The sequence below is a fragment of the Ammospiza nelsoni genome, chromosome 20 (assembly GCF_027579445.1).
Source record: "Ammospiza nelsoni isolate bAmmNel1 chromosome 20, bAmmNel1.pri, whole genome shotgun sequence".
Taxonomy (NCBI): Eukaryota; Metazoa; Chordata; class Aves; order Passeriformes; family Passerellidae; genus Ammospiza; species Ammospiza nelsoni.
The window spans coordinates 11,205,617-11,266,564 of NC_080652.1; the positions used below are offsets into that span (position 1 = coordinate 11,205,617).

The 60,948-nt window shown below is 51.7% G+C and overlaps 4 protein-coding genes across 5 annotated transcripts; 3 read left to right on the forward strand and 1 right to left on the reverse strand.

The window, feature by feature from the left end:
• The first annotated feature begins 8,305 nt into the window (after positions 1 to 8,305).
• OLFML2A (olfactomedin like 2A) lies at positions 8,306 to 16,373 on the forward strand. Its single transcript, XM_059486354.1, has 8 exons — positions 8,306 to 8,423; positions 12,236 to 12,499; positions 12,764 to 12,871; positions 12,979 to 13,164; positions 13,399 to 13,657; positions 14,281 to 14,502; positions 14,669 to 14,854; positions 15,072 to 16,373. The coding sequence occupies exons 1-8, from the start codon at positions 8,358 to 8,360 to the stop codon at positions 15,671 to 15,673; spliced, it is 1,893 nt and encodes a 630-aa protein (XP_059342337.1). The 5' UTR covers positions 8,306 to 8,357; the 3' UTR covers positions 15,674 to 16,373.
• On the forward strand, positions 15,829 to 16,870 carry LOC132082198 (keratinocyte proline-rich protein-like). The gene is made up of 2 exons (XM_059486355.1): positions 15,829 to 16,328; positions 16,365 to 16,870. Exons 1-2 carry the CDS (start codon positions 15,829 to 15,831, stop codon positions 16,519 to 16,521), a joined length of 657 nt encoding a protein of 218 aa, XP_059342338.1. The 3' UTR covers positions 16,522 to 16,870.
• A 5,406-nt stretch (positions 16,871 to 22,276) lies between these two features.
• Positions 22,277 to 23,961, reverse strand: RPL35 (ribosomal protein L35). Its single transcript, XM_059486472.1, has 4 exons — positions 23,909 to 23,961; positions 23,424 to 23,560; positions 23,020 to 23,101; positions 22,277 to 22,483 (listed from the first exon to the last, which is right to left on the reverse strand). Exons 1-4 carry the CDS (start codon positions 23,909 to 23,911, stop codon positions 22,334 to 22,336), a joined length of 372 nt encoding a protein of 123 aa, XP_059342455.1. The 5' UTR covers positions 23,912 to 23,961; the 3' UTR covers positions 22,277 to 22,333.
• Positions 23,962 to 24,598: 637 nt separating this feature from the next.
• SCAI (suppressor of cancer cell invasion) lies at positions 24,599 to 56,754 on the forward strand. 2 transcript variants are annotated; one of them, XM_059486459.1, is made up of 18 exons: positions 32,273 to 32,469; positions 33,752 to 33,858; positions 35,517 to 35,648; positions 41,560 to 41,655; positions 42,261 to 42,347; positions 42,864 to 42,962; positions 43,611 to 43,707; positions 44,468 to 44,566; positions 45,193 to 45,345; positions 46,165 to 46,266; positions 46,824 to 46,925; positions 47,550 to 47,628; positions 49,673 to 49,772; positions 50,231 to 50,312; positions 54,455 to 54,527; positions 55,063 to 55,236; positions 55,316 to 55,416; positions 56,446 to 56,754. In XM_059486459.1, the coding sequence occupies exons 3-18, from the start codon at positions 35,542 to 35,544 to the stop codon at positions 56,593 to 56,595; spliced, it is 1,701 nt and encodes a 566-aa protein (XP_059342442.1). In that variant the 5' UTR covers positions 32,273 to 32,469; positions 33,752 to 33,858; positions 35,517 to 35,541; the 3' UTR covers positions 56,596 to 56,754. The 2 variants fall into 2 exon arrangements, with proteins under 2 accessions (XP_059342443.1, XP_059342442.1); XM_059486460.1 differs by lacking the exons at positions 32,273 to 32,469; positions 33,752 to 33,858 and adding an exon at positions 24,599 to 24,674.
• The last annotated feature ends 4,194 nt before the right edge of the window (positions 56,755 to 60,948 follow it).

Sequence of the window (60,948 nt, forward strand, 5' to 3'; positions counted from 1 at the left end):
TCTGCTCCTGGAGATGGGGTGCTGTGGAGGGAGTACCCCCAGCTAGATAGTGATAACAGCAAAATTCAGGGCAGCTCTCAGCCAGCTCACTCCTCTAAAGGGACTCATATACATCTGGCATCTTATTTCAGACTTTTAGACTACCAAAAGGGAAAACACAGTCAAGCACCAACACTTTTTAGAAAAATTATAGTGATGAAGAAAAAAGCCTGTCCTAGAAGGTGATCATGTCTCTGTTTCACACCCAGTGCCTCTCAGCACCCCAGCCCACAAGCACACTGCCTTTGTCCCTGGGCAGGAGATTTTTGCATCTTCTCTACCTGGAGGACATTTTGGTTTATGAGGGTTTTGCCACCAGGCAGCCCAGCCTACTCCAATATTGAAAGATCAATTGCATAATCAGTCTGTAAATCTGGGGAAATTCTTTATTGACTTTTTGATAGCTGATAAAGTGTTGGCCAACATAAGGAATACCACTTCAGCAAAATCCATCTAGAGTTCACCAGAATTACCTACATTAAAAAGCCAGAACTGACTGATATTATACAAGAGATGCTATTCTTTGAGGAGTTAACATCAACGCAGAATAATACTGATCTCCTGATAAATAACAGCATGCGATGATATACAGAACATGGCAGAAATCATGTTGCAGATTGGGCAGCATTCCCAGAGGCAAGTGCACTGGGTTGGAAGCATCCCTTTACCTGGACACCTGAACAGAGATGGGTGTGGCCCCCATCTTTGTGAGGCCACCTGGACATGGCTGTGGCTGCAGTAAGTGCCCAGTCCTTGAGAGTTCAGGGTTCCCTCCCATCACTGACTGCAGCATCCTGCCCGTGCAGTGCAGAGATCAGAGCCCCCAGCACTCCCCTCTCACCCATCCTGCCCGTGCAGTGCAGAGATCAGAGCCCTGAGCACTCCCCTCTCACCCATCACTGACTGCAGCATCCTGCCCGTGCAGTGCAGCACTCAGAGCCCCCAGCACTCCCCTCTCACCCATCCTGCCCGTGCAGTGCAGAGATCAGAGCCCTGAGCATTCCCTTCTCACCCATCCTGCCCGTGCAGTGCAGAGATCAGAGCCCTGAGCACTCTCCTCTCACCCATCCTGCCCGTGCAGTGCAGATCAGAGCCCCCAGCACTCCCCTCTCACCCATCCTGCCCATGCAGTGCAGATCAGAGCCCTGAGCACTCCCCTCTCACCCATCCTGCCCGTGCAGTGCAGAGATCAGAGCCCTGAGCACTCCCCTCTCACCCATCCTGCCCGTGCAGTGCAGAGATCAGAGCCCCCAGCAGCAGCAGCATCCCGGCTTTGGCTGCACTGAAAGGCTCACACGGAGCATTTGGCCTCCCAGGGACAGGGATTACCACTGGCAGGAATCAAGGGAAATGGGATTCTTTCTCCCCACCTACCTCTGTGCCACTGTCTCCCATGTTTGCAAACCGCATTAGCTCCTGCTGCTTGCCATTCCAGAAACACTTCCCTTTCTCCTTGGGGCTCATGCCAGCCACATCTGCCTGTTGCTGTAATCTCATTTTGCAGGATGCCACATCTCTTAGCAGCTTTTCATTGTGGTAACACATCTAAGCATCTTAGAAAACGCATAGAAACTGTCTGACAGACAGAAAAACGCTGTTCAGAATAGAAACATCCTTCCTGACATTTGGATATTTGTCTCCACTTGTACTAGAAAATTACCTTCAATGCAGAAAAATATCAATATTTTCAAAGAGAAGGCTCCTAATCTTTTCAATGAGAAATTAATTTTGATTGAATTTAGTATACACTGCTGCTCTGAAGAACAATCTGAATCGTAATTGACTTTTAACCTAACTTAAATAATACAGCAGTTCATGTTTTGCTGATTTCCATGAAAAGACTGTGCACGGTTTTGTCTTTGTTAAAATCCATGTTGGAAGACATGATTACAAGTTTTACAATTTTAAAATAATTGTTACATACATTGCTACAGGGAATCTGTTTGCGTTCTTCCTTTTGGTGCTGCACAGATGGTGGTGTTCTGCTTGGGCAGTGGTGGCTAGGGCTGCTCCCCCTGCACCCCACCCAGCCAGGAACCGTGGGCACGCCTGAAACATCTCACTCTCCCCAGGAAAAATCATCCCAGCACGGTCTGCTGTCTGCTGGGCTGAAGGAGATGAGAAAGGCTGTGGCACTGCCAATTGCTTTGCCATGATTGCGGCATTTCTTATGTAGCAACTATTGCAGAGGTTTTCACAGGAAAAAGAAAGCTACAAACAGGTCTCTTGGTCCAATTTATAGCAGCTTACTAGAATATTTTGTAGTATTTCTTATTTGAATTTCATATTATTATTTGAACTCTTACTGGAATTCAAACAATCCCTATCCTACAATAAACTATCCTACAGATGTTGACAACTTGAGTTCATTTATTATTGGGCAATGTACAGATACTTCTTTAAGCGTAACCCAAAGATAGAGGAAGAGGTCAAACACCCAGAGATGCACTTCTTCCCCAGTACCAGTTTCCAATAGAAGCTGTTTCAAACTTATGCTGTTTCATGAAAAAAAGAGCAAAATTTTAAAATTCTGATCTTCTAGATAAAAACATGCTTCTGCTGGACCTGCCACCTCAGAACACAGAGGTCTGGGAACAGGAAACAAACCCTTCGCCTACCAGCTACAGAAAAAAGGTAAATTTAAAAAATCTAAGGAGAAAACAACTCAGCGTTATTGAAAACAAAACCTGGAGCAGTGATGCAGGACAGCCCACGGTATGCACAGATTGCCTCTTACAAAAGCTGGGTGTAAGTTACCACTTGTGAGTAAGGAGCAACACAGCCCCTTCCCTCTGTCCCCATGAAGGGACATTTCTGGCAGGGCCAGCAATCCCTGTTTCCCACATCGTGTGATTGATTGCTCTCTCCCCTTAGAAGAGTTGATTGGTTTCCTGGTGCCAGGAAAATGATTGATGAATATTTCAGGCCATGGGCCTCTCTTCCTGCTGGGTGTCCTTTTCACATGTCTCCAATGGGCCTGGGGATTTTTTTCAAGATTAGGAAGTGTCATTTTTATGGATATCATCCTGTGATAGGGACAGTTCACTGAGCAGAGCCCTTATGTAAATCCAAGTGAAATACTAAAGGTCAGCTCAAGTGTTAAGGTGAGGGACCCAGCTGGCAGTGCCAGGTAAGCAGGAAAACAGAAGTGGGCAAAGAAAACTTCACAAAGCAGCAGCAAACAGGAGGGACTGAGCAGGCACTCCCTGAGCCTGGCACAGCAGCAAACTGGTACCCAGCACTGGCGCCTCTCCTCAGCTCCCTTCAGTTCTGTACCACCAGGGCACAGTAAATGTGCAGGTAAGAACAGCCCTGCTTGTGACCCACAGAAAGGGCATTTCCTCAGCACTGCTGATAAAACAGGCAGGGGATGGAGAGCCTCCTGGCAAAAGCACTCACAAGACATCTGAAACAACATACTTAGGAATAATTCCTTGTAAGTACTGCCAAACAACATAAAGCTACAGCTGTGAGACTGAATGAAGAGATTTTTGGAGGACAAGCTGGTGTTTGGCAGAACTTTCAGAGACTCGGAGTTCTTTTACAAATTTTTACCACAACCACGACAGCCATCATTCAATCCCCTGGATTGAGGACCTGAGGGCTCTGCAGCAATTCCCACGGGTAAAACCCTGGGCTGCTGGGCAGCAGCTACTCGGAATAAACCCAGCATTGCCAGGAGCCCTGCGCTCATGCACAGCCCAGGGGCACAGCACCTGCGGGCTGGGGACAGGGCAGGGAGCCCCGCAGACACTGCACCCACATTTCCTGCAGGAACAGCTGCAGAGCCTCTGTCCAACAGCAGAATTTGTCTGAGGGACATCACAGTCCAGATTAGGTTCCCACAAAATCTACTGAAGGCTCCCCCTCAAGTTTCAGCTGGGAGGTATTTCCAGACAAGGACATCACAGCAATTTGCAGTCAGTCTGGCATTTGTTTAAAAAAAAGGAAAAAAAAAGCTTAAAAAATGAATCTTTCACACTGAGCAGACATTTCCCTAAGTTTAAATTTCCCCACCTCCACAAGCCCACAGCTGGGATGATTGGGCAATGGAAGGTGGCCATGTAACTCGTGCTCTCTGAAGGACGCAGGTCCACCCTGGGTAAATGAAACCTCCTTATCAAAGTGAGGGAGAACTCAGATACCCCAGGCTTATACTGCTCCCAAGATAAGTTATGGGCAATCATTTACCAATAAAGAACTTCACTGAAGGCAGCCTCTCCGTGGAGTATTTCCTCTTTCTAACAAAACCTGTACAGAACCATTTTTATCAACACATAAAATCTGAAAGTCTTCTAATTATGTAATTAGAAGTGTAATAATTAAGACCAAAGCTAAAGCTCGAAGGGTCCCCTTGTCCCCCAACTTCCCTTTCTCAATTAACTCTGCACAGTGATAACCACTTTGGCTTAAAGGCTAAAAAAGGACAGGATCAAAAGGTTGGTTTAATACAGCTGGAGGGAAAGAATGCATTTCAGCTCCCCAGCAGCCATCTGATGAAACCCTGGGCCAATTCCCTATGTAAATGACTTAATTAGAATTACCAGATTACACTGCTGAAGGCTTTATTTAAATAGGCAGTTTATCAACAGGATAAACTGTGCTCCCATTCTCACAGAATCCTGGTGTAAATGCATCTGTTCAAAGCTCTACCACGTAGAAGTTGAACAGTAATTCAATAAACCACTGGCACACACACACACATTTTCCCCACCAAAAAAAGAAATCCCACAAAGGATTTGCCAGAGGCAGGACAGAAAGACAGCTATTGCTTCCCAACAACCAAGAATTAGTCTCCCAGATGGGAAAGTTCCCTCATTTTCTATAATTCAATATCTTTAAATTGTTTTATAGCAAAGCAGGGAAAAAATCTTGTTGCTGCAGTGTCGCATCAAACACTGCATCTGCTCAACATACAGCACTAGTCCTGCTCAGCACAAAAAGGCATGCATAAACCCATTTTCCTGATTAATGATCTACAGAAGCCATCAATACCAAATTCCAACTTTATACCAAGAGGTATTTTTCCATCTTTACCATCAAATCCCACAAAGGAGTTAAGCTTTTCCTAAATTACATGTCTTTCACTTCCCACCACAGAACTGAGAAAATAATGCATAGGGTTCTGAACTATTATTATTTACAAAAGCAAGAGACATCCACATTCAACAAGCCAACACTGAGCTGAAATAACACTGTAGCTTCTTGTTTATTCAGAGACATTTGACTTCAGCAGCATTGCCATTCGACAACTCCATTTGTTTTTCTTCCTAAATCTTCAAAGAAATGTTTATAGCAAGTAAACTAAGACCCAACTATATCAATGAAATAGTCTTTGTTAAGCAAAGGCTTATCTCATCAGATGCAAAGCAACCAAGCATAAAGAACCACTAAAAATGTCAGTGTGTGCCAGTAAAGTTTGGGAATGCTGCGGAAAAGGGAAGGGATGCAGGCAAAGGGACTTTTCTTTGAAAACCTTACATTCTTTGTGTTCTGACAACTTTCCTCTCCTCTCTGGTATGAAGTTTATCCAGATCAGTAATCTGCCCATCTGAAACTCTAATAGTTTTACGGGAACACAAAATTCAAGTTTTCTGTTTAGTTTCCTGATAAATCTGTCTTCCAAGACCACAGCACACAACAAAGTGTCCAAAGCTACCTTAATTCCAGCTAATCTGTTGTGTCCCTATTTTAACTAAGACATTAAATAATTAAAACTGTGTAAAAGCCATCGTGTCTCACTCACAGAGGAAAAAGATGCCAACTGAAGCTATAGCAAGACTGATCTTAAATGGGACCCTGTTGAGAAATAATTGCTACTACTGCAGGAAAAATGAATGCCTTAATGAAATTGCTTTTAAAAAAACCTCGTTTTATGCGTTGCTATTGATTTGCTCAATGACAAAATACGTTTCTTACATGGAAGAGGAAGTACTCAAATTGGCAAGGGAAAACCATCATCTTATATTCTAAGAACGTCAAGTGTCCCCTCCAATAATGAGGCTGCAATTGCCTGTAACTGCTGAAATAAAACTACACCCTGCATTTCAAAGTTATCCTGAGGCTTCTCTCACTGAAGGCGCCAATAAACTTGCAGCAGTTTACTCTGGGTTAACACAGAAGCCACGTGCACAGCTTAAGTTCATTAATGATTTTAACATTAACATTTTGACACCAAGAATACAATCTGACTTTTATACCTCTGTCCTCCTACAATTTCCACTGGTTTTGTTAAGATGCTGTTCCTCAAGGTATCAGAAGCACTATGAATCTTTCTTAAGAAAACGAAATATTCAGAGCCTTCGTTTGCCATTATCATTTGCAGGTATTTTATAAAACCATGAATTAACAACCCAATCTTTCCTGCTCCTCCCCCAGAGGCTTTAGAAAGACTGAAGGTCAAGCAGTGTCTCAACACCGCAGCAGTATTTCACATTTTTGAAGGCAAAGTAGTAAAAGGTTGTTACATCACCCATTCAAAAGACTACCACAGCCACAGGTACATCTGTCACAAGAAACAGCTACGCAAAAAACTCTCACACCTAATCTGATTAATCAAAAGAGATTTCTCTCAAAATCCCACATCTCTGGGAAAAATAGCAAATGCGGACAAGGCATTAATATTGTTGTGCTCTTAGGGACTCCAAAGCAACAGACACTTCACAAATTAAATCAGAAAGTTCAAAAAGTATTAAGGCTATATTAAAGCATTAAGAGTGTTATTAGAGCGTTATTAAAGTATCTAAGGGTATTAAGTGTCTTTCATCCAATTGGACATCTAATTAAGCGAGGAGGAATAAAGCGCTTCCAGGGACAACTCAACGTTACACATCGGGGCGCTTACAGCAGCGCCCATTTCTGCCGTTCCCACACCGCCTATCCTTCGGTACCGCCCGTATCTCGAAAACCGAGGATGCTGCTGATAAAAAGCCTCTTTTGTCCGAGCAAACCCTTTGTAGAGAACCCGAGTACCTTAAGATGGTAAAATGCAATTGTAAACCATAAAAATTGGCAGGGACATTCAAGTGCAGATGCGGCATCTGCATACGGGAAGTGTAAAAGGGTCCCAAATGGTGCCCATAAACCCGGGCAGGGACCGGCTCCGGGGCTGAGCCGAGACACCCGCGGGGCACCGGGAGCAGCCGCGGGGCACGGCCGGGACACGGCGCCGGTACCGGGACCGGGGCAGCCCCGGCGCGCCCGGCCCGAGCCGGCAGCGGCCCCGCTCCGCCGCACGCTCCCCGCGGGCCCCGGAGCACCGGGGCGAAGGCGATTGCTGCGGGGCGGGTGAGATCCGCGGGGCACGCCGCCCCGGCCCCGGGCACCGCTGCGGGCGGCGACCCCCGCGTGTCCCCGAGCGGGTCCCGGCCCCAGCCCGGGCACCGGGCACCGGGCAGGGCGGGCACGGCCCTTTGTTGCGCCCCGCGGCCGCGGAAAGTTGCGGGCCCGCATCGGGCAGGCGGAGCCCCCGGTACCGCCGGCCCCGAACCCCGGCCCGCCCGGACCCCTCGCTCTGCACTCACCGCTGCGGGGCGGCCCCTTGCTGGCGGCGCGGGGCTCCGGCAGCTCCGCGGGCGGCTCCAGCTCCATGGCGGCGCCGGGGCCGCGCCGGGCCGGGCCGGGGCTCGGCGGTCTCAGCGGCCCCGGCGGCCGCGCTGCCCCATGGCCGCTCGGGCGCTGCTGACAGCCAGGGCCGCGCCGCGCTCGGCCGGGCCGGCCGCGCCCCGCCCCCCCGGGGCACCACGGGAGCCGTAGTCCGAGCGCCGCCCGCGGGGAGCCGGGCCCGGCCCCGACGGCCGCGCCCCCGCCCCGCCCCGCGGGCTGCCCCGGGCCGGTGCACCGGGAGCGGCGGGGCGCCAGGGGGCACCCGGCGGCCGAGCCCCGAGCGCTGCCCGCGGCACCGGGAGAGGGGAACCGGGCACCGGGCACGGGGCACCGCGAGAGGGGCGAAACCGGGCAGGGGGCATAGCCTGGGGAAAGCGCACAGCCCCGGCGGGGGTCCGGGCCGCCTGCCCGGGGACACCGCCTCCCGCTCGGGGGGGGGGGGGACCGGCCAGCCCGGGGAGGGACGGGCAGCCCCGCACGGGGCACCGGCAGCCCCGGTGCGGCGGCAGCCCCGGGGCGGGCACGGCCGGCTCCACCCGGGGGAACGCGCCGCCCCCGCGCCGCTGCTGAGGCCGGTGCCGCCGGCGGGACGGGGCGGGGCGGGACGGGACGGACGGGCGGACGGGACGGGCGGCTCCTCCCCGCCGCCGGGACGGGACGGGCCGGGCCGGGCGGAGCGGCGCTCGGTGCGGGCGGTCACCGCCGCTCTCGCCATGCGGGCGCTGCTGCTCCCCGCGCTCCTGCTCCCGGCGCTGGCCGCGGTGCGCGGCGCCGCCACGGTAAGGACGGGCCGGACCGGCACCGGCACCGGCACCGACTGGGGTCGGGACCGGGATCGCGATCGCGGCCGGGAGCCGTCACGGCGGGGGTCGGAGCGGGCAGGGGCAGCCCCGTCGCTGCGGGACCGGCCCGGTGTCCCCGGCGGTCGCTGCTCTCTGTGCCCGGGAGGAGCGGCGGGGGCGCGGCCCGACACGGACGGCGGGCGGGGGTCCCGGGAGGGGTCCCGGTTCGGGTGCCGGTGCTCCCAGCGGGCGGGGGTTCGGCGCCGGCAGTGACCCGGGCTGGCAGCGCGTTCAGCGGCTGGAAGGTGCCCAAGCGCCGGCGCTGCGGTGATGGGCGCTGCAATGAGCGACTCCGTGCCAGAGAGAGCAGCCCAGACAAGCCTTCCCCGCGGGGATGGGGAGCGGGAGCGGGACCGGCAGCGGGGGGAACCCGCCTCCCCCGTGCTCAGGAGCCCTCGGTTCCAGCTGGAAGACGTCTCCCACGGGGTCAGTGGCCGTAGCGGGGCCGGGACCCCGGGACCCAGCCCAGAGCAATGGTGGTGGGAGCAACTACTGCTAGGATCACCCAATGTTAAAAAGACAGGATTTTCCAAGACATTTGGTGGGAAACGGCGCTAGCGCAGCTGTTGTCGGGCAGCACTTAGCTTGGAACAGATATCCAAAGCCTGGAATGCCCTGTTGCTGGGGTTCCCGGCGGGGTGCCAGGGGTGATGCTGGCAGGACTCGGCGATCCACGCGGTGCCGTCTCCCTGCCCGCAGGTGCTGCCTGCTGTGCTCAGAGGTGTTTTCCCCATGAGATCCCATGGGCGGGCATGCGTGTGCCACACAAACGCTTGGCACGGCTGTGTCCCCATGACTGACACGGGACGCCCAAGCAGCGCCAGCGCCGGGGCCTGGCCCCCGTCAGCCACGGCCCAGCCCTGCCAGCCCCGTTCTGCTTCAGCTGCAGGACGTGTTTGACACCTTGTGCCAAGCCTGGGAGGAGGAGGAGGAAGAGGAGGGTGACATGGTTTCCCTCCCGTGACGGGGACATGCCTCCCGGCAGCTGTGCCAGAGGCGTGCGGTGCCGCAGCTTATCAACACAGCTTGTTTTCCTCCAAGACGAGTCCTCTGGCAGCAGCCAAGGGACAGCTTTAAAGCTGGCCAAGGGTCATTGTCAAAGGTCCCGCTTTCTCCAAATAATGTCATAAACTCAGTGTTCACATGGATGCTCTTGCAAGAGGTCCCAGAAACCGGGAAAATTACCCAGCTCATAAAACTCGCAGTGAGGAAACCCTCAGCAAAGTGCAGGGACAACTCTCCCACAGCAGCCATGGGTGTGCAGCCCCGGGGACAGGGACCCGCTGGGAGGAGAGGCAGCAGCACCCTGGGCTGGGGTCTGCAGCGAGTGGGGGACCCAGGGAAGGAATCAGCAGAGCCCTGCAGGGCTGCATCAGCCCCCATCGTGGGGAGCTCACAGATTCCCACCTGGAGAAAGCACGGGCTGCCCTCTGCACCCACATCCCCAGCCACCTGTGCGCTGCTGGGAGAGGGTCTGTGGTGCCCTGGCGCGGGCTGTCCCTGCGGAGCCGGGCACAGCCGGGCAGGGGCTCACAGGGGGCACCGGCCGAGGTGCCGCGGACCCTCACAGAGGCTCCCCGCGTGGGAGCCTGGTTTTAATACTTCTTCGCTTACGGGCTCTTCTGTATAAATAGAGCATGCAGTTCCTGTTTAGGGAAGCTGGCAGACGGCGCAGCGAGGTTTAGCGTTACGGCCCCGCTGAAGGTGGGCGGCGGCCCGGGCTCGGTGCGGACACCCGCAGCGCCTTTGGCCCCGCGGCACGGACGCGGCCGGAGCCGGGCGGGTCTCGGGGAAGGGGCTGGCCCTTCGTGCCCTGGAGAGGTTCTGTGCTTCGGACACCTCCCCGCTGTCGGTGTCACAGGAGGGGATGCACAGCCAGGGTCCCCTGCTCCCGCAGAACGAGCTTCCTGCAGCGCTGCCCTGCAGAAGGCGCTGGGAGCAGGGGGTTCACAGCCGGTGGGGTCACAGCTGTGCCGGGGTCGGGCTGGGCTCCAGCAGCGGCGCCTTCACCGGGGGCTGCTGCTCTGGAACGGGGGAGCCCAGCGCGGACCTGAGTCGGGCCTGCAGTGGGGAGCATCTCCCAGGGATGCCCGCAGGGATGTGTGCTCGGCGGGCAGCACACGGATGGACACTGCCCCCCAGGACAGCCCGGGCGCTGCGGGGTGTGGGGCCGGGCTGGGAGCCGTCCTGCCTGTTTGCACAAGCGCCAGTGGCCGTGGGGGAGGTCAGGGGCCCCGGCGACGTGCGAGCCTGGCGAGGTGTTTGGGGAGGGGTCCCTGCCCCGCTCCCTGCTGAGAGCTTGATTAGATCCTGCTCAATTTACAGCCCTTTGGCGTCCTGGTGTTCCCTTCAGCCCGCAGGACCCGGTTTCCCTTTGAACGAAAGAGGGTTTTTTGAAATGCAAAATGTGTGAGGGTTTGCAGCCCTTCAGAAAGGGGGGGAAGCCCCTGGCCCCTGTGGGCTGTGAGGAGCCGGGGTCCGTGCCCAGCTCAGGGAGCCCCGGTGCCACAGCACAGCAGGAGGATCCATCCCTGTGCGGCCCTGGGCGCTGCCTGGGGGCAGGACATGGAGCCCACGGGCCTCTGCCCTTTCCCACGCCGCTCTGTGCTCCGCTGCGGTCCGGGGAGCACCGGGAGCCAGAGCTCCGCTCGTTTCCCAGCTCTGCCACCGTTCTGTTTCCCAGGATGAGTCAGAGTCCCTGTGGGCAGAGCCCTCTCCCTGCGGGGTCACCGCTCTGCCTCTCCCTGCTCTCCCACCCTCCGGGGTGCTCGGAGCAGGCACATCCCCGCCCGTGGGACACCCAGAGCGGCCTGGCCACGCTCCTGCCAGCCCTGGGGTCCCCGCAGGTGCGCGGCCGGTGGCAGGGGCTGGGAGGGACTCAGCTCCCCTGTTCCTGAGCACAGCGGGAGAAATGAGCTAAACCGGCCGAAAAGCACCCTGGGCTCTGCAGCGTGAATCGGGGCCATGTGTGGAAACAAGGGAGTCCTTGAGCCCATGCCTCGGGCCATCGCGGCAGACTGAGGGGCCGAGCTCACCCCGACGTGGCTGCATGTCACCACAAACAAGGGACCCTGTGTGGGCTCCGAGCCGCCGTGGGGGCACAGAGACACTGCTGGGTGTTCTTGTCACCATCCCTGCTCAGTCAGACACTGCTGGGTGTTCTTGCCACCATCCCTGCTCAGTCAGGCACTGCTGGGTGTTCTTGCCACCATCGCTGCTCACAGAGGCACTGCTGGGTGTTCTTGCCACCATCCCTGCTCAGTCAGGCACTGCTGGGTGTTCTTGCCACCATCCCTGCTCAGTCAGGCACTGCTGGGTGTTCTTGCCACCATCCCTGCTCACAGAGGCACTGCTGGGTGTTCTTGCCACCATCCCTGCTCACAGAGGCACTGCTGGGTGTTCTTGCCACCATCCCTGCTCACAGAGGCACTGCTGGGTGTTCTTGCCACCATCCCTGCTCTCTCAGGTCTTGCTGGAGGCTGGGAAGCAGCCATGGAAATGAGACTGAAGTACCTGGGCCACGAAGCATTGCAGGGATGAGCAGGGCCCTGGGCTTTGTCACTGCCAGCCCGGCTGCAGAGCGGTGGGACAGGGTGCTCTGGCCTAGGCAGCGCCTCTCTCCTTTGGGCACAGCCAGGGGCACTGGGAGATCTGTGGGCAAGCACCGTGAGGGGTTGGCTGTGTTGCTCCACTGGGGTTGGCCCTGCAGGACACCCAGGTGGGCACCGGGCTCATGGCGTGTCCCGCAGGCTCTGGGGGACACGGACCAGGTCCGGATGACGTCCGAGGGCTCCGACTGCCGCTGCAAGTGCATCCTGCGGCCGCTGAGCAGGGACGCCTGCAGCCGCGTCCGGAGCGGCAGCGCGCGCGTGGAGGATTTCTACACCGTGGAGACGGTGAGCTCGGGGGCTGACTGCCGGTGCTCCTGCACCGCGCCGCCCTCCTCGCTCAACCCCTGCGAGAACGAGTGGAAGATGGAGAAGCTGAAGAAGCAGGCCCCCGAGCTCTTCAAGGTATCTGTGCCGTGGTGGGACTGGGGCCAGGGCCCCTCTCCACGCTGTGCTGCCGTTCCCCTGCCCCGTGCCCCTGCCCGTGCCCTGTGCCCTGTGCCCCGTGCCCCTGCCCCGTGCCCCTGCCCATGCCCCGTGCCCCCTGTCCCGTGCCCCTGCCCTGTGCCCCGTGCCCCTACCCCATGCCCCCTGCCCCGTGCCCCTGCCCTGTGCCCTGTGACGTGCCCCAGCCCTTACCCCAGGCCCCATCCCTGTGTCCCCCTGCAGCTGCAGGCCATGGTGGACCTGCTGGAGGGAATGCTGTACAGCATGGACCTGATGAAGGTGCACTCCTACATCAGCAAGGTGGTGGCGCAGATGAACACGCTGGAGGAGGTGAGCGAGCTCCGGCAGCCCCATCCCCACAGTGCTCCCCCCTGCACAGCTCAGGAGCTCTGTGAGCCCCTGAGTGGGGCTCCAGCCTCTCCTCTCCTCTCCTGCAGACCATCAAGACCAACCTGAGCAGGGAGAATGACTTCATGAAGGAGAGTGTCCAGCACCTCACTGACCAGATGAAACGCTACGAGAACTACTCTGACATCATGATCAGCATCAAGAAGGAGATCTCCAACCTGGGCTACCAGCTGCTGCAGAAGGACGCGGCTGCCATCCCCGAGAGCAAGGCACAGGTACCCCAAGGCAGAGGTGCCCCAAGGCACAGGCACCCCAAGGCACAGGAACCCCGGGGCCCAGCCCCATGCAGGCACAGCGGGTGCTGCCAGGCAGGGCCAGGCTCCCCCAGGCTGGTGGAAGATCCTTGGGGTAACCCTGGGCTGGTGCCTGTGCCCCCTGCCTGGCACAGAGGTGGCAGGGAAGACGAGGGCACGGGAGGGCAGTGGGTGTGACCGGGCTGTGCCCCCCAGGACACGACAGGGGGCCGGGAGAAGGAGGCAGGACGGTACCCCAGCCCCCGCAAGGCCCTGGGGGACAGGGCAGCCCCCCGAGCGCCCAAGGAGAAGCCGCTGAAGCCTGAAAAGCCCAAAAAGGAGAACACCAAGGCCAAGGCGGGGTCACAGCCCACGGCCAAGCCCAAGCCCGTGGCACAGCAGCAGACTGTGGTCCGGGGCATCACCTACTACAAGGTCGGGCAGGGAGCGGCGGAGGGTCCAGCCGGGAGCCGCGGTGAGTCTGGACAGGGCAGGGATGGGGGCTGGGAGGGCACCCCTCACCGAGGGGGGGCCAGGGTGTGCCCCTGTAAACGCACTGACCCCCGGCCCCACAAACACACTGACCCCCAGCCCCACAAATGCACTGACCCCCAGCCCCACAAACACACTGACCCCCGGCCCCACAAACGCACTGACCCCCAGCCCCACAAATGCACTGACCCCCGGCCCTGCACACACACTGACCCCCAGCCCCACAAATGCACTGACCCCCGGCCCCACAAACACACTGACCCCCAGCCCCACAAATGCACTGACCCCCGGCCCTGCAAAAACACTGACCCCCGGCCCTGCACACACACTGACCCCCGGCCCCGGCCCTGCACACACACTGACCCCCGGCCCCACAAATGCACTGACCCCCAGCCCCACAAACACACTGACCCCCAGCCCCACAAATGCACTGACCCCCGGCCCTGCACACACACTGACCCCCGGCCCCGGCCCTGCACACACACTGACCCCCGGCCCCACAAATGCACTGACCCCCAGCCCCACAAACACACTGACCCCCGGCCCCACAAATGCACTGACCCCCGGCCCTGCACACACACTGACCCCTGGCTCGTCCCCCCACAGAGGGCTCTGTGAGAGGGGCGGCCGTGCCAGAGCAGCAGGAGGACAGGGGCCCCCCGCCCGCCCCAGCCGAGGGCACCCCGGCCCAGGCTGTTGCACAGGTGGAGAGCACCGTGCCCGGCAGCACGGCCGTGCCCAGCACCGCCCCGGTGCCCCGCAGCACCGCCCGCAGCGCCCCCGGGCAGGGCACCGACAGCACCGGGGACCCCGAGACACCCAACAGAGGTGGGTGAGAGGGGCGGCTGGCAGGGGGCACCCAGCCTGGAGGGCACCCAGCCCCGCGCTCCCGGTGCCCTGCCAAGCTGAGCCAGCAGGAACCTGCCGCGGCAAGGAGCAGGGGTCGGGTGCCAGGGCAGGGATAAGCCTTCCTCTTCCTCCCCCTCGCACCCAGTGAAGGAGGCGGAGTGCGAAGGCACCATCGAGGCCGTGCAGCCCCCCAGGGAGCACCACAGCTACGGGCGCAACGAGGGGGCCTGGATGAAGGACCCGGCAGCCAAGGATGACCGCATCTACGTCACCAACTACTACTATGGCAACAGCCTGGTGGAGTTCAGGAGCCTCGACAGCTTCAAGCAGGGTGAGGGGCGAGCGGCCGAGCGGGCACAGGGGCCCTGGCTGCCCCTAGGTGGGTGACACCAGCTGTGCTGGGCCCTGGGGCGGTGGGCAGCTGAGGGGAGCATCCAGAGGGCAGCAAGGGTGACACAAGGCCCCTTCTGCTGCCAGCATGCTCTGGCCGTCGTGCATGGGACCCCTGGGCTGTGGAGGGTCCCAACACCTCTCCCACCCACCCACAGGCCGCTGGAGCAACCTCTACAAGCTGCCCTACAACTGGATTGGCACGGGGCACGTGGTGTACAGGGGGGCCTTCTACTACAACCGTGCCTTCACCAAGAACATCATCAAGTACGACCTGAAGGAGCGCTACGTGGCGGGCTGGGCGCAGCTCCACGACGTGGTGTACGAGGACACCACGCCCTGGAAGTGGAGGGGCCACTCGGACATCGACTTCGCCGTGGATGAGAGCGGACTCTGGGTCATCTACCCCTCGGTGGACTATGACTACTCCCAGCACGAGGTGATCGTCCTCAGCCGGCTGGACCCCGTGGACCTCTCGGTGCGCAAGGAAACCACCTGGAAGACGGGGCTGAAGCGCAACGCCTACGGGAACTGCTTCATCATCTGTGGCATCCTCTATGCTGTGGACACCTACAGCCAGAAGGAAGGGCAGATCTCCTATGCCTTCGACACGCACACAGACACGGAGGCAGAGCTCCGGCTGCCCTTCCTCAACCACTACTCCTTCACCACGCAGGTCGACTACAACCCCAAGGAGAAGGTGCTCTATGCCTGGGACAACGGCCATCAGATGACCTACGGGCTCAGCTTCGTGGTCTGAGTGCCCGGGCGGGTCCCTCTGCACTCCTGCACCCACCCTGGCTGGGGCACCCTGACGCAGCCCGGCCCTGGCACCCCCACTCCAGCCAGGGCTGTGGCAAGAGCTCAGCTTCCCCCTCAAAACCTTCCCCATCTGCTCTGGCCACCACCTGCCCCATGCCCACCGTGCTGCAGGGCATGGGGAGCCCGTCAGAGCAGCCCCCAGCAGACAGCCACCCCTGTGACGACGTGGCCCCGGGGCCGTGGCAGCTCGGCCAGCATCGCCTTCCCGGGGCCACAGAGGAGCCCAGCCCCGCGTGGCTCTGCCGCTGCTGGCACCGCCCGCCCGCCCTGCGGCAGCGCCCCGAGCGCCTCCTGCGCTGCCCCCAGCCCGGGCACCGCGTGTGCCATCCAGCGCTGCCAGCCGTGCCAGGGCCAGTGCCAGCCCCGTGCCCCGCGCGCGCCCAGCCCCGCGGGCCCCCCACTGCCCGGCGCCCGGAACAGGTGCCAGTCGCTATTTTAGGAAGTGTGGTTAAGATGCCTTTGCTTTTGCTGATCATGAGTTTGTTATTTAAATGCATTCACTGGAGCTGTGCAAGTCCCCTTCGGCAGCAGGCATGGAGGAGCCTGCCTGGGGTGTCCTGCCTGCACAGAAACCCGCACACCTGCCCTCTCACCTGCCCTCACCCCTGCCCTCTCACCTGCCATTACACCTGCCCTCACCCCTGCCCTCTCACCTGCCCTCTCACCTGCCCACACCCCTGCCCGCACCCAGCACTGGCCAGGGCACCCTCGGGGCTCTCACTCCGTGTGAGAGGGGCTGTGAGCGCTTGGCTTGGTTTTGGTCATTTTAGACATGAGCAGTACTAAAACATAACAGATGTGAGAGCGGGCTGCGTGTGTTGTCGTTTGTCCTGGAGCTGGGCAGGGTGGGTGCTCCCCGTCCCCATCCCTCCCTGTCCCTGTCCCTGTCCCTGCCTCTGTCCCTGCCCCTTCTCCTGCCCCTGCCCCTGCCCCTGCCCTGCCCCTGCCCTGCCCCGAGCCCCCACGCTGGCCAGGCGCTGTCCCCTCTCTCGGCCGTGGGTTCTCGCCACCAAAAAGGAGCCGGCCGACTTTTCCCCTCGGCTGGTCCCTGCCAGGCTTTTATCTAGCGATCCCCAGCAAATCCCTGTACAAACACAACGGATTTCTGACATTTTTTTGTGGTAAAGTAAACTCCCAGCACATCTCTAATTCCAGGGCTTTGTTGTTCTTCCGCAGGGGCTGCCGCGGCTCCGCGCTGTGCCGGGCTGGGCTGCGGACACCCCTCCGCTCCCCTCGCTCAGAAAACACGGCAAGGGAGGAGTGAAACCCGCACGGTCAGAGCACTCGTTGTGTTCGGGCTGCGGTGGGGAGCTCCAGTCCCAGCAGCTCTTTGTGAGCCGATCCTTGCTCTGGCACGGGCCCCAGGCTGGTCCTGGTCTCTGGTCCCAGCTCAGCCGCAGGACAAGCCAGGCTGGGGAGAGCAGGGGTCCCCAAGTGGGGACGTGTGGGTGGGGGCAGGATGGGCTCCCGCTGCGACAGGAGCTGCTGACTTCCAGACATTCCTCCTGTGCGTGGCCGGCACCACCTCGGCTCATAACGTGATTAAAAGATTAAAATCTCTCAGTTCAGCAGCAAGCATCAAATGAAGCTTGAGGCAGGGATGCTGGGGGGCTGTGGTGCTCGAAGCCCCCGTGACAGCGATGTGGCGCCTGGGGAAGGGCAGCTGAGGCCATCTGGGCAGGTGGCTCTGGTGCCCAAAATCTCCTCCTGTGCTCGGTGCAGCCGGGCAGCAAGCCCTGATCCCCCCGCCCCCTTCTCAGTTACTGGCCGGGCTGGTTTGTTTGTGGTGGTTTTGCCTCCTTGCTGGCGTCCTGCTCTCCCCACGGTGCCAGCCCAGTGCTGAGCTGAGCCGGGGCTGGCCAGTCTTTGGGTGGGCAGGATGTGCAGTGGGCAGGTGGCATCCTGGCCATGGTTGCAGTCTGTTGGCACCATTGAGGGTGCACCAAAACTTCAGTTCTTGTTCCACCTCAGGAGCTGCCTCTGCCTGGATCCCCCACAGCTCAGCTGTCTGGGCACTGCCAGGCTCCAGGACCGGGGGCTTGGCAGACGGCTCTGCCTGGGACATGGTGCCCAGCCATGCCAGTAGCCCCCAGGTCATCCCCGGGGAGCAGAATGCTCAGTGCCAGCACCACAGCCCTCTTGCTGTGCCCCCACCCATTTATTGCCCATGCTGGGACGTGTTTGGTGGGAGAACGTCGGTGCCACCAGGGCCTCTGGTTAGTCTCCAGGAGCTGCGGGGAGGTGCAGGGACGTGGTGTGACATGGGGACACAGGTGCCAAGGCTGACGACCCCGAGCAGCTGTGGGAAGGGCTGGGCAGCGGGTGGTGGCCGGAGGGAAGGGAGGGGAGCCACGGCCTTGGCGGTGCCGCCGCTGACTCACTCACCAGTGGAAACAGAAACCTTTCCCAGGCTCGCAGCACCAGCTCCACAGCAGCCACCTCGCCATGGCAGCCCCTGGGGCAGGCAGGGTGCACCTGCACACACCCCTTCCCTGGCACGGCACGGCACGGCACGGCACAGAGCAGGGGCTCTCATGGCCGGGCTCTGCTCAGCCTGCTGCAGGGGCTGTCTCCATCTCCCTAGGGATGCTCAGCCGGGCTGGCTGGGAGCCAGGAGCCAGCAGGCAGCCGCCCCCAGCCCTGGGTGCCCCCAGGCGGGCGGGAGCTGTGTCTGTGCGCACACACTGCCCGCATTCATGGAGCAGCAGGACCAGGGCAGCGTGGGGCAAGTCCTCCCCCAGAGTGGCCAACAAAACGGGCATTCAGGCATTCAGGGCCAGCGCGGGCGGCTGCCCCGGGCAGACCCAGGCCATCTGTGAGGCCAGCGGGATGAGGCATTTTCCTGCCAGGCCTCACAGCCCGGGGCTTGTGATCCCAGCTGCCCCAGACACGCTGCTCGCACGCAGCCACGCAGGGCCAGCTCCCCCAGCACGCTGTGCCAGGCACGGCACACCGAGGGCACCGGGGCGGGCATGGCACACCGAGGGCACCGGGGCAGGTATGGCACACCGAGGGCACCGGGGTGGGCACGGCACACCGAGGGCACTGGGGCAGGCATGGCACACCGAGGGCACCGGGGTGGGCATGGCACACCGAGGGCACCGGGGCAGGTATGGCACACCGAGGGCACCGGGGTGGGCATGGCACACCGAGGGCACTGGGGCAGGCACGGCACACTGAGGGCACCGGGGCACGTATGGCACACCGAGGGCACTGGGGTGGGCACAGCACACCGAGGGCACCGGGGCAGGCACGGCACACCGAGGGCACTGGGGCAGGTGTGGCACACCGAGGGCACTGGGGCGGGCACGGCACACTGAGGGCACTGGGGCGGGCATGGCACACCAAGGGCACTGGGGCAGGTGTGGCACACCGAGGGCACTGGGGCAGGCATGGCACACCGAGGGCACTGGGGCAGGTGTGGCACACCGAGGGCACTGGGGCAGGCATGGCACACCGAGGGCACTGGGGCAGGTGTGGCACACCGAGGGCACTGGGGCAGGCATGGCACACCGAGGGCACTGGGGCAGGTGTGGCACACCGAGGGCACCGGGGCAGGCATGGCACACCGAGGGCACTGGGGCAGGTGTGGCACACCGAGGGCACTGGGGCAGGCACGGCACACCGAGAGCACTGGGGTGGGCACAGCTGGTCGCTCCCAAGCTCCCTGCCCACAAAGCCCTTGTCATGTCCCTCCGTGTCCCACTGTGTGCAGAAACCAGGGCCAGCCCAGTGGCAGCAGCCAAGGACTGTGCTGGAGGAGGAAGGTGACAGGAGCCGTGACAGGAGCAATGCCAGGAGCGTTAGGAGACCTGCGGATTGTCCATTGCAGCAAGCCAAGGGAGGTGGGCTTTCCTCAGCAATATTTGGTTTACAGTTGGACTCAGTCTTGAGGGTGTTTTCCATCCTAAAGGACAGTGATTATACAGCTCACATCTGCCTCTGCCCCTGTGCAGCCCCTCCTCCCCAGCCCCCAGATGCAGAATGGGGTCCAGGAGTGGGTGCTGCCAGCTCCCACTGACACCATCCCCTCCGGGCCGGTCCTGCTGTGCTGGGCAGAAACATCTGGTCCTGCTGGATGTGTTCCAGGGCACAGGGCCAGGGCTCCCTCTGCAGCAGCAGCAGCCCTGGGCCGTGCCCTGCAGCCAGCCAGCAGCTGCTCCTCTGTCCTCATCCCCACCCGGGAAATTATTTATTTGTTGAAGAACGTCTTTTCCCAGGAAACCTCTGCAGTGCTGAGGGACATCTTCAGTTACAAGGAGCAAATAAACAGTTTGAGTTTCTGAGGCTCGGCAAACACCAGTGTTAACCCAGGGCTGGCGTGGGCAGCTGGGGGGTCAGCGCTGCAGCATGGCGGGGTCCCACACCGACCCCAGAGCCTGCAGGGACACAGGGGACATGCTGTGGTCCCCACAGAGGCAGTGCACACTGGGGTGCTCTGGGGAGTGGGTGGCCCTTCCCTGGGGGTTCCTGTCCCTGGCCTCCCTCCTCTGGGGACCAGCAAGGCCAGAGAGTTCACTCAGTGCTGACAGCAGTGGCTTCTGCCAGGGAGCTGGGGCACCATGGGCACCCTCTGGGGCTGGCTGGCAAAGAGGGAACCAGCACAGACCACCGAGACCCCAGGCAGGACAGGCCTTGCTCTCACAGCAGGAACAAGAGTGTTCTCCACCTGTGCCCTGAAGGAAGCTCATCACTTCACCTCTGTGTCCTCTCAATCACTCTGTTGTTCCTGGTCACTTAAAGGGCTGCTTGTCTGCAGGACGTCTCCTGTGACAGGACAGGGCAGCTCTGATGGAAGGGCCAGACTGGTTGGTTTTGTCACACAGCTATGGGTGGATGGAGTAATTCAGCCCCAGGATTTAGTGCAGTGCCAGAAACACGTTCACCTCCTCAAATGGCCGTTGAGGGCTGTGCCCAAACTGAAGCTGAGCTGTTCTCCAGTACTGCCTCCCGCTCAGCATGGGGATGGCTCCTGGACGTTCAGAGCCTGCTCAGTTGGGGTTTTTCCCCATTTTTCTGTTTCCCACCCTCTTGATTGGCATGCCAGTGATCTGTACTGACTGGGTCCTTGAGACAGCAGATCCTCTCTCAGCAGTGCTCCTGTGGCTGGGGCGGAAGGTGACACCTGGAGCACACCCTGACACTCACCGGTCTCTGCAGGCAGAGTTTGGGCCGTGCTTGCTTTGCCATGCTGTCGGGAGCACTGGCAGAGCTGCCAGGCTCCCTGAGCCGTGCTGCTGGAGCAGCACAGGGCACACAGCTCTCCCAAGAGAAGCCCAAATGCAGCCAGGCACGATCTGGCAGCACCACCTGCCCCAGCCTGCCTCGCTCCCAGCACAGGGACCAGCCCCTCTCTGTCTCCAGCATCAGCTCCTGGGATGGCAGTGAGCAGATCTGGGATCCTCACAGGGTGCTCCTGCTCCTGGGGGACAAGCAGCTGACGCTCCCTGGAGCAGCTCTGAGGCCCGGCAGGACACACGGACGCAGACACGGCCCTGTGACCCTGCCTGGGAGCAGAGCCCAGCCAAGGAGCCGTTCCCACACGCAGCCTGCCCGGCCCAGCGCCGTGCCAGCCCCGCTCCTCTCCTGCCAGACACGTCCCACGCACCCCATCCAAACAGGGACAGAGCCAGCACAGCCCAGGTGACATCACAGCGCAGCCACCCTCGCAAGGCCGCCATGTAGGGAAAACTCCCTGCACCGCACGTGATCGGGCCTCTCTGGATAAAACCAGCTTGAGGCTTAAAAATCCTTAATTGAGGGAGCAGAATTAAGACATTTTTCCTAAACAGAATCTGGATCCAATCTAGGAACTCCCTAATGGATAGGCAATTTTTTATGTTCGAATGCATTGGCTGCACTAATTCAAACCATGAGTGCTGCAGCCCTCACGCTCCAGCAGCACTGTGGAACTCTTGCTCACAATCAGAACCAAAAAAGGCTTTTGGAATTGCAGCTCCATCTCTGAGTCCCAATGAACTCCATGGGGGACAAACCATTTAACCCGTGCTGTGCTTTGCAGGTATAAAGAAGTGTGGAATTGTGAGGCCACGGATGCCCTGGGAGTTCAGTTCTCTTTCATACCCCAAGCTCACGTGCCCTCAGCAGCACCCAGACCCACACAGAGAACACCTGGTGTGGCACTATCCCTCCCACCCCGAGCTGCCCAGGGATCTGAACCAAGTGCTGACAAGTTTCCACGATGTCCCGTGAAATCCCTCAGCTAATTTAATCTTTTTCTATTAAACCTTCAATAGTGGCACAAGATAAAAATTTAAACCATGATCAATAGTGATAAATATCGACTGACTACCAACATTTGTGAAAAGCTTCCATTCTAGATCAATACCTGTTTGGATGAAGCAGCCTCACAGATCTGTACCCATTCACTGCCTGTTCCTCAGAGGCAAATAAACTGCCAGGTCTGTATTTCCATTAGCAGTCGCACACTTTCTGTGAACCCTCCCATTTCCCTCCATTAGGCTGATGATTCCTTTATGGGCTCCTTACCCACCACCCCCAAATAAACCACCAGTGACACTTCCAAAGCAAACTGCATTTAATGAGCCATCCTGCCCCGAGTGCAGCTGGCCCGGGGCTATGCCTTGATGGCGAATTTCCGGGCTGGGTATAATCGTTCCTTTCGCTGCTGCTTCTTGGTCTTCAGGTTCTCCTCGTGCTTGTTGAGCCTGCGCCGCATGGCCCTCGTCTTCTTGGGCCGCAGATCCAGGGGCTTGTACTTCTTGCCCTGTTTGCAAAGACACACAGCAGCTGAGCTCAGGAGACTCCCCTCCACTGGGAATTACAAGTGCATTGACTTTTGCAGCAGCTCTGACTCAGGTTTAAGTATGGCCTAATCTTACAAGCCCCACTTATCCAGCACCCCTTGAAAAGATCTTTTTTCCCCAACCAATACGATCTAACTCAAACTGCAGGAAGTGATAGTCTAAAAATTACAGAACCATATAGAATTTCTTGGTCACCTGTGAGATGATTAAATTGAAAATAAGAGTATCTGAATTTCTGCAAACCACATGTCCCAGCAAGTCCACCCCCACAGAAGCGATACTGCCAGAGGACTCTCCTGCAATAGGAGACACACCAAGCTTGCAGAACTCTTGCACTAATATTTAAAAAGCAACCATGACCACAGAACTTTAAACTGAACATAAATTATAGTTTTTCATTGAGTTTCAAGCTTTTCAGTAGCAATCCTTCCCAGAAACTTTGTAATTGTGAACGGCAAGAATGCAAAGGCCACTTATGGAAAACGCCTGTCCTTACCTTGTAGAACTTCCTCAAGTTCTCCTTCTGGGTCTGGTTGATGACGGTCAACACCCTGGCGATGGATTTGCGCACCACTCGGCTACAGGTGGGAAAGAGAGGGATGTGAGCACACCGTGCAGGAGCAGCTCCAGGGCCGAACCCCAGGTGCAGAACCCGCGTGTGCTCCGGAGCCCCCACACTGAGCCCCGCTACAGCCAACACCGGCAGCGCCCGGCCCAGCCCCTCCGAGCACAGACGCGCACCGGCCCTCAGGCCTAGGGAGATGCGCTCCTCTCCCACGCGCGATTTCAGGTTTTTCTTTTCCAGAGCAGCAGCCAGCACAGCCTGCGGGAGCGGCTCTCAGGCACGGTGCCCGGGACCCGGGGCACTGCCCAGCTGCCCTCGGCCCCGGCCCCACTCACATCTTGGACAGCTTGGAGGCGGCCCCGCCGGTCACTTTGGCCACGCGCAGCTGCGACAGCTCCACCTTGAGATCCTCCAGCTGCTTCAGCAGCTCCTCCTTCTTCTTCCCGCGCAGGTCTCGGGCCTTGATCTTGGCCTGCGGGCGGCGGACAGGCCGTCAGTGCCCCCGCCCGACCCCCGGGCCCGCGTCCCGCCCGCCCTCAGTCCCCGCGGCGCGAATGTGCGGGCCCAGGGCCCGGTGGGATGTGGGCGGACGGCCGGGATTCCCGGGCCCGGTGGGACGGGGGGGATGGCCGGGTGCCGTTCCCGCGGGATGCCCATGGATGCCCGGGTGCCGTTCCCGCGGGATGCCCGTGGATGCCCGGCGGCCGTTCCCGCGGGATGCCGGTGCATCCCGGTGCCGTTCCCGCGGGATCCCGGTAGATCCCGGAGCCTTTCCCGCAGGATGCCAGCGGATTCCCGACGGGCGGCCCGGTTCTCTCACCATGGCGGGCGGCGCGGGGCGGAAAGGCGGAAGCGGCGCAGGCAGAGGGGCGGTGCCGCGGCCGGACCGTACCAACGCGCGCAGGGCGGGGGGAGGAGCCTGCGCCGCGCGCCCCCCGCGGGAGGCACGGTGGTCCCGGCCGGGGCGCTGACAGGCAGGGCGGGAGGCACGGCCGGCCCCGGGCTCTGGGGCTGCAGCCCCGCGGGAGCCGCTCGGTGCTGCGGCTGCCGCCCCCGCTCTCTGGGAGCCGCCGGAGCCCGGTCAGCGCGCAGCCGGTGTTCTCATGCTGGCCGAGGTGCGGCACTCTTACACCGGCAGTGATGGGGACGTGATGGCGGGCGGGGCGAGAGCGGACGCCGCGGCACCGCGGGGCAGGGGCAGGGGCAGGGCCGTGCGCGCAGGCGGCCGCGCGGGACAGACAGACGGACAGACAGACGGGCTGGTCTCGCTCCCCGCGGCGCCGCCGCCGCCGTATCCAAGCAGCCGCCGCGCCTCACCGGCAGCGCGCGGGGGGGCGGAGCTTCTCGATTGACGGCCGGCGCAGCCAATGAGAACGCGATCTCGCCGTTAGCCTGGGCGCGCGGCCAATAGGAGAGCACGGGGGCGGGGCTGGCCGGCGCGGACCGGCGCGAGGCGGCAGCCGCGCTCCGCGAACCTCGGCGGCGCTGCGGCCGCGCCCGGACCGGGACCGTGATCGGGACCGGCGGGTGCGGACGGTGAGCGGGACCGCACGGCAGCGCCTGCCCCGCTCCGGCCCGGCCTCCAGGTGCGGGGGGCGGAGCGGCGGCGCGGGCGGACGCGGGCGGGGCGGCGGCGGGGGCGGGCGGGAGCGGCGGCGGCGGCTGCGGGCGCCTCGGGGCAGGCCCGGTGGCGGCGCGCCCCTCACCGCGGTCTCGCCTCCGCAGAGCTCCGGGCCCGGCGGAAGAGCCCCGCCGCGCGTGGGAGCCCAGGTAAGGCGGCAGGTGCGGACGGGGGCCCCCGGAGCATCCCCCGGCGGCGCGGCGGGGCCGTGCCCGGTGCCGCGGTGAGGGGCGGCGGGGGCGGGAGCTGCCGAGGCACCGGGCCGTGCTGGCCGCTGTCGTTGCTGCTGACGGAGAGGAGGAACGCGATGTGACACGTCTAACGCTTAGGCCTGGGCTGGCAGCGCAGCCGGGATAATCACCCTCCCGACCCCCGTTATTAACTTGGCCGCTGGCCGCGCTCCCTTCCCGCCCGCAGCCGCGGGGCCGCCGGTGCGGAGCGGCCGCTGACAGGTAGCGGCCATCGGCGTCGCCGGGCGAGCCCGTTGGGATGGAACGTTGCAGGATTTTACGGGAGCAGTCTGTGCGGGGCTGGGTATCCAAGCTGCCAGACTATCCAAGGTTTGATGGAATCGTCGTGGGTTCGTTCTGATTTTAAACTTCCATCGCAGCACCAAGTTCCCTTGGCACCAATTTTTATTTGTTTTTGTACAGAGAGGTGTCTTGGACAATAGGTGACATGAAATGCCCTTGGGGACAGAAGCTGGATGGTTGTTATGTTGTGTCATCCCCTCAAATTTCTTGTCTTATAAAAATGTGCATAACCTGTTAAAACATTCAAGATCAAGACTGCAGGTTTTCAGCTCTAGATCTAATCTCCCACCACAGAACAGGACCTGTTTTCATCAATGTCTGAGTTGCACGTCTCTCATTTAATAACCAGACTCCAAGCTTCTACGCTTTATCTGGGCCAAGCATTTCTGGTCCTCCAACCTGTAAAATGGACCCTTTAATATAAACAAAAAAATCTGGATTTTGCACAGTCTATCCAAATGCAACCTGTAATTCATGGCATCTTGTCCAGCTGATGCAGAGCAGCGCTGTGGGCCCATATGAAGACTGAAATGTGAGTGAGTCTCCCAGAATGTGTGTGCTTCCCTCTGCTCCTGCGGGCAGCAGGACTGCTGTGGTGGTAGCAGTCTTTGCAAATTGTAGAAATTCATCCTGTGTGGGTCTTGCTGTGGGATCTGCAGGTGCAGCTCCTGCCTGGGGTCTCTCACCCTGCCTGACCCCGTGGTGTGGTGGCTGTGCTGTCCCTGCAGGGTGGAGGAAGCACTCTGGGAGCCTGGTGCCCTGCTGGGGACCATGTGTGTAGAAAAGAGGCTTCATTTTCAAATCAGATTAATACAGTCTCATTCAAGATGTTTGAATAAATTGGACCACGATTATGTTAAATGAAAGAGTGAGTCACTTAACCATGAGCAGAGAGCTTTATTCTCCAGTCATCCTAGGCTGCCAGAGCAATCCAGACAGTCATGAATGTGATGGCCAGGTCCTTTACTGCAGGAAATAGAAAAACCATTCACAGAAACTATATGGAGAGAGGGAATATTTTGTTGTTCTACAGAGGAGAATGTAATCATTGTTCTGTCTTGCAATGTAGCTGCAATAAACTATCAGAATTCAGCTGGCAATCCATTACAAGGCAAGTCCCTTACAAACAAGGGAATATTTTATCACAACCATGTCTAGTTGGGCTTTGCTCTACGTGTAAGAACGATGCCGTGTTCTGTGCTCTTTTGAGAAAGTCGATCTACAAGTGATAAAGACGCTGAAAGTGCATTCCAGCGGGAGCAACATGAAGCTCATTGTTAATCATTCCCGTGTCCCTGTTTTATTTTGTGGAGGGGAGTGATAAAAATGGAGCGTAACGATTCCAAGCGTCGAGAAGGTTCTGCCCTGAGCCGGCTGTGCCCTGGGATCAGGTGGGGCTGTCCGTGGCCTGCAGGGAGGGCACGGGCTGGGGAGTGGGAGCCGGGGGCTGCAGCTCTCCCGCCGTGCTGCTCCCGTCACATGATGCTCTGCACGGTGCCCTGCTCGCGCTGCAGCTGCCTCGCTGCCGTGCACTCGCATCTCACATCTCCCCTCTTCTTGCATCACTTTCATTCTGCTTTGGCTCTGTCGGCGTTAAATGGAGCTGCTGGTGATCTGCTGCGGCACAGATGGATAATGGGAATTCATTGGGTTATCTGGACACGTTACTTTGTTGGCTTATCTTTTATTGTGCTTGGTGTGCTTTGGGTAAGGAGGGAAGATGTCTGGTGTGGAAGTCTGTTCTGAGGTGGTGTTACTGCCTAAAGAGCTGCAGTGGAGCTGATATTAAACAAAAACACCAACAGCCCCGCTAGTCCCCTAAAGCACAGTACAGCTATTGGATTCTGACCACAAAAACCTGGATGTTGATGTCTTTTTATACAGAACTTTACACGGTTCTCATTTTTTTCATAAAAATGATTGCTTCCATTTTGGAGCAATCCTGGGAGAAGGACAACCAAGACCTGTACATGCAGATTTTATAATAATTTTGTTTGGTGTTCTTGCATAAGAATGTTCTGCAGGCTTGGCTTTTATAGCTAAGGTGCACTGTTGAAGCACAAAAGCTCTGTTCAAGCTGTGTAATTTTTAAACAGGCTGGAAGCAGAGGTATGGTATGGAGCATGTGCTGCAGCAAGAGGAGACAGTTCAAAGGAGTGGACCAAGTTGTGTGTGGGAGCTGCACTGAGGGTCAAATCTAGGTCTGGTTCTGTAAAGTATGTAAGGAAGTTGCCAACACAAATATTACCTTGCAGCTTACATGAGCTGAGAGAGCGCAGCACAGCCCTGCAGCAGGGATGGAGCACAGTAACCATCAATCTGGTTCCCTGAGGATGTCAGTCAGGAAAGGAAGTGTGCGCTGCCAGACAGCCTGCATGGAGCTGCAGGTTTAGAGGACTTGTTGTTTGAAGTATTGTTAATTATTGCTATTAATATAATGGAACACAGACTAGAAGCTGAGTTTTTGAAGTATAATTAAAGCAGGAGTCAGCAGAGGGATTTCTGTGCTGTGAGGCAGAGGCGCGGCTCAGGAGCAGTACCTGCTGAGGAAGGTGGATTCCCACAGTGGCGATGCTCTCCATGCAATTCCCAAACGTGCTGGCAGCTCCCACCAAACGCTGGATTGGAGGGAAGAGCTGAACCGAAGGCATCAGAAAGCTTTCCCAAGCTTGTCCTGCACTCCCTTTTGTCAGAATACAGTTCCAGTTGGAAGGCAGCCACTGGCACCTTGGCTGAGGATGGGAACAGGCTGCAGAGTGTGACGATAGCTGCCCTCCAGATCGGGCACTGGCCTCAGCTGCCATTTGGGCCAGCCAGTAAATCATTTGGCTGGCTGGAAGGGAGCCTCTCCATCGCTCCATCCCACTGCTGTACAATGCAGCTCCGTGCTAGCTGTTTCATTTCGAATTAATGAGTGTACATAAAAGAGTTAAAGCATCAGTTGTTGTCAGACGAAGAAAGAAAAATCTTTCTTGTGACTGGGATGCTTTTCAGGAACTTGGCTGCTGGGAAGGCGAGAGGCATGTGCTTTTCCACCCTGCTTTAGGTGATGGCTTAGTTCAAGGGGGCCCAGATTTGGCTCAGTCAACAGTTGTGTTGGCGTCTTGCCATCAAATGTGCATAAAATGGAGCTGACTGCAATTCCCTGCTCACTCTAACATGGAGGGGCAGCGGAGGGACCCGAGGCTGCTGTGCTGTGCCGTGGCTTGCCTTGGCTGTGAGGGTTACCCTGGGGTGTGCCATCCCTGCAGCACGAGCTCTTGCTTTGTCACTGGCTCCTTGCTTTCCCGTCCCTGGGTCGTATTTTGGTGGCTTGTCATAACTAATGCGTTTCAGCCCTCGTTGTGCCTGTGCTCCCAAAATCTCTCTCCTCTCTCACAGTGGCTCATGTGCTTTTCCAGAGGTAGGAGCTTGGTCTCTCACTTGCAGACTCTTGCTATGGTTCTGTGGCTTATGCGCATTGCCACAAAATCGAGATAAAACACAACTGGCATTTTAGCTGCTCCAAGAACATTGTGTGTAAATAAACCACTAAATAGTTCAGCCTGTGAAATGTAAATACACACAGCTCACTGCCACAGCTGATCCTGTTTTTCTGTCTCCCTTCTACCCTCCCACCCCTGCCAAGAGTGGGCCAGCCTGATGGTTTTTTTCCTCTTGCTCTTTCATACAAAGCAAAGGACTGCTAAGTACCATGTAGGTGGTATGCAGGCACCACCACAGATTCATGATTTGAATTTGGATGAAAAGAAACGCTTATGTCCTCTTCCACATTGCTTCTGCACCATCTTCTGGAGATTCCTAGATTCTGATGACCCAGAAATTCTTCTTTGGTCTGACTTTGAGCTTGAGCCTGTTTTTAATAGCAAACCAGTGAAGTCAGTAGAAGAGCAGAGGCCCAACTGTGATGACATTTTTAGCCTGTGCCCTTTGTTCATCCTATACACAAAAGGTCGTGAACTGCAGTGAAAGAGGGATCACAGAGGGCGCAGAACAGACAAAGCTGGAACAAATTGTCAGTGGCAGAAACATAAAGAAGAGAAGCGAAAGTTTTGTGCTCTGAAGGCCACGTGCATGCCACGGTGAGATCATGTCTCCTGTGTTCAGAGTGATCCGCCCAGAGAGGATCCAGAGGAGGCTGCTGGTGAGGTGTGGCTCCCATGATCTCAGTGTGGGAGGCAGGAAGGGACTGCACGGTTTCCATGGCACGATGTTAATGAGCACCTCCGCGTGTTTCTGAGGGGAAGGATGCCAAAACTGCAGTTCTGCATACACACAGGTGTGCTTCCTAGCAGTAAAAGGATTTTTAAATACGTCTGAAACATACGAAAGGCCTGATTCTACAGGCCTTGAAATTAAAGTAATGGGATTGACACTGCGTATTGTATTTTCCAACTCATTTGACTCAGAATGGAGTTGAATGTGTGGTGCTGCCTATTTCCCTACAGGAAGTCATGACCCTGTTCCTGACGAGATTTCACAGGTAACGCAGAGGTGGCAGCTCCCCTTAAATCTGAGCTCTTGTCTTCTCATCCTCTGATGTGCTGAGGAAGGAACGATGCATTCATGTGAGAGCATAAACTTTCAGTTTGCAGTAATAAAATTTGTGTAACTTGTATAACAGTTCTTGTGTAACTGAGTGCCTGCTCTGTGCCACTTCCACTGGCCACAGCAGCGTGCAGCTGGGGAACGTGTGCGTGGGTTTATCTTGTTTTCTTATTTATCCCCTGCCTGCTCCTTTCCCTTTTTTAGGAATGCAATTGCACGATCAGGCTTCCTCTTTTTTTCTTCTTCAAGCAGCTTTTCAATCCCTTGTGTAACGTAACTGTTGTTTTTGTAGGGGCAAAGGTCCTGAAGATTATCTAGTGAGTAGTTTTCACAAAATTCAAAAGAAGTTGAAATAATGTGTTTAGTGCATCTGTTAAAGGGAAGGACAGACAGAAGGAAGCATCTGGCCAGCCCCTCAGAACGTGTGGAGCCCCAGGGCAGTGGCAGCTTGCCCTGTGCTGGGGAGAGCTGGATTTAATGGGATGCAGAGGGAAGGATCAATCCAGGTCGATGTGGGACCAGGCTCCCTGTGCCTGTAGGAGCAACTGCTGGCCCTGACTGCTCGTGCACTGGGGTGTGGGTGTGTTCATACACAGGCTCACTGGCGTTTGTGTCTTTTTATTATTTGCTTAGTGATTTCCCTCTTGCCTAATCCTTAGAGGTAACAATATTTTTGCAAGTTAGCTCTAAAAATATGTATTTTAGTTGGAAAACCAGTTTCTTGGAGAATTGTAACTATGTACCTCCAATAGGAGGTAGTTGCTAGACATAGTTACATTTGCAGGTGATTTTGTCAGCCATGCTGTAATTTGTACAAGAAGTCAGTAATTCATTTGTCCTTAGTGCCCTTCGAAGTAAACAAACATCCAGGCAGAGAGAACATGATTTGACCAACATTATCAGTGAGATACAACAGCTGCTTGTTTGTGTTTCCTAAGTTAAAGTTGCTTTTCACTGTGGCAGTCAGACAGAAGTGTCCCCAAGCCCAGGCTGTGTCGTTTTCCTCGTGCACGTGCACAGAGCACTGAGCAGAGCTGGGACACAACGCTCGGGTTGTTCCATGAGCTGGCCCTGGGCATTGCTGTCCCCAGGGACTGAGCCTTGCCAGGAGCTCAGGTGTGGGCTCAGCCTGCTCCCAGATGCTCCTGCAGCATCCAGCGAGCTGCTGGAATGGGAGCTGATGTGTCTGGAAGGGCTGCAGCCTCTGCAGTGCAGACGTGCCCTGAGGTGAGCAGTGGTTGGGGTGAGGAATGTCTGTGATTGCTTCCAAATTTTACTAAAAACCTTGGAATCATAAAGAAATCTTTCCCCCCCTGCCTACATTTTGTGAAGAAATGGTTTGATGTATAACTGCTCATTGCCATTCCCTCTCAATTCCTGACTCCTGCAGGCTGTGAGGTTTTCAGTGCCTGTCTGGGGGGAATTGCTAATTATTTATTTCAGTGTTTCTTGGGCAGAACTGAGTGGTGTCTTGGGAACTTCAGGGCAGTGGCTGTTGATGGAGAGTTAGGTATTCTGGCAGGAGGAATGAATTTGGTTTCTAATGCATTTTGTGTTGTCTGAGGCTCTGTCAGGACTAGCACTCTGAGCAGATCACATGGAAACACACAGATGGTTTTCCCAAAACGTGCAGTATAGCGTTGAAAGAAAACATGAGACACGAGTGTGCCAGTCTGCAGAAGAAAGGGACGGGCAAATAGGGTGCCAAGGTAGGCATCCTGCTTGGTGAAGGTAAGATTGGCTGGTTTTGGTAGAGTTTTGGGACATGATAGTTGCAGGCTTTGTGTATGGACGATCAGGAGGTTGGTTTTATCTGTGCTGGTAATTTGCAGATAAGGAATAGATACCAGCTGGGCGCCTGGCTTTGTGTCACATCCCCTTTTGGCAGTGGTGCTGTGGGAGATATGTCAGGATGGAAAGTGGAAAGAGAGCTGGTCTCTCACTCAAGGTTTGACAGCTTTAAAATCCTGAACTGGAATGTGTTTTCCACCATTGGGTTCTGTAGAGAGCAGCTCTAGGAACATCTTAGTTTGGGGAAAATCCTGTATCAAGAAGACAGATGAACAAAGTGTGTTTGCTTTTGTTTTTTGGTTACTACTTGTGCCTCTAAGCAGGGAGTGGGAAGCATTTGAAAATCAGTCAAGGTTCCATAACTGAGAAGTGATGGCTTAAAAAAAGGCAGTTGAGTTGTACAAGTGCTCTGTCAGGAGGTCCAGGTGTCACATGCAGGAAACTGCTCCTGATTCTGCCTGTCCTCACTGATACATGAGCTGACAGACCCCTGACATCCTCCTGTGCCCTCAGGTTACACCACGGCTGCACCTTCAGTGTGCGAGGTTTCCTTGGCTGTACACGTTGGGTGGGGAGTTGTGACCCTCCCCTTCCAGCAGGCACTGAATGGCAGCTTACAGTCATGCTGGCTGTGGAGCAAATCTGAGAGGATGTAATGCCCTTATTGAACATATCCATGCTGGGCTTGCATTGTCAGCTGCATTTCCCTGACCCAGAGCGTTCCCTCATGGCTCACAAAGCCTGCCTTGCTTTGCAGGCCTGGATCCCAGGGCAGGGCCAGGGGGGAGTGCATACCATTAACTTCAGCACTCTTTTTCTCTTCCAGCTAAGCCTGGAAAACCTTAGCCAAAAGACAGCAAACCACAGGGAAGTGGAGACGTGTGTGATGTAAGTGACATCTGACTTTAAAAATACTGCCCAGCACCGTGAAACCCCCGTCCCTGTCCCATGTCCCTCCTCTGCTGCCCTTCAGCTCCAGCTGCCATCCTCTGGGGTGGCTGTGAAGCTCTGCTACCCTGGCTGCTGCAGTGGGATGAATTCATCAAATGCAGTAATGTGTTGCATTAAGCAAACCTGGAATGGTCTGTTCTGAGAGCTGGTAGGGAAGAACCTGGCACACCAAGTGTGGGGCTTGGCGAGCACGGCTTTCCTGCCTTGTATGGCCTGAGGAGTTGGCAAAATCTTTGAGAGAATAATAACTTCTGCTGGAAGCCACCATTTTCTAACTTATTTTAACAGTCTTTTAAACCAATGTTTCAATGTCTCCTTCTGCAGACTCTGGAGAGCATTTTTTAATGTGTTACTTAAGAAAAAATTGTCATTCAAAACATCCCAACAGTTTCTTTTGCACGCAAGAAAGCAAAAAGCATCAAGCAGAGAACAAGAAATGAAATAGGTGGTATTCCTGGTATAGTTGGGCTGTCAAAACTGGGAGAACTGTCTGTCTGCAGATGATCCATGTGATAACTTCTAGTGTCAAAGGGAAGGTGAGGTCCCCGTTGTGGATGTGCTCCTGGTTGCTTTTTATTTACATTGTTCATTTGTAGCTGAGCAGTCCCTTAGGAAAGGGCCATGTCAGGAGCTGTATTCCTCCCTTTGCTGTGCCCACTTGCTGTTCTAATAATAATTCTCCCTCCTGTCTGTACTGCTGCTGCATTACAACACAGTCCTTAGTGCAGGAGCACCTCCTCCTCTCCCGAGCTGCTCCTGACAGTAGCTCTTCCTTTGTACAGCACCAAATACCACCCTCTCCAGAGCATGATAAGCCAAAACCGGTGCATGAAATAACTAATTTTATTTTCCTTCTCTGTCAGCTGGAAAAGACAGCTTCACATATTTTTCTGGCCTTCCGATACCTTTCACATTGGCAGGCCATGGATTTTCTGGTGTATCTTTTATTGATTGCATAAATGGCCTCTTCACAGTGGGTCTGGTGAACTCCTTGCATGTGAGAAGTACTTGGTTTTAAAAAACAACCCAAAGCCTAGCTGGTTTTATTTGCCTGTGCCAGGGCTGGCACAGGTTATGTTGGCAGTGGTTGGGGTTGTTGGGTAGTATAACTTTAGGGTGATGTAAAATAAAATTCACTGCCATGAAATTAAAAGACTGATATCTAGATTGTCTGAAACATACTTTGCAACTTAAGCAAGCTCCTCAATTTTTGCAAAAGTGTCTGAAGCTGCTCTGGAGTGCCTGGACAGCCACGGTGGAGCGCAGAACCTACGGGCTCGCTGCAGGATTTAGGTCACCCTTGCTGTGGAGCACACAGGACCTGGGGTATTGTCCCTCTTGCTGAAATTCCTGAATCACCTCCTGGCTACTTCTGACATTTGTTTTTCAGGTCTCGCTGTTCACTCCAATCTCATGTGTTGGTGCTCTGGTACTTGGTGTTGTTTGTTCTGTGCTGTGTAAATGTGAATGCTCAGAGGTTTCAGGCCCAGCCTGGGGCTCACAGTATTGATGTCCTTCTTGCCAGGCTCACGCCAAAGCTTGTGGCATCTGGGTGCTATGTTTTGGACTCTGGCACCTGTATTGCAGTTACCTGGCAATACAGAGACACTTTTAACCTTTTTCTGGAGCTCTTCAGCAAGTGGTTTGTGCAATGCCCCCACGGCCTTGCTCTGGTGGGCTGTCACGTGGGTGTGTAAAAACAAGTCTGTGTGGGCTGCCTCTTGTCTAAACTGGGGAATCATGAGACTGCTTGGTTGGCAGGGTGGCCCTCTAACTTACCCCAAAAGCTGGGTGGAAGCTGCCAGTTCCTCCTGCGTTTGTTAGGCATGAAGTGTTTGTTCAGGGAAGCATTTCTGAAGCCTCTTCAGTTATTGTGAAGGATTTTTTTGTGCCAGTTGCTGAAAGATGCTTCTGGGTGCTTCCTGATGGCTGGAAAGAGTGAGCTTTGCCATTTCCTGGCTTGGACTGGGACATGTAGGTAATTATTTGTGCAAATAGCATCCAAACAGAAGTGCTGCACAAATGGAAACCTGTTGCTTACCAGAAACACACCAGAACTGGCAGGGAAGCTGCTGGAAGTAAAAGCCCTGCATGTGCCCAGTTAGAGGTGTGTTTATCCTGCACAAAAATCCTGAGCAGGGCAGAGCTGAAGACCTAGCAGCCATTTCCAGAGATGTTTTGTTGTTGTTTCTGCTGCAAAATCTGTAGCTCATCTGTGTATGCTCAAAAGGGTAATTTGATATCTGTGGATGTTTGGAGTAAGATTTTTAAAAGCCACTCTGCCTCTGTAAGCTTTCATATTCCCTTACTCACTCAATGCGGCAATTATCTACATTATATCTTAGTTTTTTGTTCAGGTGATTATTGTACAATATAACATTTTACTCAGGTGAAGAATAAAAACAGATCTGCAGGTATCTTTGTGGGCAATGCAGGCCATGGAATTAAACAGTCATGAGCATGCAGAGAGGAAGGATCGTAGGGTACTTTTCAGCATTCTGGCTAAACTTGCCTGTTTTTAGCAATAGGAGCCATTGAGCTACAGTTTTCACAGTAACAGAAGAAAATGAAATGTAAAGAGAGCTGAGGCTAGTCTCTAAATACAGCTGCAGGATAAATACCTCTGCAGAAGGCAAATTTGGAGAGGATTTCTTTGTCCAAGTGTGAAACCCAAGTGCTGTTTGTGCTACAGTCCTTCATTGTCAGTTTTGTGTTTGTGAAGACAGTCTTCAGAGTTATTTTATTTTGTGACTGTTGTACCACTGTTACTTTTAATTTTGCTCTGTTAACTAGTGCATTGTTCAATAATTAGTCCCATGCCTTGATTCTCAGCTGTTTTTTTTAATGAGTCTTGAGAAGAGTAACCTGTGGAGAACTGCATGCTCTGTGTTACATCCCCATGGAACTGAAAATGCATCTCAGTCTGGATGAGTTCATAGCAGCCGTTGATTTTTGAGTAATTATGGCTGTTTTTATCTTCATAGGACTGAGCTTGCCCTAAAAGAAACCATGTCATCAGGGGGAGCTGAAGATGATATTCCTCAAGCAGAGAGAAAAACGGTGACAGACTTTTGCTACTTATTGGATAAATCTAAGCAGCTCTTCAATGGCTTAAGGTTAGTGGATTTCTGACAGTATTCCTTCAGAAAAGCCTCAGAACACACACTGCAGTATGTGATGCTGGAGTCAGTACAGTGAACATTTCAAACCCCAAACCAGTGTGTTTAGGAGAGAGTAATGCACCCCTCTATGGGTACTTTTGGACCATGTGTGTAAGAATGTTTGTAGGAGCAGAGCTTCCAGTTTATAGTAAACTAGGATTTGGAAATCCCATTAAATTGATGTGATTATTGCTGAAATTGTGTGTCTGAGGGCCACAGTTAAGGATTAGATGTGACTGTGTGCCGACCACAGTATGCAAATGCAAACCACTACTGTCTCTGTGGAAAAAGAAAGAAATGAGGAGAATTTTTCTGGATGGGAGGAAAGTAGGAAAGGGAATATCTTTGGGGAAGAAATTTAGTAATAAGCAGAAACATCAAAACCATACCCTGTATGTGTCTGCTGAAACAAGTGCCTTATCTGAACTGTGGAAAAAGGTAAAATCTACATTTATCTACTAAGCAGCTGCAACAACAGCTGGAAAGTCCAACTGCTTTGTCTGCAGGGGAATACACGTTTGGACAGTAATATGGATATCCTGTTTATGTCAATATATGCTGAGTTTAACAGCATGTATCCAAAGCTGCTTTATTTCTAAGCTTTGCTGTAGAGTCTCTTAAGTAACAGGGGTTTGAGCTCATATCTGGTTGGCAGTTCAGCCTCTTACTGGTCTCTGAGTAATGCTGTATGTTTGGGCCCTTATAGCTTGCTGTTAGTCAAACACAGATGGTTAGCAAAGATGCTTTTAATTCCTCCACCCCCTGCTATTGATAATCCTTTAATGTGCTTTAGAAGTTGATTACCAAATCCAAAACAAACATTTTGTGCTCCAAAATCTGAATGGCAAATGGGCAGTAGAGACAAGGAGCTCTTGGTGATTGTGTTTGACCCCCCCATGAAAGGCAGTCTAAAGCAAAAGGGCTGAGATTTTGAGACCAGGATTTCCAGGACTGTATATGACATTACACTGGCTTTCTGATAGAATTTGCTTGAAATTTTGGCCTGAAATGAGCACAGTTGATGTGTGGCTGTGTGCTGCTCCAGTTCAGATCAGAGGGTGGCAGAGAACCTCCAGCCATTCTGTGCCTCCTGTGCCATGGAGGGAGGTAGGGCTTGTGTCAGATTTCGAGATGAGAGATGGAGTTTCTTAGTGTATCCATGGTACTTTTCCAGAAAGAAACCTTCTTGTCCAGCTAAATGAAAAGAAAATGGAGAATACCTTTGGATGAAGTATGGCAAATAAAAACAGAGATGGGATTAAGCAGCCAGTGCTGCTGTGTGAAAATAGGAATATTGCAGAACAGGAACCTCTGTCCTTACTGTAACCTGGCACTGTTACTTCTTACACTTGACCACCATTTCACCTCTGAGACTTGTGATTCCCGTGGGCAAAATGACAGGATAAAGCAACACTATAATTCTCAGGTATCTGCTGTGTTAGTGCTTGTTCTCTGGGGAGTTCACCTGGAAATGTCTTGGCAAGCATCCCAATTCTTAGTCCAGTTGCTTCATAATAAATGCGTTTGATTCATGCCTGACGCCTTCTGTTTTGAAGATGATGACAGCCTTTGCTGCTGTGTTTTTTGCTATTCTCTTGCCCCTACCACATTTCGTAGAAAAGAAGAGATGGGGGACGGAGGAGAGCAATGATTTCCTCCCCAAAACCTCCTCTGGGCACTTCAGCTACAGGGAGCTCAGCCTATAGCTGTGTTGGCAGCTGCTTAGCTGTTGCTGCTGCCAAAAATTGCAAGGGCTCAGCCTGCCACGTCTTTGTTTCAGTAGCATTTCCTTCCTCTCTTCCCCATGCAGATGCCAAATACAGCATTTGAGGGAAACATATGATGCTCTGCCAAGGTGGCTGCTCGAAAGTGCTCCCAGTGATAGCATCTCCTGTGGCCGTGCTGCCAGGGTGACCCGGGGGGCTGTCGTCCTGGGCTCTACCCTGGGCTATAGGCTAGAATAAACTGCTGATGAAGTGTGTTGCAATGGCTCTCTTCTCCCCTTTCCCCACTCCCACTTGCTTTTTTCTTGGAAAAGGCTGGGAAGAGGGAGGCTGTAAGGAAGCAGTTTGTCATGGTGTATTGTCACTGGTATTATTTTCTTTTAAATGTTAAAAAGTGCTTAAATGTGTTCAGTATCACAAAGAAGCCTGGAACTTCAAGGAATTAAAAGACTTTCAGCAACTGTATTGAACTGTATTTTAGGGAAGTGATTGTCCCTTTGTACTGGGCACTGGTGAGGCCCCTCATGGCCAGAGAGACACTGAGGGGCTGGAGTGTGTCCAGGGATGGGAACACAGCTGGGAGAAGGTCTGGAACACCAGGAGCAGCAGAGGGAGCTGGGGGGCTCAGCCTGGAGAAAAGGAGGCCCAGGAGGTACCTTCTGGCTCTGTGCCACAGCATTTCTATCCCACTGCTGCTCAGGTTCTGGGAACAGGAGCCTCTAACTACTACAAGCCCATGAACATAAAAGGAAATTGTCTCTTTTTATCACCTGTCAAAACTGTGAATGTCTTTAAAGCTTTGAATGTTAAACTTACAGTTATTGTAGCCTTCCTCTTTGAAGCATGCTGCTGAGTCTCTGGGACTTTCTCAGCATCTTTAATGTCCCTGTGTGACAACTTCCATGTGATGCTGGCCAAGCACATCTCAGCACCTTTTATTGGGCTTCAGCCAGTATTATCTGGCAGCATGGCTGAAATGAACTCCTGACAGAGAATTAACTATGAGCACGTAAGTAGTACTGGCCTTTGGGGAGACAAAGACTACAGCAAGAATTGTATAAAATCCTGGTCTGTCTGTGAAATTTGTCCACCAGCCACACTAGTGCAGCAAGAGAACCAGTCTTGTGTGCCCAGTGTGAGAAACCCATCATTCTAGAACATCGGAGTTTGTGTCTTCACATCCCGTTTGGAATGTTCTAAAAGCCAAGGAACTGGAAATGGTTTCCACTTGTTGTTGCAGGCTATTGTACTGTCCTAAATCAAATCTCCAGTCCCTCCTCTGCATTTGGATTCGTTTGGTTGCCCCTTTTCCCCTCCTGTAGTGGTGTTCAGCCAGAGCAGTGCTGAGCCAGCAGCGTGGGCTGGGCACACCCCACAGGAGAACCTGCTGCCTTTGTCTCTCCTCACTGCTCTGGTGTCCTCCTGTAGATCTGGAGGCAGCAATAAGTCTTGCTATAACATAGCTCTTGAGCTCTCACCTTGGGTGTATAATTGCTTCTGGGCCATGTATTCCCTGTCTCCTTTGGTGGGAGGAGCTGTGCTAAAAGCCCACTCTGCAATCAGCCGAGGCTTTGGGATTCTTTTGGGCTAATTCTCACCAAATAATGCACATCCCCATGTTCTGTTAGAAAACTGCACTAAATGTCCTCTTCTGCTTATGCATCCGTCTTCTCATGGCAGAATTTCTTGGTACACAGGAGCAGCATGTGTGATGTTCAGCGCAGAGCAGTAGAGGGGTGGCAGGAAGGGCAGCTCTTGTCTGCAAAAAGCAGTAGTGAAAGCACAGTAATGTATTGTCATAAATGAAGTTTTATTACAGCCATGTCAGAATACTATCAAAAGAACAAGTGCTACTGTCTGTTTCCATGGAGATCCTTCCCGTTCCCTGGGGAGCCGAGGGATCCGTGGTGTTGTGCAGCTATGCCAGCTGCAATTAGGCAGGCAGGCTGCAGGAGGAATATCCGTGTGGACAGGCAGCAGGGGCTGCAGCCAGCAGTGCCAGGCACAGGGGCACTGCCCTGGCAGGGGCTTCTGCAGGCACACTCAGTGCCACACACTCACATCTAGTGCTGCACACAAATCGAGCTGGGCTTTGTGCTTGGGGTACGTTAGAGTGTTTGGGATGTGCAGAGCAAGGTGTGGAGGGGGAGGTGAAGGTGAGTGTGTTAATTAGCTCACTGATGAGGGATAGATGCATGAGCATCATCAGCCCATACCTGCACTGTAACCCTACCTGCTTAATGCTTAGTTTGTGCAGGTACCAGTGTTTGAGAGAAGGGTGCTTTCTTGGGTTGGGGTTCTTCAAGTCAGCTTGTTAATTCAGGCATTCTATAGGTTAGTGCCAGGGAACTTTGATTTGTATGTTTTTTAAAAAAATTATCCATTTCGGTGTTGGTTTTTAATTAAATATTTTTTATATATATACTTTAACATTGAATCTTGTGGATGTGCTAATTAAATTAAATTAAAGCTACCTCTGCTGTGTCAGAGTCTGTGCTGTATCTTGGGTGTGTGTTTGGACAATGCCTTAGCTTCTTTTGTTTAACTAAAATGTTTACATCTATTACGAGGACAGAAGGTGGTGAATTGTTCCTTGCAGAAAATGCTTTAAATTTGCATGTGTTTGTATCAAGCTGTATTTGAATGAAGATGTCGGTACCCTGAAGCACATATTTATATTCCTGTTTACCCCTTGCTACACAACATACATTGCAAGATTTTGAGCAGCCCATTGCAAGTTTGAAGGGATCTTTTTTGTTTTTTAATTTGGTAAAATCCTGCCCAGATTCCTTGGCATCTTCATGGAATATCAGCACCAAGTACTGGAATGCTTTTCCAGGCTGGTAAGGATTCATTTTACTTGTAGTAGCTGAGCTAGGTCCCTTCAAGCTGTGTGGGAAGTACAGTTGGCTGACAAGCAGAAGAATATTAATTTCCTTTCCTACCTCGGGTGCTGTTAAAGCAATTACAGTGAGCAGAAACAGGCCAGAACACTGCTCTGAAATGGTGTGTACGGCTCTGCTTCTCTGGCTCCCTCAAAGGACATGGCAAGGTTTCCTAGAGGTGCTGCTTCCCTTGGTCTCTGCCCTCCAGGCTTGGATGTGGCATGTGCTGCTTTTCTGTCTGCTGAAGGTGGTACATGAGCCAGCACAGTGATTTGAGAGAGCATTCCTTGTGGAAATCAATCTTGAATCAAATAAAAGAGGATTCTGTCTTGGAAAAGCCGTTCTACTTTCAGCTGCAGAGTTGTGCACCTCCTTTGAATGAGCTTTGGTGTAGATGTGTGGGGAATGTGTGCTCAGTGGGACTCAGGGGTTTGGTCCCCTCTGTTGCATTTCTTTCAAGATTCAGGTCACTCCTGGGAGATGGGAGGAGTGAGGGTTGAGAGCAGGAACCTTTAAAGCCAAAATCCTTAGGAATACATCATAGTTGTGGGGTGGAAATCTAGCACAGCCTGGAAATGGAGGGGAGGCAGGAGAGCAGAGCTGAACTGGGTTGGCTGTCTCACCTTGTATCACTGGAGACTGACAGGAACAAAGCAGAAGTTCTCAGGTTGTGTCGTGTCACTAGCTGTGAGTGAGAGGGTGACAAATGTGGTGATGGTGTAACAGAACCCAGTGGGTGCTAACTGTGAGCATCCATCTGCTGGCCTGACCTGCTGATAGTGGGGCACTGGTTTTGGCTGTGATGTCACAGGCTCTGTTTCTTAAACATGACTGTATCTGTTGGAAAAAGATTCCTTCCTTCATCAGTAACAATAAATATTATCAGTCTCTATTGACTAATTTCCATCTGCTTGTTCTTGGGTAGGGTTTTTCTGTATTATGATATTTTAGGAGTCCAATTTGTCTTTCTGTGCACATAACCATATAATTACTTCTCTTTTAGCAAAATTGTAAGATATTTTCAAACACCTGTTGCATGTAGGAACATGATCATTTCCTATTTGGAGAGATCCAGTGACAACAGGTTTTGAGAAACTGTCAATCATGGTTCTTGTAGTTCTGGGTGCAGGCAGGATTCTAAAGTATGTGAATGAATCCTGGACAAATCAGTTATGACTTTGACACAAACGTGCTCCTGTCGTGTTGGGCTGACTGGATTCTGCTTCCTAATTCTGCTTTTGTCACTGTCTCTTGCAGGGATTTACCTCAGTATGGGCAGAAGCAGTGGCAATCCTATTTTGGGCGAACATTTGATGTTTACACCAAACTCTGGAAGTTCCAACAGCAGCACCGGTAAGGAAATGTTGTAGGCAGATGTGTTGTGTGGGTTTGAGTGCAGCTTTAATCTCTGGAATGCCCAGAGCCCCAGCTAAGATTGAGATTTCACTGTGTTGTTCAAGCATGAAGGGAGGGAACGGCAGCTTCCTGCAGTGCTCACAGTCTGTTGAATTAAAATGTTGCAGAGTGTTCGGTGGGACTTTTTTAACAAACCCTTTTGCTCTACCTGAGTGTGGGGTGCTTTAATTTCTTACTGAGGAGGTGATGGATTCTGCAGAGCAGGATCTGGAATGGTGTGAAGTCTCTTGCTGCAGCGTGGGCTCTGATCCTTCACACCTTCCTCTGGCTGCATAGTCTGAATGTTCTCCTGGGAAGTGGTGACCTTTTGTTGTGTGTATTTTGTGCAACACACTTATGTCTGGTTCTGGCAAGTTTATGCAAGATAAATGGCCCTTCTTGTGGGGTGTGTGTGCTGCTGGCTCTGTGGGGCTGCTGCTGGCAATGCTGCACCAGTAATGAAAGCTGAATTTGGCCCTGCAATGGCTCTTTGTCTTGTCTGGTGGGATGTTCTGGGAAATTTGGGAATCCTTTTAATCTTTCTTTTCTCTCTTGCGACATAGACAAGTATTGGACAATCGGTATGGGTTGAAGAGGTGGCAAATTGGGGAAATTGCTTCCAAGATTGGGCAGCTCTATTACCATTATTAGTAAGTAAGCACAGAAGAGGATTCAGTGGACAATGCAGGTTTAGTGGCAGCTGCATGCCAAATGTCTGGATGCTCAGTCAGGAGGAATCAGTGATTGGGCTGGTCGTGATGCCTGTTTGTGAATGAGGGCCCTGGGGACTGCATGGGGTGCTGCAGGGAAGGGCTCCTGTGAGCCTGGTGCCACTGGTACTGCCCAAGGGCTTCTCTCCTGCCTCCAAAGGGTCTTCCACATGTGCTGCATTGGAATGTTGTGATTTGCAAGTTTGGGAGCTTAATGTTCCTTTACACTGTTCAGTGACCCCAGCACCCGTACGTGTGGTGCAGGATGGGCAGCTGATTGATATCTGAAATGGGATCCAAGCTGTGACACATCCCACAGCGAGTCTGGCTCTCCTGGGCTGGCACTTGAGGAGGGAGCTGTGCAGGGAGGCACAGGCTGGCTGAGGGGCAGGAAGGGAGGTTTGCTGTGGCTTTCTTTGCTGTGAGGCCGTGAGCTGATGGCCCTGTTGCCCGCAGCCTGCGCACCTCAGAGACCAGCTATCTCAACGAGGCGTTCTCCTTCTACTCAGCCATCAGGCAGAGGTCCTACTACTCCCAAGTCAACAAAGAAGACAGGTATGTCTGAAAGGAGGCCCTTGTTTTTTCAAGACTAGAGAGGTGTGTGGAAGCAGCAAGGAGCTATAAACTGTTGGAGCATAACTAGGATAAAATCCATGTTGTTGAAGGAAGTTTCTTTTAATCCTTCTGCCAGTATTGAAAAATTCAGGATAAATAAGGGCTTTGCTGTATGACTGGAAGAATACTTTGTTACCTGGTCCTAGATAGAAAGCTATTAGCCCCAAAATTTTGTAATTTTAAATCCTGAGTGGTACCAGTGCTGGGAGCTAGAATGCTGTGGGTGGAAGATGGGTCAGCTGGGCTGGAGCAGAGGAATCTCATCAGGCCTTTCAGGGGAGCAGCAGCTCATGCTGCAGTACAGTAAGGTTTGAACAGCCAGCCATGATATCTGACTCCCATGTTCCTGTCAAGTAAGGAGGCTGTTGGTATCTTAAATTATTTTTTATGTCCCTGTACTCAATTTTAACTAAACCTCCAGGCAGCCAGGTGGCTATTCATCAGCACATGAGTTCAGTCAGAACTCTTAATCTGCAACTGTTCAGCCCTGCCGTGGTCTTAAACTCCTCCTCTCCCTTACCCCAGCTACCTGCCTCTGTTCTATTTTAATCTCAGTTTTGGCTGTGATGTTTTTGTTGTTGTGTCTAGGCCTGAACTAGTGGTTAAGAAGCTGCGTTACTATGCAAGGTTCATAGTGGTTTGTCTCCTGCTCAACAAGATGGATGTTGTAAAGGACCTTGTGAAGGTATGCTGGAATCAGGACAAAGGTGCTGAGGGGTGGGAGGCTGCTGATCCTTGCTTCTCTAGTCTGTCTGACATCCAACACAGGGAATACCTTCTGTCATTCAGACATTTAATAATGACACTTCAGGATCAAATGATTAGGTTGCATTGTTTGAATGAAGAGCAAGTAAAAATGTTCCAGAAGCTGCAGCCCAGACAGGGAGGTGCCCTGGAAGTGCAGCAGAGGAACAGCAGGCTGCTCCCCACAGCATATGCTTCCCAGCCCTGTGACAACCTCGCTTCAAGCAGTTCCTGGGCCTGACAGCTTTGTGTAGGTTGCATTGCTGTGTGTGTCACAGCTCCCCTGAACTGCAGGCTTCGCTTAGCACAGCTAAACCAGCCACACCATCCCCTTCCTCAAGGTATTTAAAGTTACTTGCAGGCTGAAATCTGAGTCCCTGGTATCCACAGCGTATGGTAATAACCGGTGACATAGCTGTGAGTGGGATAATTATACTTAACTCCAGATATTCTTTGCATTTGGACCTACATAAAAGATAATTTGCATTGCCAGAACTCAGTGTAGCATTGGCATTCTGTCTGCTGAACGAGTGCGTTTTGGCTGGCATGTTAGTCAGGGGTGTGCTGCATATGTTCTCAAGGAATTTATTTATTTATTATTCTTAAAGGCCAGCACAGCTAACCAAATATAAGGTTACTGACTGCCTGGTAAAGTCTGGTTTTAGGAGTGACTGTGTCTATCTCTGAACTGTTTACCTCAGGAGCTGTCAGATGAAATTGAAGACTACACGCATCGTTTCAATACTGAAGATCAGGTGGAGTGGAACCTGGTTCTTCAGGAAGTGGCAGCATTTATTGAGGTGAGAATAGCATCCCCTCTAGTTGTTTCAGAGTTTCTGTCTTGTTGATGGAAGTGTTGTGTATCACCACATTTGTGAGGGAAGCAGGTGTGCCAGTGCAGGGGCAGTATGCCTGTCCCATGAATCACTGACAAGTGTTCACAGGAATATTTAAATATTGCCAGAATGGGTGGCACCATTATCATTCACTCTCCTCCTTAGCTATTCTTTTCTTCAAAGGGAAAGCAAGCTAAAATAGGCAAACTAAAATTATTATGATTGTAGGAATATGTAGTTTATTCTGCATGAATTTGTAAGGCTGTTTGATGACATTTGACTCCTCAGATACAGCGAAGCTGAAGCAGAGTCCATGTCATTGGAGGCAGTATGCTTTTCTCACTGCTGTACCTTCATGTGCTTATCCCATGTATTTCTTGCAGTCCCTAAGAACCTTGCTTTTCCAGCTGGGAAGGCTTTACTCTCTAGCCTGCATACAAATATACAAATACATGTGTGGCAAAGTAATTTAAAAAATCTGCCTCATTTGTGAGATGTTTATTGTAAGTGCCGAGACCTGCGGACTTCTCTCTGACTGCAAATCTGTATGCTTTCCTGAATTCTTGATTTATTCTGGTTGCTTTTTTTAGGCAGACCCTGTCATGGTTTTAAATGATGACAACACCATTGTAATCACCTCTAACAGGCTTTCTGAGACGGGAGCTCCGTTGCTGGAGCAGGGGATGATAGTGGGACAGCTTGCTCTTGCAGATGCGCTCATTATTGGGAACTGCAACAACCAGGTAAAGGAAATTCTGGGCACCTGGCTTTGCATCTTTGGAGTCCCCCCTGTGACATCCCTTCTGATCATACAACAGAGATTCCAACAGAGGAGAACACTGAAATATTTTATTGTGATGGTTGCAGTGGTAGCAAGAGGAAGAAGGTTCACAGAAATAAGACCTAAAAACGAAATGTTAGATATTAGATCTGTGGTACTGACCTCTTATTGTTTATATTCAACTTGTCAGTTAAGTAGACACAATTGATTTTCATATACTGGATTATTTGTAACAACATTCATGCATGGGAGACCTCTAAGATACCTCTAGAAAAAGCTTGACTTGAGCTTTCATATGACTCACTCCAGCTTGTTGCAACTTCAGTGGCAACAGGAAGAGGTTTTCAAAAGACATTCTAGGTTCTGTTTTTAGATTATAATGATAGTGAAGTTGTACAAATTTCTTGGCTTCTCTCTGAGCTCTTTTCAGGTAAGCAAGGGAGTTATTTTTAAACTACAGCTTCATCTGTCTTTGTCAGATTTTGTCTGAATTCATAGTACATAGCTATTTCAGCACTTGATTAGTCCACATCCCAGGGAAGCTTGTAATTTGGAAGCAGGGGTCTGCAGTGCAGTGGTAGATCAGTAACAAATAGACTTTGTCTTCTGTGAGCTCTTGTAGAAGTCATTCACAGCTCTTCAGAGATTCAAAGATGACACTGACAGATCCCTGAGAGAGAATGGCCTCTCTGGTGTGCAGTGGAGTCTCTCAGCTGCATAATTCCAGAGCAACTCTGTTTAATGTGTATCTGGCAGAATAAACTGCGTGCCTCTCCTGCAGGTCAAGTTCAGTGAACTGACAATCGACATGTTCCGGATGCTGCAGGCTCTGGAGAGGGAACCCATGAACTTGGCATCTCAAATGAACAAACCCGGAATGCAGGTCAGTTCCACTTCAAACAAACCTGGCAGCACATCTTAACTGGGTGTTTTGTTGGTTGATTGCTTTTAAGTAGTCTGCTCCTTCAGTATTGCCACTGTGCAGAGCAGGTTAGTAAAGGTGGTGTAACTTCCACTAGAAATTAGTGAAGAGTAGCTCAAACCCATGGATTCATCAGATTACTGAGTCATCTGAAAGTTAATGTCCCCTTCGGAGAAAGTATCAAGTCTTCTATCTGGGGCCAAAAGAAAATGTGGAGATTTTTCATTTATTTAATTGAGATGAAGTGTGAATTTTGTCACTCATTTCTTTGATGATACTTGAGACACTAAGAAGGATTTAGTTCACAAGTTTCACTGAGGGATAATACAAAGTTCTAGTTTGAATACTGTGCATCCTGCTTTACTATGTAGTAGGAAATGCAGGATGGGCAGACCATTTGTGTGGGTAGTGTGTTGGAACATTCTAATAGATAGAAATTTAGAGGGTTATGAGACTGCTTTGATAATATCTGGTTGTTGGGGTTTTATGAGTAGTATTTTGTTTCTTTCTGTTAACAGGAGTCAACAGAGAAACCAGCCAGGCGGGAAAACCCCCATAAATACCTGCTTTATAAACCAACTTTTAGCCAGCTATATACATTTTTAGCAGCATCATTTAAGGTATGTGAAATCACTGAATTTATTTGTAATAAAAAATATTCAGGAGTGTTTGTGACACTGAATGAAATGTGGATCTCCACTGATCTGGAGAATAGAAAAATCTTTAGAGTATTCTTTCATTTCATATCATGCCAAGCACAAACCAAAATGGGGGAGGTGTATCAGGAGATTGCTGCTCTTGAGCACTGTACAGCTACTGAATCTCCAGTCCTGTATCCCACTCAAACTGTAAACAAAGCTTCCCTTGTGCACTGTTTGGGAGCTGGGCTCTGTGTGGATCTTGGCAGCTTTTGGGTTCCATATCTTGGAGAGCCTCAGATCTGCATAGATAGTGAAGGAGTCTGTGTGGAGCAGATGCTTTGTCAGTGCTGCTGGAGCTCTGATACCAGTCTCGAGGTTTGTGTGGAGACAAGTTCAGACATTTCATCAGTGACGCTTTTGGTCTGTTGGAAGTGGTGTCTGTGCTGGGGCAGGGCCAGTCTATGCACCAAGAACAGAGTGGAGGGGAGCCAGATGCAGGAGCAGCACAATTGTAATGACAGTGTGTTTATGGAGGTGATGATTGAGTACTAAAATAAACTTGTACCTTTCTCCCCTGGCCCTGGTCCCCTGTTTGCATTGCAGGAGCTGCCTGCCAACAGCGTGCTGCTGATTTACCTGTCTGCCACGGGCGTGTTCCCATCAGGTCGTTCGGATAGTGAAGGTACAATAAAGGAATGCTCCCTGTCATGAACAGGGCTTGAATTCTCCTGATGTTCCAGGACAAGTGACCAAGAAAGATGTCACAAAGCTCCTTTAAAAAGACAAGTCAATTCGATTCTCCTGTCTGCTTAGTAAGATAGCCTTTATTTTCCACAAACAATAATACAATCTTTGTGTTTTAATTAGTGTGCATTAGCCTGAGAACTTTTCAAAGGACACATCCAGTTTTTGATGCATCTGAAGTATTTAAAGCCTCCCAATTTTGAAGACCGCGTGGCTCAGTTGATGCATCAGCACAAAGTTCATAAAATGGCTCCATGGCACTCTGATCTTTCCAATGCCCAGCACAGGAGAACGTGTGGCCAGGACGTGGGTGGTGGAAGGACTCAAGCAGCTGTAGGGACTGGTGTATTTGCACGCTCATTAACCTGACAATTCAAGCCCTTCTCATGATTTTTAACAATTCCCCTCACCTCACCCTCCTGTTCTTTTCAATCTAGCAGAATATTTGGATGCAGCTGCAATATAAAAGCTGAAAACTGGTTGGCTGAAGAAAGCACGGTCCAAAGATCTGTTTATATAATTCCAGAAAAAAATCAAAATAATTTTTTAACATCCTAAATATTATAAAAAACCTCATCTGTTTGAGACTTGCATTCCTTTATAAGATGCATGCTTTGTCCACCCCTGTGCATGATTTATAGAGCTCTCAAAATGTTAAAAGAAAAAGGAAAATCCCTGTCAGCTTTGGACAGCGGCAGTGATTTTTTAAAAATGCTTTTAACATTTTACTTCTTGCTGCAGCTTGGTGATAGGTCCTAACTGCAGTGTGTCCTCGGAGGCCTGTGGTGTGTGCCCCTCTCTGCATGTGTTGTTTCAGCTTAGGAGCTTGTGGCAGAGGCATCCAGGCTCAGCCAGCTGAGGAGCTGCACCCAGCGTGCAGCCTCACCACGGAACCCATCACAGCTGCATTCCTTTAATAAGGTGGTGTGGCCTGCACACAGTTCTGCCTTATTAAAGGGGAGAGCAGCTGCAAGTTGCACTGTGCATTGCCTGCAGGCCGTGTGTTTGGCAGACCATGTGAGGTGTTTGTAACAGTGCTAAATTAATGTTTGTCCTGTTCCTGATTTTGTGTCCCCAAAGCTTCCCTTAAATGGAAAGGCGCCTTGTATCCAAACTTGAAAAAATTGCATTTGGTGGCCAAATGTGGGTCAGCCAAGTCTGCAAATGTATGACAGAATGAAGAAACCCTAATACATTATTTTGCTAAAGTTAGTGACATTTCATTCCCATACCAATGGCAGAAATATTTCTTGGTATCTTGTGGGATTTGATATTTTTTTATAGCCATTGCTTTTGTGTTTGCTCTCCATCAGCCATTCAGGGGGTAGCTCAGTTTTGCAAATTTAATAGAATATTCAGCTTACAGTGGGAACACATGTCCAGGGCGTGTGTATGTGAAAATTGTGAATTCTGACTTTGAAATCTTGAAATACCTTTGATACAGATCTGAAATCTGGTTAAAGCTGTTTTGTCCCCTTTGTCATTCTCTGAGTTCTCTCTTCTCCCCTTTGCAGTATTAGAACTGCAAATGATACTAGTATTTCTAGTCTTTTTGATTAATTTAACCTTATTTTTTGATCAAATTGTGAATCTGGAAACTCATGCAGTAATTCTACAAAGGTATTGATTTTCCTGTATCAGCCATGTAATGGGTTTTAATCTTTTATCTCTGTGGTGTAACAAGAGCCAATATTGGGATAATTTGCATTAATTTATGGGTGAATAGTGAATAATTAAATTACAAGTTATGAAATTGCATTCCTTGCTTCTCTTTGATAGATGCTGAAATTTCTAAAAAAGCATGAAAAGGAATATGCAGTTAGGGAAGTCTCCACATTCCTCTCTCCCCTCCTGACAGCCGCAGCAGTTCAGATTCCCTTAGTGTTCTGGGGTTTGTTGTTGCTTCCTCCCTGTCCTGTAGCCGGTAGATGTCCAGCAGGGTGAGTTGCCCCTGCTGATCTGAGCTCCCTTTCCCCGGGCAGGTCCCTACGATTTCGGGGGAGTGCTGACCAACAGCAACCGCGACATCATCAACGGGGACGCCCTGCACAAGCGCAACCAGGCCTACAAGGAGATGCACTGGTGAGTGTGCTGCAGCCTGCAAAGCCACAGCAGCTTGTCTGCAACAGGGAGAAATGCATCAGCGCCTCTGGAGTTCAGACTCCTCAGTGCGGGACATCATAGTAAGGATTGGCTTGAACACTCAGAAGTGAACGAGCAGCTTTAAATGATCATTTAAACAATTCAACCTTACTTATGTAAGCTGGTATGAGTTCTTAATTACTGACAAACTTCAGATCAGTGGTGGATGACTTCTGAAGAAGTTAACCCTCTCTTGAACTAATGAGAAGTCCCACAGCCCGTATTGTAGACAAATATAGACAACAGTGCAGCTGCTCTCTGAGGATGAATCTGGGGACTGCAGCATGGGAAATCTGTCTGCTTTTTATCTGGCTCTGGGCAGCTCTGTGGCTGAGACCCTTGTGCAGTGTCAGCTGTGCAGCTGTTGTGGTGCTCTGAGGGGTCCCTTTCCTTTGCAGCCTTCACCCTGGAGATCTGTACCCTTTCACCAGAAAGCCCCTGTTCATCATCGTGGATTCTTCCAACAGCGTTGCCTACAAGGTAAGGCCCTTGGAGTCTGTTCCCCCTGTGGTAGGATACAGTGCCAACCCCTAGTTAGCTTACACTTTTAACAGGCTATTTTTTTAAACAGTTTGTATTCAGTCTTTCTTTTCTTTTGAGGTTGTGCATGCTAGTCAGGATCTGACCCTATGAATAGGAACAAGAAGGAGAAGCACATGAACAGCCGCTCATTGGAAAATAATAAATCCTCCTGGAGGGAAAAAAGGTTCAAGATTTCCAAGGTCTCTGGTGGGAGGTTTACTTTTGTTTTATACCAAAGACAAATCTCGGTGTGTGTGCATGGGGGAGGGAGATAACTAATGTGCTTTTCTTTTTTCCAGTCATCCAACATTCAGTTGCTTTTAAGCAACAGAAAGGAGTCAAAGCATTGAGCCTGATCTTAAAAAACACGGGGTGTCTGTGTCTGAAAAGTGTCTGAACCAAGGAAGTAACAAGCCTCAAATTAGCATCCAGTGTTACTGTAGAGTGGTGTTTGCTTGGACACTGAGCCTCCTTCCTAGGGTCTCTGGACTTACAGTAGAATTGCTCCATGCCAAATCACCTCTGGGAATCTGCAGTTCGGGTAATGCAGAAGCAGGCATTGCACTCGTGGTGGCCAGTTGAATCTGGAGAGCATTACACATGTATTTCATTCATGAATGGGGTAATAAGAATGTGCTATATCTGGGGAAAGTGCCACTTCTTCTGTGTGCCTTTTTATAGCTCCATTATGTGCAGGGAGGGAGGGAACATCCACAGCTGCCTTTCGGAGGAGGAACAGGGACGTCTAGTGGCCAGAGAAGCTTGTGCCTTGCTCAGTGTCCACAGGCTGTGCTGTTTGCTTTGAAGGCATGTGCTGGCCAAGCAGAGGTACTAAATCAGTGGTCAGTGTGAGTCAGGGTAGTTCTGAATTGAGCCACGGAACTCCTGCCTGACAGCCAGATAATGATCTGACCTCTCTGTTGGCTCTTTGGTTTGTTGTAGTGTAAATGTATCTCAGAGGGCTTTTTAAACACCACTTTATTTAAATTCACTGCACTGGTTTCAGAACAAATCTGCTTTTTTCTTGCATTCCCTTCCCCATTTAAATGGAGGGAAACACAATTAGAGTGATTTACTTGTCTTTCTGAGAAAGTGAGCATTTGGAAGGGATTTATTTCCTTATGCTCTTTCCTGGCATTCATTCCAGTGTAACATCAGGAGGACTGGTTTTCTTTCAGGGATAAAAGGTATGGCTTGTGTTGGGTTCTTGGTTTGGTTTTGGTTTTTGTACCACCTTCCTCTCTTAAAAGAGTTAGAAGATGTCAAATGGATCAGCTCTGTAAGAGAGCAAAGGATTCCAGCTCTGGACAGATTGGGGTTCTGTGTAAGGCTTAGAGCAATGAACCTGTTTGGGGCAATGGATTTCCACACGTAGATTTGTAGGTCTTGTGAGAGTAATGTCAAATGTTCACAGTATAATTTGCTTTTTGTATCGCATTTAAATTTGATAATTCCGTTTTCTTTGTTTTTTGGGTGCACAGTAAGCAACTCTGTAACCTCCATTGAGTTTCTTTTCATTGTTCTGCAGTGAGCTGGCAGGGGTGTAAAACCCAGCAGTCTGTTCAGCACAGCTGGTAGAGAGCATCCAGCTCTGTCTGTGTGGAAGGAGCACAGAAATGTGAGCTTGGGAAGTATTTCAGGGCAGGATTATAGAAGTGGCTGCTAGGAGTACTGACCCAGATCAGAACAGTGTGGGCACAAGTGCAAGGAACCTAAAAAGAAATAAGTTCAGCATTTCAGAAGTGACATTCACCTTCCCCATCTCTTGCCACTGAGCACAGGCAGGCGTGTCAGGGGACTGGTTTAGGTGTCTCGTGTTGTTTTCCAGTGAAGGTTCATGGCCGAGCTCTCAAGGTCAGTGTTCCAGCCCTGGCACACTCCTGCCTGTGGTTGTGCTGGGGTCCTTGTCCCCAGAGAGCCCTGGCAGAGCTGTCCTGGGACTGTCCCCTGTGGGCTGGGAGGTGTCTGGGGGCTCGAGTGCTGCATGAGCAAAGAGCAGCCGTGTGAGGAATTGAAGTCAATACTGGCTTTTTTCCCCGTGGCTGCTCTGATCCTCCCTGATAGGACAGGAGCTATCCTGACATTTAAATGTCACTGCCAGCAGTAGCAGCAGGAACAGCAAATGCTCACACGTCCTTTTCTGCAGCCCGTCCCTGCTCTCCTGCACGCATCCCCCTCCTCTCCCTCTCTCTGCAGGACCTAAATGGTGATGACTGAAAGTAAGTCCTGCCAGGAAGTGACTTGCCAGTTTGTCAAATCAGCAGCACTTGAACAGCTTCCTCCCCTGTATATTTAGCTGAAAGTGGAAGATAACTGCAAATCGAGCATATCTACTGAAAGCCGTGAAGGTTTTTTTTAACACTTCCGTTTAAATATAGCTGTCTGTGTGTTCTTGAAGGTTACCACTGCATATGTGGATGAAATAATATTTTTAAATCAATATCTTCCTGTAGCTGTGGTTGTCTAGGATCATGGTAAAATGCAAAGTTTTAAAACCAAACCAAACCAAAACCTCCAGCCAGTGGGAATGCAAGGCTTCTGTCAGTGATGTGGTATAAATACTCAGCTTAGCAAAGCTTAAATGTGATGTGACTTCTTTTGGAAATGATGGGCAGTTCCTTCTTGGAAGGAGATGCACATGACACGCATTGTAAAAATCAGCAATACGTCTGTTGGAAACCTTGAGCACTGAAGTAAAAATCCAGTCAAATTTGAAACAAATTGGGGTTTATCCTTTTTGGAGTTGTCCATGCACTGAGGGGTAGGGCATTCCATACCCAGACCTCCTGTCAATATCTGGATTGCAGGGCAGGTTCTCCTGGCTGAACCCCTGCTGGGGCAGAGTCCAGAGTGCTCTCAGCTGGAGCCTGACACCCACAGGTGAGCCAGGTGCTCTGTGGGGCTGCAGGGCTGTTCCCACTGCTGGCCTGGCTGCTCTGCTCTGGAGCTGAGTGACACGGTGGAATTCATTTAACTGGTCAGCCTGCTCCTGGTACTGAGAACGAGAGTTACTGGAGAAGGTAAAACCTTGCCAGTGTGTACACTTCAAACCAGCCGTGTCTGGGTTGGCTCCTGGAGGCTGAAATGTTTCTTTCACCAATTCCTGGGCTGATCTCTTGTGTCTGCAAGGGAGTTGTCTTTGTTTCTTCCTTAGAGACCAAACCTTAGTATCCAGCTAGAAGGGTTTCTAGCACTACTCAGCACTCTGTCAGAGATGGGAAATGTTTTATTTCGATTAGACTAGATTTCTGTCTCTAGTATTTAGCAGATTTAGATCAAATTAACTGTAAAACGAATATAACTGAAATATACTGCCTGGAAGGGAAAGTTCATTTGAATTATGCAGATGCCAAAAGGAATCCTCAAAAATAACTTTTTGAGGATTCTTCACAAGCAAATACTTGTGGTATTGTATGTCTAACACTTGTAAACTGCAGTTTTAAGAATCTGATCTGCAGATGTGTCTGGCACTCGTATGCTCTGGAGGCAGGGTTTGAGTCCGTGCTCTGAAAGGATGCAGGCACAATCACATTTTCTATAGCTTTGCAACCCTTCAGTTTAAGAAAGCTTTTCTGGTGACAGCTAATGAGGTTGTGTGCATGATTTTTGGCTTTTTTTCCCAGGTTGTGACATACTTGCTTTAAAGGAAACTTACTTTAAAGCTTTCCTCTGGGCCCTCCTGTTTTATCAGACATAGCTTTTCCTGCTAGAAGGAAAAGGGCAAAGAAATGTTTTGACTGGGCAGTTCAGCTGGTGTTGAGGGAAAATATTAAATCAAATTGCTTTCACTTTTACTGGAGAACACGATTATTTTTTTTCAAGTAATGTGTTACTACTGAAAGCCATTTTTCCATGAAATTAGTGTCTGCCATCAGTAGCAATGAAATGAGAGAATTGTAATTAATTTAAAATGTAGTTGGTTATATTCCTTCTGTGCTGTGATCTCTGAGTAATTGAATTTGTCAGGCTCATTGCCAATGCTGAGCTGTGTGAGGGGCATTACTGTCTTCTGTCATTAATGTGATTTGTACCCTTGACTTGCTGAATATTCAAGGCAAGCAAAGTGACCATCAATACTTCAAAATTCTTATCTGTTACAGAATTTCACAAACTTATTTGGACAGCCATTGGTGTGCTTGCTTTCTCCAACAGCATATCCAAAAGCATTGCAAGGTATGTGCAGTATTGCATTTCCCAACAAGGCGCAGTTCCTGTATCTGTCCCAAACAGAACGTGGATTCCTCAGGAAAAGGCAGCTTTCCACTACTGTGTAACCCCTGAATCAGGTTGCCAGTCCCTGAAGTAGTATGATAAAGTTTAGCTAGTGTATGTGATAAATTATTTGTTCCCATGCTGGTGACATTTCTGGCTCCAACAAGGGCTGGAGCAAAGGCTGTCCTGCAGGAACACTGAGGCATGGCCAGCCCAGCGTGGGTGACGGTGGTTGTTACATCTCTGGGCAGCATTATTGCTCCCAGAAAGGGGGCAGAGCCAGTTTAGGTGCCTTGGTGTTAATGCATGTCTCCAGCAAGCCTTTATTGCCAGCCAGGGATCAGGCCTGCACGAGGGAAGGTGTAACTAACACCCAGGAGTAGCTCCTCTGTGACGGAATTTAGCGGGTGAGCGACTTCGTTGTGTGGCAGGGACAGCGTTTCTGTTTCATGTGCCAAATGTATCCCTTTGTCTATTGATTTATTTTTCCTTTTAGATCAGTCTCAGCGGGGTAGCCTCTTCACACTCTTTCTGAACAATCCCTTAATGGCATTCCTGTTTGTCTCTGGATTATCAAGCATGCGCCGAGGATTGTGGGAGAAGTGTCAGGATTACCTCCGGAAAATCAACCGGGACATTGCCCAGCTGCTGACCCACTCCCGCTCCATAGGTACGGCCTGGCCAGGCCCAGCCCAGCCTCTCGGGGGCTCCGAGCCTTTCTAAATGGCCTTTCTTTGCCTTCTCTACAGATCAGTCCTTCCTTCAGTTTTTTGGGGATGAGTTCCTTCGCTTGCTTCTCACAAGATTTATCTTCTGTTCGGCTACGATGAGGATGCACAAAATCTTCCGGGTACGCAGGGATGTGTGTGCCTTTGTGGGAGCTGCAGAGCTGCCCTGGTCGGGTGGGAGGGCCAGGGTGACCTCAGAAAGGGGCTGATGCTCACATGCTGCTCCTGCAGCTTGCACTGAGGCTGTGCCTTTGTTGGCTTGCAGGAGCCTCATCCTGCACGTAACACAGCAGGCGCACTCCAGTTCAATTATGTCACTCTGGACAGCCTTGTCTGCTAGAAAAATTCCTCTTTATAACTTGAGATTATTATTTCTACACAACCAAATAGGTATAGAGCGAGAATATAAGGGGAAGTGGAGAGGAGTGGGTCATTATTTCTGGAATGTGTTCATGTGAATGGGTTTTGAAAGGTCTTTGAAGTGTAAATGAATACACTAAATAGGAAGATGGTATTTTTGCCTCCCTGTTGGTTAAAGCTGTGCCAGCAGAGAAGTCTGCTCTGGATCTACACCATTTCATGTGAGTGTTGGCATATAAACTGCCTGCTCCATTTTAAGTACTGCAGGGAAACATGGGACTGGAGCATTGAAAGGTGCAGTATTCAGTTGTGGAACTGCAGATGTCCACCAGCTCTCCAGGCCAAAGTCAGCTACCTGGGCTGCTCTGATACCAGGGAAAAGAAGGAGGTCTGTGTCAGTGGGGAGAGATTTGCCCCCAGTGTCTTAGATATTTGTTTTAGGATGAGATGAATCTCCCACTGGAGATGCTTACATGTCTGTAATTTCAAGAAATTAACTCCAGCCTAGTGGGTAAGTACAGGTGAATATTTTTTGTCTCTTTTAGTGGTTTATTTTTTTTCCTGCAAAGCCTCAGTGAACATACCAATAACTATCTGAGATGAACAGGCATTTGTATTGCCACTGTGACCGTCTCTGAATCAATGGAAAGAGAAAACTGAAAATTCTAGAATGTTTGCTGTCTCTCTGCCATACTGAATAGATTAGGGTGAAATTGGCCTTTTGCAGTCTTCTTCCTAGAGCGTGTGAAAGAAATGAGTGTCTGATTCTCTTTGTTTTCACTGTCATCTAGCAGGAGACTCGAAATTATCCCGAATCTTATCCTCAGCTGCCAAGAGATGAAACGGTGGAGAACCCTCACCTCCAAAAGCACATTTTGGAGCTGGCTTCCATTCTGGATGTTAGGAATGTTTTCCTGGAAAACACACTCGATGACTATTAAAAGAAACTGTCTTATTGCAAAGGGGATTCCCTGGCCACAGATTTTGAATGGTGCAGTTTTATAATGTGAAAATCATAAAAGGAAGTACTTGATTTTATTTTTAAATTTAGGACCATTATTTTAAAAAGTAATAATAAACAGCTGTTAGTTGAGCTGTTCCATTCTGTATGGGGTCAATTTTGTAAGCAGAAGTTTTCATGTCTTTTAAATGTTAAACTAAAGAATCACAAGAAGTTTATTTCTGGTCTTGTGGCTGTCAACCACATTTCCAACAGCTGATCCTAAGCATAGAAGTATTATTGGTTACCTTTAGCCCACATTTGTGGAAATCCTTTATTTTTATACAATTTTAAGAAATTGGAAAGAAAAAAAAAACAACAGAAAAAACCCAATATTTTATCCCCAAAGAGTTTGGATTTGAAATGGTAAAGATGGAACCACACAGTGCAAACCAACAATAGCAATAACACAGATTCCTTCATAACAAATATATTTTTTCAGTCTTAGGCAAGCGAGGAAACAAAACTGTGGGCAATTAAGTTGCATTTGGAGCAGTGTTTTGAAGTGAATTTGTAAAGATACTTAGAGCTCCCTATAAGTTTGATGCAGCAGTTTTCTGTTTGAGCTGTGTACTGCTGGCCAAGGACCTGGCTGGGCAGGGGGTCAACAGTGAACCAACTGCAAACCCTGAAGGTCAGCCCCCACCTCTCACTGGCATGTGGGGCATCCTGCCACAGCAGGAGGGGGCATTCTTCAGTTTGAGGTACTGTGTGGATGGAATGTGTGGCTCCCACAGCATGAGCAGTCCCCGGCGGAGCTGAGAGGATGTCCTGCACAGTGCTGTGCCTGTCCCTCGTGTGTCTGACCCTGCTGTGCACAGCCCCAGAGAGGTGCTGATGTCCCCTTGCAGGTGAGGCCAGCTGAGAGCTGCCAGAGCCCCCCGGATGTTTTGCATGCCCCCCCATGCTCAGTCCTGCCCTCTGGAGCTGCCAGGGGCTGGAACTTGGCAGCACCGTCACTCCCCAGCCAAGAGCTCGGCTGCATGGGTGTCTGCAGGAGGACAGTGGCCTTTGGGAAGGGGCTGGCTGGAGAAGCCTCTTGTGGCTGCTGGGAGAGGGCTGGCTGCCTCATTTGGGACTGCTCTGCCTGCCCTGCAGAGCTGGAGGAGCTCTGGCAGCTCCTGGCAGTGCAGGGGGAGCAAGGATGAGGGAATGGAGATACTTTAAACTATGAAATGGAAAAGTCAATTGTCACTGTTGTTCTGTGGGCTGATAGAAGTGAGAGGACAAGTCTAATCAGTGCTTTTTGTTTAACCCCAGCCATGCCTCTGTGCTTAGGTGGAAACAGTGCAGAACTTGATGACTGTTGCAGGGTCGTGGCAGTCCTGGGTGCAGAGCATCACCCAGGGTGTGGTGTGGTCAGCCAGAGCAGCCTGGTGGATCCATTCAGCTGAGGGAGCACAGTGTGGAACAGCAGGAACGCTGCAGTGTAGCTGGGGAGTTTGCATGAAGGTTCTTTGTAGCTGGGCTGAAGCTTGCACCATCCATTCTTTATTTCCCAAGTGTACAAAATCCTGTGAATGCTTTGTTTGTCCTAAGCAGTCGTGAAGCTGGTACATTGAGACCCCCCTTGGTGCTGCTCTTTGGACTCTGGCAGGACTTCCTTTGCCAGGCTGTGGAGTCTGTTGTGATGAGTGTGTGTTGGTGTGTGCATGTGTGTGCTCGGCGTTTGTGTGTGTATGTACAGTACACATGCATCTACTGCCTGGTGTAAATTGTAAATATGTATTTATGTACAGGTACTTGTATATGTATTAAAAAGAATGAACCACTACGATGTCTATATACAAAATTTATATATACACACATACGCCATGTTGGGTGGAATCCACAAGGTGCTGCAGATCATTTGTGGTTGTACTAAAGGTCATGGCTCTTCTGCCACTGTAATTTGCTGTTTCCAGGGACTTACCCTTGGGCCTTGAAGTAATTGATAACTGATTCCAGGTACAGGAGCCCTCAGTTAGCCAAGGGAATGGGTATCCCTGCATGTTACAGTGATAAGATCCATGTATTACTGTGAAGCTGATCCTGCCTGGTAGGAGGTCCCCAGTTGCTAAAACGTGGGATTGTATGTGGAGGCTAAAGATGCAGGAAGCCTTTGATGCAGCAGCAAGTGAGAGACAGGTTATCTGTTGCCCTGCCTGCTGTTCCTCTACCAGCAGCGTTCAGCTTGCATGGAAAAAGGGAATTGAGTTTTCCCCAGCTCACTGCCTTCCAACCAAATGCTTTTGCTTTGCTTTAGCTTTTGCTTTGATGAAGCTATTCCTTTTTTGGTTCCATCTCTATGGAAAAGAAAAGAGTATGCTGTTTCCAAGCATAGGAGTGATGATGATGATGATTCCACTCGTGTGGGCTGGTGAAGCTCTGGGACATTGCTTGTGAACTGACTGGGAAAGCCTTGGTGGTCCTCACCTTTGTTTAGGCTGAAGTGGGGAGTCCCTGCTTGTGACCTGAGGGGCTTCTACCATTTGCAGCCCTTCAAGGAAGTTGTGTTTGCTTTTTGCCAAGGTAGATCTCATCAGAGAAGAATGCACTTTTTAAAAGAAGAAGCTGGAATGTAGGAGGAGAATATAGGCCTTAAAAATTAGTTCAGAAGCTGAACTTAGCAGCAATGACTGTTCTAGTGAAAAATTAGTTTTTGAGGTTCCTAATTCTCCTCTTACCCGCTGATCTTTGTTAGAAGGTCCAGTGCTGGGACGTTCAAAGATAAAGATTTCACTCCTGTTGTGTTGGGAGGAGTGTGGAATTGTACTGTGGAAGCAGAGGGCTCATACCCTCTGTCTGCTCTAGCTGTAGCTAGGATGAGTGTCTGCTCTTGGATTTTGAGCCAGCCCCTTCTTTCCCACCCAAAGAACTGCATTCAATATGAAAATGTTGATATTTTCCCCTCCAAGTAAAAGCTTGTCTTGTTTGAACTAAGTCATTCTGAACTTGTGCTACTGTGTGCTCTGTGCTATGGTCGTAGGTACCTCTCGGTGTATGCTTGTGTGTACTGAAGAAAATCTGGTTTTGTATCTCGCAGTCCTCAGTGTGGAAGCCAAGCAAAGACTGAACCATTTTTAAGTGAGAAGAGAACAAATCCTTTTCTTCTCAGGCCTGATGCCTTCCCTCTTGTCTCGCTCTCCCTTTCTCCATGTATCTTTATTGCTTATATTAGCGGAGAAGACTTGCCAGCACCAGGCAATGCCAAATTAAAGGGGTGAATTCTGCATGTGAAACATTGAGAGGACAAGGTGAACTGGACCAGCTGTGTCCTTACAGGACTGCTCCTGCCTGGCTCCCTACTCCCTGCATGTGGTGTGCTCAGATGAATCCTGCTCCCACAGTAGGTTTGTGCTCCTGCTCAAATTGGCTTTGGAACATCTTGCCAAAGTTACTGCTGTTGCCTTTTTTTTCCCCTTTGACTTCTCAAAATAACAGTGTCAGGGCAATGCAGGGTTATGAGTCTTTAATGCTTTGGTTTTTCATTCCTCTTGGGATGTGATGTGTCATTTTGCTTTGTGCACCAGCTAAATGGAGCACTGACTTCTGTGAGCTGCACAAACAGGACTTGCACCCTGGAGTGCTTTCTTGAGAAGTTTCAGGACCTTTCTTTGAGTAGTTCATCAAAATACTGTCTGTCAAGTCATGACTGACTAAACCCCTCAAGACTTGTTCCCCAGGGGGATGTGCAGAGATGTCTTTAAAGGATCATAGGAAATAGATGGGGGCAACAGGAAATCTGGCTTCAATTAATCATCTTCAGAAGTTACAATTTGAGTATCTCTGGTCAGGCTTCTCCCCTCAGGATGGGATGGAAGTGCTGTTCCATAGCCCACCCCTGGCTTCAGTTAGGAAGCACCTCCTCTGCCTCACTGCCTCCCGTGTCCTGTAACCATGCTGTGCTGCAAGTCTGCTCTTCCCAAAGCTAAAAATCTTGGAATCTGTCCGAACAAGTGTTTTGTCTTGAGGTTTCTTTTGTAAAAGCTTTACCTGTGTTCAGTTCCTCAGTAACTGTCGGTGAGTGCAGCTCAGTCAGTGGTGCAGCAGCGGCCGAGCCTCCCTCACTCCTGGTGGTGTTGGGGGCTGCTCCTGGGGCTGAGGGAGCTCTGCAGGCAGGAACACTTACATGAACAAGGAAAAAATTAATACAGAGAGCTGAAAACTGCTCTGTGCGCCTCGTAAGGTCAGACTGGACAGAGCAGCTGGGGCAGAGATCTGCAGAGCAGATGATACTGCTGAAGGGGCTCTCCCGTATTTGTAACGTTGGACTTTAGAGCAATACTGATCTGTGACCAAATGTATTTAGGTG

Bases quoted from the DNA above. Each gene is read 5' to 3' on its own strand.
- OLFML2A (XM_059486354.1), top strand. From the start codon at position 8,358: ATGCGGGCGCTGCTGCTCCCCGCGCTCCTGCTCCCGGCGCTGGCCGCG. The intron at 12,500-12,763 runs GTATCTGTGCCG...GTCCCCCTGCAG, and splicing joins AGGCCCCCGAGCTCTTCAAG to CTGCAGGCCATGGTGGACCT. The intron at 14,503-14,668 runs GTGGGTGAGAGG...CCTCGCACCCAG, and splicing joins CCCCGAGACACCCAACAGAG to TGAAGGAGGCGGAGTGCGAA.
- LOC132082198 (XM_059486355.1), top strand. From the start codon at position 15,829: ATGCCCACCGTGCTGCAGGGCATGGGGAGCCCGTCAGAGCAGCCCCCA. The intron at 16,329-16,364 runs CTGCCCTCACCC...CTGCCATTACAC, and splicing joins CCGCACACCTGCCCTCTCAC to CTGCCCTCACCCCTGCCCTC.
- RPL35 (XM_059486472.1), bottom strand. The intron at 23,102-23,423 runs GTGAGTGGGGCC...TCCCACCTGTAG, and splicing joins GCCTCCAAGCTGTCCAAGAT to CCGAGTGGTGCGCAAATCCA. The intron at 22,484-23,019 runs GTAAGGACAGGC...CTTTGCAAACAG, and splicing joins ACTTGAGGAAGTTCTACAAG to GGCAAGAAGTACAAGCCCCT.
- SCAI (XM_059486460.1), top strand. From the start codon at position 35,542: ATGTCATCAGGGGGAGCTGAAGATGATATTCCTCAAGCAGAGAGAAAA. The intron at 41,656-42,260 runs GTAAGGAAATGT...CTTGCGACATAG, and splicing joins AAGTTCCAACAGCAGCACCG to ACAAGTATTGGACAATCGGT. The intron at 47,629-49,672 runs GTACAATAAAGG...TTCCCCGGGCAG, and splicing joins AGGTCGTTCGGATAGTGAAG to GTCCCTACGATTTCGGGGGA.